Source organism: Crinia signifera, chromosome 2 (assembly GCF_055691185.1).
Source record: "Crinia signifera chromosome 2, ASM5569118v1, whole genome shotgun sequence".
NCBI classification, from domain to species: Eukaryota; Metazoa; Chordata; class Amphibia; order Anura; family Myobatrachidae; genus Crinia; species Crinia signifera.
The window spans coordinates 88,678,910-88,750,998 of record NC_139218.1 but is presented as its reverse complement, the minus strand read 5'-3'; the positions used below and the strand labels follow the sequence as shown (position 1 = coordinate 88,750,998).

Sequence of the window (72,089 nt, the reverse complement as noted above, 5' to 3'; positions counted from 1 at the left end):
CAATAACAATGTATTGAGCAAAAGCTTATATACTTATGTCAGTATATTCATAAAAGGGGTGTATTGACTGTACCATCTATCTACAGCCCACTGATGAGCACTTCTTTGTACCCCATATATACATGTATTTACATTCTTTTTTAATGAAATAATGTATGTTTTATACCCAACTATTGTTTTAGTGTATTTCAAGCTAGCTTCCCCTCCATCTCTACCTGACACTTTCTCTATCTCCCTCTCTTCCTGACACTACGTCTTTATCTGACTCTCTCCATCTCTATTTCTCTTTCTCACCCTGACAGTCTGTCTGTTTCCATCACTAACTCTCTCTCTCTCTCTCTCCCTTGATACAATCTTTCACACACACTCTCTCTCTCTCTCACGGACACTGTCTCTCTATCCCCCTGATACTTCCCTTCTCTCCGTCCCTCTCCCCCTTACACTGTCTCTTCCACTGACACTGTCTTCTACCTGCCTTCCTCTCTCTTTACCTCTTTCTCGATGACCCCCTATTACTCTCTTGCATATTTTCCCTGAAACTCTCTATCTCACCTCTCTCCTCCTCTCTCTATTTACCCCTTTGTCTCTCACTCCCCCCACTCTCTATCCAACCTCTCTAAGGGGCATTGTAGTGACAACAGTAGGGGGAATAAGGTTCCTTTATATATTTGTCTATGGTGCCCACAAAGTTCTAGTTATGCCCCTGATGTAAGATTAGTTTTATATGCTTCAAAGGCTAATCAGCAAAATGTGTTTGAAGTAACTTAGGAGGTTATTCTGATCGGAGCGGCCAAACGTGCGTACGTTCCATATTAGCGTACGCTCTCCGTCCGCGGCCGTTGGGGTTAGGTCCACCCACAACTCAGCCGCATACGTACGGCCAGAAACAACGTCAAAGGGGAGTGGCGTACAATTGAGCGTACGCCAACGTACACGGCCGGACCAGCCCTTACACTCCGACAACTGGCGTACAACAGAGCGTACGCTACCGTTTACGGACGTCTCTCGTCCGTCTTCCCACCGACTTCTTGCGGCTATCTGAGCGTACGCCAGCTTGCACGGACGGGTCCATATTGTTTTCAATGGAAAACTCAGCTTATGTCACCGCTCGTGAGAGTGAGCGTACGTCCGTGTACGCAGGCATACCCTTCACATGTATGGACCTGCAAATCTTGCCTTTCAACTATAATTCAGACAATTAATTAATTATTCTAATTGTTATTCAATTATTGTTTTCTATTAACTCAATTGTCTACCTTAATAAAGACCCTAATAAAACAACATTTTAACCCTCATTACATGTATATTTGTTATGTTCTAATGTGGCATTTTAATCACTATCTATGTGTCCCCACATTGCTTTTACTTTTAAATAAATTGATGTTGGTGTTTGTGTGTATGTACTAAATTATGTCCATAATTAGTTTGTCCAAAATGTGTAACATGTATACCTACCCTGATGTTATGTGTGATGTTTTAATCTAACAACATTAATCATTCATGCATTTACACTATGTGTTATTTAACTCAAAAACAAACACATTCACACAGCAATCGTTACCCCTCACCTCAAATTACAAATATAACTAATACCCCTTTCCCACTGCAGGCTTTACACGTGTAAATGCCGTTTTTTTAGCCTTTTTAAACGGCTAGAGCTGCAGTGGGAAAGCTCCAGGTTGCTTTACACGGGTAACAAATACCGGTTTTTGTTACCCGTGTAAAAAGCAGTGTTTTTAACGTGTAATAGCCGTTTTTTCGGCAGTGGGAAAGGGGTAGCCCTTTACCCGTTAAAAAAAAAAACGGCATGGGGTCCCCCCCCACTGCCGAAACCAGCACCAGGCTGAAGGAGCCGGGGCTGGTAATAAAAAATCAGGAAACCCGACAAATAGGGGTTCCCTGATTTTTTACAACCAGCCCCAGGCTCCAGGTCCGGGGCTGGTTCCCAAAATACGGGGGACAAAATGACTAGGGGTCCCCCGTATTTTAAGAACCAGCCCCAGGCACAACCAGCCAGCAGGGTAATGCCACAGCCGGGGGACACTTATGATATAAGTTCCCGCGGCCAAAGCATTAACCCTACCGACCAGTCAGCCTGGCCAGGGGCCCTGGGGGAGTGGGGACCCCCCCAATAAAGGGGTCCCCCCCCTCCAGGACTTACCTGACCAGGCTGAAGCCTGGTGCTGTCCCCGGTGACCCTGGAGCGGTGGTCACCGGGCTGATGGTATTGTGTAAAAAATAGAATAAAAACCATTGTCTTTTACTGGTGAACTATGAGTCCCAGCAAGCCTCCCCCGCAAGCTGGGACTTGGAGAACCACAAGTCCCAGCCTGCGGGGCATTAAAGGGCCCGCTGGGTCTTGTAGTTCCACAGTAAAAGAAAGAGTTAAATAAACACACTGACACACGTGAAAAATAAAAGTTTAATACATACATAACACATACATACTGATACTTACCTATCTTGAGCCCGTAGGTAGCCCTGGTCCTGATGTCCTGGTCCGTGTCGGCGTCTGTATCCAGTCGGCATCCCTGTCGGCGACGGCGTCGGCGGTCCGGAGTCCGAAGAAATCCATTTGGGAAGCTGTGGAAGGAAATCCTACTCACCTGTCCCAGCGCGACGTAGTCCAGGTAAGGTCTTTGCAAAAAAAACAAACCGACACCCGAACCAAGCGGACACAGCTGAGAGCCGCACGGTGTTTACATCGTGCGGCTCCGCCCCCGAATGCCGCTATTGGCCGCCTTGCGGCCTAGCGGCCAATCAGGAGCCGCTAGGCCGCAAGGCGGCCAATAGCGGCATTCGGGAGGCGGAGCCGCACGATGTAAACAAACACACCGTGCGTCTCCGTCAGTCCGCTTGGTTCGGGTGTCGGTTTGTTTTTTTTGCAAAGACCTTACCTGGACTACGTCGCGCTGGGACAGGTGAGTAGGATTTCCTTCCACAGCTTCCCAAATGGATTTCTTCGGACTCCGGACCGCCGACGCCGTCGCCGACAGGGATGCCGACTGGATACAGACGCCGACACGGACCAGGACATCAGGACCAGGGCTACCTACGGGCTCAAGATAGGTAAGTATCAGTATGTATGTGTTATGTATGTATTAAACTTTTATTTTTCACGTGTGTCAGTGTGTTTATTTAACTCTTTCTTTTACTGTGGAACTACAAGACCCAGCGGGCCCTTTAATGCCCCGCAGGCTGGGACTTGTGGTTCTCCAAGTCCCAGCTTGCGGGGGAGGCTTGCTGGGACTCATAGTTCACCAGTAAAAGACAATGGTTTTTATTCTATTTTTTACACAATACCATCAGCCCGGTGACCACCGCTCCAGGGTCACCGGGGACAGCACCAGGCTTCAGCCTGGTCAGGTAAGTCCTGGAGGGGGGGGACCCCTTTATTGGGGGGGGTCCCCACTCCCCCAGGGCCCCTGGCCAGGCTGACTGGTCGGTAGGGTTAATGCTTTGGCCGCGGGAACTTATATCATAAGTGTCCCCCGGCTGTGGCATTACCCTGCTGGCTGGTTGTGCCTGGGGCTGGTTCTTAAAATACGGGGGACCCCTAGTCATTTTGTCCCCCGTATTTTGGGAACCAGCCCCGGACCTGGAGCCTGGGGCTGGTTGTAAAAAATCAGGGAACCCCTATTTGTCGGGTTTCCTGATTTTTTATTACCAGCCCCGGCTCTTTCAGCCTGGTGCTGGTTACGGCAGTGGGGGGGACCCCACGCCGTTTTTTTTTTTTTTATTCTCCCCCCCCCCCCTATCTTTACACTGCTTAAACGGGTTTTTAAACGGGTAAGTGTGAATGTGACAAAAACAGCTTTTAAACGGTAATTTACCGTTTAAAAGCTGCAGTGGGAAAGAGTCTTTATGGCTCTTACCCGTTTAAAGACCCGTTTAAAAAAAACGGGTCTTTACCCGTGTAGGCAGTGGGAAAGCAGCATTACATTACACATCTGTTTGTACCTGCCCTTACAAACCCTATAACATATTTATGATTAACAACACAGGCAACTTCAAACTGTACATAAACTTTTATTTTTTTTAACGAACATTAAAACTTTTTTTTACAAATTAAATGCGGGCCTCCAGTTGGGCAAAAAGTATATGTAAATAGAGGAGGGTCAGGAAGATCTCCCTAATAATCTGTGCCACCTCCTCCTGGTGCTGTTCAGTGTCTGTAGTGAAGGGAAAAAAAATAATTAATATATAATATACACAAATGTTTGTTGTATTTTAACATAATACCAAGTTGTGAGTTAAGTGTGAAGGCCACATACATTTTTCAACTACATTGAAGATGGATCTGCTGTAAACACAGTACTAAAAATGTATATGTTGACACACACATACTGTACATATTACATAACATTAAATTAATTACTCCTTCTTGGATGGATGTATGCTGTATCCCAATTGGTAGTTTTGTTTTGGGGGACTCACCTCTAACCTCACAATTAGGCTGTGCTATTTAAGGGTTATGACATTGTTGTGGCTTAAGCACTCCTTACTATTTAAAATTTAGGACATTGCTGTACAAATTATAGGCCTAAAGCTATGTTTGTAAAGCATGCATCCGCATGGCCTCACACACTATTAACAAAACAATCTCTAAATTTATGTTGCACATCATGCTGGGAAGTGGAGTTACACAACACCTGGATCCACATAACTACAACACCACTAATGTCGGATATGTCATTGGATGTACTGTTATGTCAATTATTCAAGGGGTGAGGCATGGCCACACTCAAAACAAAACACCAAGGGGACCCTTGTTCCTGGAGAAGGACAGGCCACACCTCATGGTCGCCCTGCAGTGATATGTTGCAACTAATGTTGATGTTGGATACACATATGTGGTTGTTGTGATTGTTTATGTGTAGAAATGTGTAGGTAAACATTAGACACATTATTTACTTACGGCTAGTTGAGCCATACTGCTCGCCGCTGGTTGGGTGTGCGGTGGTTTGGGGGGTCAGGAGCAAGGGGGATGGGATAGGACTTGGGATACTGGTAGTGGGTTGGAGTGGGGATTGGAGAGGTTTGGGGGTGGGTGGTGGAGAGGTGTAGGGGGGTTGGAAATGGGGTGGGGAGGGGGTGGGGGTAGGGGTGTGGGTGGGGGTAGGGGTGTGGGTGGGGGTTGGGGAGGGGGTGGGGGTTGGGGAGGGGGTGGGGGTGGGGGAGGGGGTGGGGGAGGGGGTGGGGGTAGGGGTGTGGGTGGGGGTTGGGGAGGGGGTGGGGGTAGGGGTGTGGGTGGGGGTTGGGGAGGGGGTGGGGGTTGGGGAGGGGGTGGTGGAAGGGGATGGCGAAATTTGGTGGGCCCCAGCTGGACCCATTGTCTCCTCCTCTTCCTCCTCCTCTTCCTCCTCCTCTTCCTCCTCCTCGTCTGGCTGCTCCTGGGCTGCCTGCTCCCGGGCTACCTGCTCCCGGGCTTCCTGCTCCCGGGCTTCTATGCGTGCCCTTGCCCGTGCTGAAATGTTCATGTTGATGGCATAGAAATCGAAGAATGGGTTTCAAAAAAAAGGGGGAAAGAAAAATTCACATTAGTCATGCTCATAACCTTCCAAATTATCATTGCTGTTATATTTCAGACATTTATCATGCAAACTAATTGATATGCTACACCCAAAAACTGAGCAACTACTTAAACCCCCCCCTATACACCCCCTATACACCCCCTATACACCCCCTATACACCCCATATACACCCCCTATACACCCCATATACACCCATATACACCCCCTATACACCCCCTATACACCCCATATACACCCCATATACACCCCCTATACACCCATATACACCCCATATACACCCATACATACCTCCTATACACCCCATATACACCCCATATACACCCCATATACACCCCAAATACACCCCCTATACACCCATATACACCCCATATACACCCATACATACCTCCTATACACCCCATATACACCCCATATACACCCCATATACACCCCATATACACCCATATACACCCCATATACACCCATATACACCCCCTATACACCCTCTATACACCCCCTATACACCCCCTATACACCCCCTATACACCCATATACACCCCATATACACCCCATATACACCCCCTATACACCCCATATACACCCCATATACACCCCCTATACACCCCCTATACACCCCCTATACACCCCCTATACACCCCATATACACCCATATACACCCCATATACACCCATATACACCCCCTATACACCCCATATACACCCCATATACACCCCATATACACCCCCTATACACCCATATACACCCCATATACACCCATACACACCTCCTATACACCCCCTATACACCCCCTATACACCCCATATACACCCCATATACACCCATATACACCCCCTATACACCCCATATACACCCCATATACACCCCATATACACCCATATACACCCACATACTCAGGAACATATTTATAAAAAGTACAGAAAACATTGCAAAAAAACGCAGACATACTAGTAAATAAAAACTTACATCGGGCAATATGGCGGCGAATAGAGCAAAGTAACACTGGCTGCCGCCGGCGCAGGTCAGACCAGCGGCGCTCCACCTGTGCCAGGCTTCTGCGGACGCCGGTCCGGGTGTATATTAGGCGGCGGGCAGCATTATACGCCCGCCGCTTGTCCATGTTGGACACATATGGGCCCCTGGGCCCCAGCCGACGGTCCATGACCTCAACCAAGGCCACCAGCTCCCGGGTCGAAAACGCGCGAGCCCTGGTTGAAGTCATAGTGGCAATGGCGCAGTTATTAATTGCAGGTACATATATCACTTTTGGTGCTTGCTGATTGGTGTAAAAAATTGTTTGTTTAGTATTAACTTTATTAATCCTTCTTACATTAACAAACTGGATGCGAATAGAAACTTACGCGGACCGTTCCGATATACACACACCATAACCAACAGCATGCATTCAATGTATAGAGAGGAACTGTATATACAGTGTGCGGAAAAGAATACACGCAACCGTCTAGTAATAAATACGCTGCTAAAAGGGGCACAATACACCGATTTCCATGGAGAGACGTACTGTATATACAGTGTGCGTAAAAAAGAATACACGCAACCGTATACTAATAAATACGCTGCTAAAAGGGGCACAATGCAACATGTTGGTGTATGACAATTTCATACTCATTACATATGTAAGGAAAGCATTATAACGTGATGTTTTGAAATGTGACTCACAAAGCATACACAAACTCCAACAGATACCAGCTGACAACACTCATCATTGGAATGACAGGTGCACACATTTCACGATGTAGCACACAATGCTCCACAACCTGTGTATGTGCATATACAGGTGATTGATCAGGTGCGTTGAGACCTGCGTAATTTAAGCGGCAATTATCGGCGGGAAATATCGGCGTAAATTAGCAACTACATTGCGGGGAAAAATATACGCCCCCTTGTTCATGGCGGGAGATTACCATATAAATATTCAGTCAGATGCAGGCCAGAATTGCTGCAAACATGTCTAGCTCAGACGATTCTGCAGCTGAGGACACTCTACAGAGAGCTACAGCAGAATCCCTGCTTGAAGCTTTGCAGAAGAGGGAACAGGAGCGAAGAAGGAGGGCCCAAGAGAGAAGTAGCCTGCAAGACCAAGCGGGCCCCTCACTAACAGGCCCTGTTCAAACTGCACCAGCTCCACAAGGGCCAAGCAACCAGCCAGAACAAGAGGTTGCATCTCTCCAAACAGGTGTGACCCAGCAGGTGCATGGTGAGAGAACTGGGGCCACCAGAAAACGAGCTGCAACATCTAGGGTGAGGACTGAGCAGGATACCACCACCAAAAAGAGAAACCCTGCATTTGTAGAGGCAGAATTAAGAATTTTAGTGCCCAGAGCACGCAAATGGATCGAATTGCCAACCAGGAAGCCGGGTGCCAGTGCAAGGAGAAACCTTTGGGACAAGATCACAGAGGAAGTGAACCAGGTGTCACCAGTGGTCAGAGATTGGCAAGCGGTGAAGAAAAGGCAAGTGTGTTTGTCCCCCTGATAATGTCATATGTGTGTACATATGTTACATGTATGTTTTGAGAATAATAGAAAGTTGTGTTTGTAGATAGTGCTACACTTCAATGTCACATGTGAACACAACCATGTCTAATAACCCACATTGATATATGAAACATGCACCATTGGTGTGATGTGAGGTTATGGGCACAGTTCTGCTCATGTGAAGTATGTGAAGTATGTGATGGGACAAGAGAAAGTGTGTTTTTGAAAGAGTTGTTGTAACATGTTCCATATGATGCTACTGAAACAAGAATGACCAAACTGTGCACATGTAGCTGGTGAGAAACTACACATCCCAGTATGCCATCCCATAGTTAAATTACTCCATAATAACCACACTGTCAAGCTATGGTGGAATGTGTAGTTTCACAACACGTGGAGGTGCATAATTTGGCCATGGATGATGTCATTTCTGCATAGTGATCTATGTATGTGCATTTAGTGGCCTAATGAATGAGATGAGACACTGAAATGCCTCCTAATGGAGACATTAATGTGTGTGTGGGACACATATGGCTAAAAAACATAAGATCACCCACACTAGGAAATGTCACGTAGCACAGTGGTGCACATATCTCATGGTGATATTTGTATTTTTAAACTTGTAGGTGGACAGACTTCAAAACGACACTGAAGAGGAAGATGACTGACCGGTACAACCACAGCATGTCCACCGGGAGAGGGCCTATGCCAGATAATTTGGAGTATACCCCCCTGGAGCAGGACGCCTTGGACGTCATTGATGTGGCCGAGGTCAGGGGGATATCCAATATGGATAGTGAGCTCCCGGCGGAGGTCTTTGCTGCTGCTTTTGATGGTAAGTCACAGTAATGCATTGTATTTTGAAAGAGATTTTTTAGTGCGTATGTGATGGTGACATTTTTTTCAATTATTATCCTAGCAGAAGCAGAAACCCAAAAATAAAAATAATACCACGAATTAAATGGTGTGGCCACGTGAACTACACACTAAAAACTTCATACACCGCATACTGGCAGCGAATATTATGCGGAATCACGCAAAGTGAATTATAAGTTCAATCTAATAAATCGCCTGGTGTGTATGCAGAAACACAACGTATTGTTGAAAAAACAGAATATTGTGCATATAAATGTGAATAACAACACAACTAAGAACCTAACATACATGTACACATGTGTAATTAATTCCTGTTCATTGATCCTTGGACATTGTTAATAGGAGGAATATTGGGCTGTACGGCAGGCATTCCCCCATTTATGTCATATTCTAAGATCAATCATATATCGGGAAACTAGTCACATCTGAACAGCCAGAATAAATGACCCCCGACATACTGGAGAGAATATAAGACATACATTACAATAAAGAATAACTCCACCAACAATTGTATCAAGATTATACTGATACAAAATATATTGGGTGGATACACACAATAATAACAACTGCAACAATTAACACCAAACACTGTTGTTTAAGAAATAAATATCTTTTATTACAAATGTAATTAACACAGACTTTATATAACAGCAATAAGCAATTTCCAAATAAGCTACTAAAAGGTCACAGAGACACGTTTTAAAATTTCTATTTCTTTGTTTTTCTATATCTTTATTTTGTTTTTAATATTTTCGCTACGTTTGATCCCTTATAAAGGGAATTGATTATATAAAGGTTTAATACAACTAATACAGTTGAAAACCCAGAATATCAATAAAAGTGATGGCCGGATGGGCTAACGTGTTGAATACACACTAATAAAGTATACACCTAACATTAGGTACGTTTTTATGAAAAAGTCCAATAAGAGACACTCTGGGTAAGGAGTGCGCCCCACTCCAAACTGATTTCTTTTCTTTCTCTCTTGAAGTCACAGTAATGCATTGTATTTTGAAAGATATTTTTTGTGCGTATGTGATGGTGACATTGTTTTCAATTATTATTCTAGAAGAAGCAGAAACCCAGGATGAACCGGCAGCATCTTCCTCTGCAGAGCCACAGGTGGAGCAAGTGGTCCAGCCTCCACCAAGACGACACCCCCAGCCACAGGAGACATGGTATGCCAGTGTGATGGTGATGCTGGAGAGGATCGAGCAGCAAGGGGTGGATGCTGCGATCCGTCAGCAGCAGGTTGGGGAATTTCTGGCGGATTGGAAGGCCACAAACAGGCAGCAGTGTGAGGCCTTCAACCGCATGAATGACACTCTGGCGGCTGGCATGCAAAGCATTGGCCAACACCTCAGCCGCCAGAATGAAATTCTTGCGGAGCTGCTGACCACCGCCAGGTCCCTAAGGGACAATCCCCCATCTGCTGGCCCACCCCAAGCTGCTCCCCAACCTTCCACCTCTGCTGACCCTCCTGTGTCCACTAGGGGAAGACGCCGCAAGCCATCTGAGCCAAAGGCCCCTGTCCCCAAGGCCCCATCTAAAAGGGTGAAAAAAGGGCCCAAATAATGAGACCTGGTTCACTTCCTCTGTGGTTGGACCCCAAATGTTTAAATTGCACTGGACATCCACTTCCTGAGTTGGCCATCGATCCATTTTCGTGCCATGGGCATTAAAGTTCTTATTCACCCTGGTTGTTGCAGTACGTATTCTGGTGTCCCCATTTCTTTCACCATTGCATTTGCAGGGTAACACATGTTTGGAGATATGCAACCTCTTGTTCTGGCTGTTTTTTTATTTTTGTGTCTATTTTATTTGTTTATTTGATTTATGACATTAAAGTGTCAAATAAGCTGTGATGCTGAACAGCAAATAAATTTATTTTACCAATTAAAACAAAATTGTTGTATATGTAATTTCTTGTGTGAAACAAATACTAGATTTATGTGTACTTACTGACCAGGGTATTTTTGAACATTTGTTGAAGTGTGGTAGAAGTTTCCCATGTGTAACCCTCTCCATGGCCATTCCCATGTTCCTATCCAACTTTTCCCTGCTAATTAGTTTGTGTCAGCACATGTGCAGAGCAACTTAATAGGTGAGAAAGCAGTTTGTGTGCAGGTGAGGTAGCTCCTACAGTAGTAGGTAAAAGCAGGTCCAGAACAATGCTTTCCTCATGGAGTGGGTGAGGCAGACAAACAAGGGTCAAAAGGTACATTTGTGTAGGAATGCATATGTGTCCTCCCTAAAAAAAGATGTGTGAATCGGCCAAACATGAGAAAATTGCTTGTGAACAAACATGTATAACTTTTTAAATATATATGATTTTACAGTGTCATAAGCAGATGTAGGAATCCTTTGTTAGAGAGATGTGAGTGCAATAATGTGATTGGTGGCATCTTACATCCAGAGTGTAGTAAAATCCAATTCATAGCAGATCAGATAGTGGTACAGTTCTGTATTTTGGGTACTATACAAAGATTGTGTGCAAAATAGTGGGCATGGGCTTAAATGTGGGTTATGTTATTGTATCATAAATACAAAACCTATGTTTGTATTAGAGTGAACACGTTGACACATGTCGACTTGTGTAGATTGAGTGTGCTACTGTGTAAAGTCTATGAAAGCACGTAGTGAATGTGTCTAACTGTTTAACAAATACCTACCTTAGCATATATAAGCAGGTCTTAAAAAGATTCTTACCTTAAATTAAACAAACCTTTAAATGTAGAGAAGTATAGAAAGATAAGCTTCCAATGTGTTTGAGTGCTGTGTGTGGCTTGCAGGTAGTGAAATCATGGTTTGGACTTAATAGACTGCAGCATTGCTTATTACATTCAGGTGTATGTGTTTGAGTAGTAATCAGCGTAAATTAGCAAACCCAGGCGCACGCAGGCATGCGGTATCTGTAGGGGTGGTCTGAGCCGGCGGTTGGCGGCCGCCTGTTTTGTGTCCGAAATGAACGGTGCTTTAGGCGATCGTGCGGTAGTAGCACCGCTCATTTTTGGTGCACACCCCCGTGTATGCCCACATTTACACCCATTTTCCCTCATTATTTCGGCCGCTCCCCTCAACACGCCCCTATGCCGCCCCCAATGCCCGTACTCTCGCGAACAGGTTTTTTCGCACGGAGAGACCCGTCCGTAAGCGTTGTGGAGTGTTCGCGCCTGCGCATTAGCGAATGTACGCATGCGCAGATCATGAAAAACCCCGGAACGTACGCGTACGGCCCAGCCGCACCAACCAGAATAAGGCCCTTAATGTGCAAAGGTTGGTCCCTGTGTGGCCATAATATGTTCATGGTGTCACATACTGCCTTTAATTAATATCCATCATCATCATTAACAACAGTTTTCAATGCACTTGCAGTAGTGTGTTTGATCTGTGTTCTTACACACTCCTTGTCTAAAATGCCCAGTGCTGCAATTGGCTAAGCAATGCAGAAGTAAAATAGTAGTAGAAGAAATGTGGTCAAACACAAGAGTTCAGTTAGGTATACCCCGCCTCTTCTGCCAGTATAGCCGAAAAAAAGTTGAATTGTAAAAACTAATTTCATTTCCTGTCTTCTTTAACTTATCTCTCTCAATTGAGGGCAAGATGACAATGCTGTCTGGGAACCGACTGCTTTACACTGTGGGTAAGCATTAGCTAGTGTACATGTTTAGCTTGAATGTCACTTTATCCTACTTTTAGAATAAAATCCTACTTTTCTTATCTGCTGAATGCATCTTTTTCATGACCTGCTAAACAAAGCATATTTGTGAGTTGGTTTCTGAAGTACGCTATTTTTTTGCATGTTATTTTCAGTACAGTTTTAGCAGCCTATGGGAAGCTTTATTTTTTTATGTTTATTTTATTTAAAAATGCTGTATAAATTAAGAAAAGGTTTACATGTACAGTACAAGTATAGTAAACATACTTTTTCTTTTGTTGTGATCCACACATCAACAAGAGCAATCAACTGAAATCTCTTACTTTTGGACCAAATGTTCCATTTCCCTCCTTGCCAGTGTTCTGCATCTGATACAGAGCTTCTAACATTGTATATTTGTCACCTACATTTTTAATAGCATCTAGCCTATACTATATATTGGGATTTATTTAAAATGCTCTGTAGTGCACTGTAATTACATTCAAGAGGTGTTTGCTATGTATTTTCTACAGCAAGCTCACAGACTTATATTATTGAGGAGTATGTAGACACTGGGAAGCAGACAGGGGGGGTGTTCATAATGAACTATATAATACTATATAACAGACAGAGGAAGAGATTAAAAGTGATATGCAAACTCAAGTAGCAGACAATAAAGTCTGTTTACAATTGAACATTTTTGGCATCACCTTGTTGCGTAACAGTGGCAGGGCATGCTGGGATGTGTAGTTACACAGCAGCTGGAGCACTAGGCATTTCCTATTCTTGAACTGGAATTTTAGGTTATCTCATAGTGCAAATATAACTACAGTAATACACATATGAAAGGTGTGCAATGAAACTTCTTTGTATGATAGGATTCTAAATGATTTGTTCTGATCACTAGTTGATATGATAAAATCACAGATTTGTGTTATTTTCACTAGTTGCCATGATAGAAATATAATTTTATTTATTGTTATTTGCTATGTTGTTAATATAAACCGTACTGTTAATGTATTAATATAATATTTTAAGTTAAATACACTGTTAGGATAATTCTTAAGATTTTGTGAATATATATATATTGTGGAAAATGTACTGTATAAAAACTCGTGTCACCTGGTACGCTCTGCATACACCTTGCAAGTGTGCCCCAAAGGGTCGTGGTCTAAGTTAAAGGGGTGTGGTCTCAATGGGATCCTGATTATATCATTCCAGGGGCAGCCCTGTATCGCTGGAGTTGTTTAATGCTTATGCAAATTAATTTGTTTTCAAAGAAAATGTTAGTTTCTCTTTTGCCATATTTGAGTTGCATGCCAGATATTCCTAGTATACAAACATGTATTCTAGTTGTGTAGAAACCAGCAAACTATTAATTGCATTTACATGGTAAGCTATTTTATAATAATAAGTATTGAATCTGTATACTTTGCAAAATGTATGGTTCACTCATTAATATACAAAAGATTTATTTGTGGACTATATATAATTTGTCACCAATAGGTTTATATAAGTTGTTCCTATGCCTTAGAAAAGAGCACGTCCATGTTACCTTTATATAACTTCTACACGTGATCAACTGGGTGAAAGATCAAAACATCTTTGCAAGTGTGACTGTCACATCTTCCACGTCAGATGAAACTGACTGTTGTGGTAAAATAGAAAACAACCCAGAGAAAATATTTGAACAGAACAAATGTGTTAAATATCTCAAATAAGTATGCTTATACCCCTTTCACACCAGAAGCAAAGTACCGGGTTAAAGCTCTTCCACCTGGGAATTTTCTGAAAAACCCAGGTTTTTCTTTGGTGTGAAAGGGTCTTAAATCCTGGCACTCTGACCTTGCTCTTGACCAGGGTACGGGGATTTAAGACCCACATTGACCCTTTCACACCAGAGAAAAAACTGTTTTTTTTCAGCAAATTCCTAGGTTGAAAAGCTTTAACCCGGTAATTTGCGTGTGGTGTGAAATGGGGTCAGCATGCACCCGGCAAAATGACCTGGCACTCAAAAATGCCGGGTCATTTTGCCGGGTGCCGGTGTAGAAGGGGTGTTACTGTTTGTGCCTGCCAGAGCCATTAAGCATGGTCCCACATGATGTGACATCCACTTAAGCCAGGCATGTCCACTAGTATAAAACAGAAATTATTTTACTAGGAATAATCAGGCGCTTTAACAGAGGCTGTGTCCCCAAGAAAGCAGCTGCTCAAATGTGGGGGTAGTCACTCCCCACTAGAAAACGAGGAAGAAAGGACAAGCACAAGGCGAGTCGAGCAGCGCTATAAATGAGTGACAATACCAGATGATTGAAAATATATCACAAGGGGATGATGGAAAGTTATCACTTGTGGGGACAAGGTAAGTGCACGTTACCAAATGATGAATTCAGATCCTTTCTGGATATAACAAGGCTGGTATCCTCACGATGATTACGGCTATGTGGATTGCCGCTGGAGGAGAAGATGTATTGCCGCTCACTTGAATATTCAGTCCTCCTATTGGGGTGAATGATTGATAATAACTTGAGTCACCGGAGGGATCCTTGGAGCGGTACACCCAATTTGGTGTCACTGAAGGGGAGTAGGAATCAGGCTTCCGTATACAGTTAGAAACTCACTGATGCAGATGATAGTGATCACCTGGAGATGCTGTGCACGGTGTCCGCTGATGTGAATGGAAAAAGGGTATTGGTTTTGGAATGAGCAATGTCCGCAACAAGTGGGTGATCCGCACACACTATCCAGAGGCTTTGTTCTGTCACTAAGACGTTTCACTGCGTCCTGCAGCTTTATCAAAGGTGTTTTGGCTGTGTACCTGGCTCAGGTATATATACCCTACTTAATGAGAGAATCAATACACCTGTGAGGTCCAATCATCAGTGCAATTTCATAAACAGTACAACAAAATAATATAAAAATGAGGAGGCAGACATAAATCTCCATAAATAATATATATGTTTAATTCATAATAGAAATTTATGCAGAAACTCTCTATTTAAATATATTGGTTCCGATCACGTGATCGGGGTTAAAGGTCGCTCTGTAGGTAGATGTCAGGCTGTATAGCACCATTGTGATCTTATTATGCCATAAATCCAGATAATGCCACATCCAGAGCGAATATATTTTATGGAGAGTTGTATAAAGATATATATGTTGTAGAATAGGTGGAATGCAGATGCCTATTCCACCTATTCTATCTCATTAAGTAGGGTATATATACCTGAGCCAGGTACACAGCCAAAACACCTTTGATAAAGCTGCAGGACGCAGTGAAACGCGTTAGTGACAGAACAAAGCCTCTGGATAGTGTGTGCGGATCACCCACTTGTTGCGGACATTGCTCATTCCAAAACCAATACCCTTTTTCCATTCACATCAGCGGACACCGTGCACAGCATCTCCAGGTGATCACTATGGATGCCATCTATCATCTGCATCAGTGAGTTTCTAACTGTGCACAGAAGCCTGATTCCTACTTCCCTTCAGTGACACCAAATTGGGTGTACCGCTCCAAGGATCCCTCCGGTGACTCAAGTTATTATCAGTCATTCACCCCAATAGGAGGACTGAATATTCAAGTGAGCGGCAATACATCTTCTCCTCCAGCGGCAATCCACCTAGCCGTAAACATCGTGAGGATACCAGCCTTGTTATATCCAGAAAGGATCTGAATTCATCATTTGGTAACGTGCACTTACCTTGTTCCCACAAGTGATAACTTTCCATCATCCCCTTCACACTTATCCATTGAGGCGTGGTCATTGTTTTTAAACTATTCATTCCAGTTTACTTTTACTTCCCCACCCTACCAATTATTGTATTGTTTTATTGTACTATTGTAATTTCGTGTCATTTTTATAATTGAGTAATATTGTGATATATTTTCAATCATCTGGTATTGTCACTCATTAATAGCGCTGCTCTACTCGCCTTGTGCTTGTCCTTTCTTCCTCATGTCCACTAGTATGGTCTACTGTCATGTTCTAGGTCTTTTGCACCATTGGAAAACTTTTTTTTTTAATTAGTAATATAGTAACATAATTAATACCTTTATTTATTTATTTTTATTTTGCTACTTTAGCCCTTGCAGTGCTGTTTGAATCATGAAACGTATTTTTTGAGACCAATACATAAGCTGCAGTTGTCCTGTAAATGTATTTAGCATGTGTTATCACATTGCTTATGAATAAAAAAAAAAATTAAGATTACTGAGATGCAACATTTCATTGACAATACGTAAATAAAACGTACTTGTCTGAGTTGGTTTCTGAATTCTGCCTATAAACCCTTTCTTACCCTGTTCTTATTGTATGGTCTCCCAACTGTTCTAGTTTGGAGGAAATAGGGAGGTATTCAATTCGATATCCTGACTGTTGGAACATCCCGACAGTCGGAATTCCAGGCCGTTGTCGTTCACCTCGACAGAAACTTGACAGCCAGAATTTGATGCTCCGGCTCTCGAGTGTCAGAAAGTGGGCGTGTTGACAGAAAAATGGCCACGAATTGTCGAAAAGCATTTGTGAAGTCGAAAATCCGTGGCCGTTTCCGACAAAACAGATTATACTTGTTTTAAAGTTAGACCTGTTTTGTCGGAATTTGCCTTCAATGCTGTCGGAGACTGCAGTATTGAATAGGCGGCAGCCGCAACTTCTCCTGTCGGAAATAGCAGCCAGCATTGAATACCCTCCATAGTGTCCTTCTACAAAGTAAAGTGAGTAATTCATCACAGACAGTACAATGCAAGGATTATTGGCAGAGACACATTTATCATGGTGCCTCCTTATTCTCAGTATATTATTGCCGCCCACAACTATATTTAAATCATTCTTATATGCCTAAATGCAAATATGTTTAGACAGAAACTATGACATACAACACATATTGTATAAGCTGCATATGCAAGAAACGGGTGTGCTATATGGTCCCGACAGTCGGGATCCCGACAGTCATTAACCCACATCGGGATCCCGACTGGTCGGACTCAGACAGCATGGCAAGCGCAGCAAATCCCCTTGCGGGCTCGCTGCGCTCGCCACACTGGGGGCACGGTGGCTCGCTACGCTCACCACCTATTCTATTCTCCCTCTATGGGGGTTCTTATGGGGGTCGTGGACCCTCGCGAGGGAGAATAGCCGGTGGCTGTCGGGACCCCGAGTGTCAGGGTTTTGACTGTCGGGATCCCGACTGTCGGGAAACTGTCCGGCACCCCAAGGAACACAACTGATTTTCCTTATGTTTTGTCTTCATCTTCCCTTACAGCCAGGCCAAAATAAAGATTATATTAGTTTTCCATATTGGTGATATCATAGAATGGCAAAAATAGATGTTATTAAATATAAAACCATCTAAATAAAAAAATAGCACCAGTGTCTAAATAGAACAGATATTTATAGTAGGTATTTTATACCATGTTTACATCATAAACAATTAAATACATCAGTAAACCTTATTCCTAGCAAAACAATTAAACATACTGTACAATATACTCAAATACATAAAAGCATAAAAGCATTCCTGATTAGTATGCATCCACCTTACTTGATATACTGTACCAGTGTTGGCGCTGCATCAGTTAAGTATAGGGAGATGGAGGATACTTATCTTCGATTTCTGATGTTACGGCTTCTAGGCTTGTTCTTTCTTCCGTCAGTATATCCTCATCGGGTATAAGAAAAAGAAGATTTTTCAAGGGAAAAAGATATTAAAATGGGTTCTACAATACACAAAGGGTTCTTTTGTGCCCGGATGTGTGAATGGTTCCTACCTCACTTACACAGTATTGTAGTGAGGGGAAACCTATCTGGGGTTCTTTTATTTTTCAAATTCAAGGAGAAGGCTGTACGTTGGCGTACCTTGCTCACATGACAACATGCTGTAACAGTCTTATCAAGGTATCTTTTAGATGGCGTACCGGTACTCACGATTGTCACTGAAGAAAGTTCCCTTTAAGAAACATCAGACATCTTGCTACTCCACATATAAGCCACAGGGCATACTGAAACACCGGCCATCTTGGTACACCTCTTCACAGAAACTTTATAGTGGTGAAATTCGCTAAAAAAGTCCTGTAGCGTCACGTCCGGCGGGTCTTTAATGCAACATCCGCCTCCAACACATGGAAAATAGAAATCAAGACACCATGATGATCGGGCGCCATATTGGGACTCCCAAGTCACTCTCCTTAAGGACGCGCTGATACAGAGCGGTGGCCATCTTTGAACACCTGGAAGTAGGTCTATCAGATGAACATATATGATACAGAGCGGCGGCCATCTTTGAACACCCGGAAGGAGGTCTAATATATAAAGTATACAGAACTCCGCCATATTGGGACTCCTACACATCGGACATACACGAAAACGGGTTTTTTAACAAGACAATTGTACTTCTATATATTCACTGTGCAATTAGAGTATTTTTTACAGAGCTCCAGCATTTGCATAAAGTAAGAAGTAAGAAAGAGTTATTTTAAACAGAAATCAGAGGAATAGTCTCCTCCCAAACAGGAAACGGATATGCCACCATTTTAATTGATCACTACATAAATAGCAAGTCAGCAAGCATCTCCTCCATGCCTTGATAAAGAGATTCTAATCTCGAAACGTGTAGGCAGGAGGACTTGCTATCTTAAAACCCTTTTATGTTTGCTGAAGGAACTTGGTATCGTGACGCACCCGGAGAGAAAGGTAGGATCTTTGTTTTTTCATAAGTATATGCAGTAGAACCGGTCTACAGCATTATACTTGGATCAGATCAAATCCTCCGAGGGATGCGTACCGACCCTCCAACAGCAAAAAGGTGTTTTTAATTATATTTTTAATATATTTTATGCTGTAAGTGCTCTTATTATATGTCCAAATAAAGTTTCTACAGAAACTAAAAAGAAACCTTGATGAGAGTCTTTCTACAGTGACAATTGTGAGTACCGGTACGCCATCTAAAAGATACCTTGATGAGACTGTTACAGCATGTTTTCATGTGAGTAAGGTACGCCAACGTACAGCCTTCTCCTTGAATTTGAAAATTAAAAGATACCCAGATAGGTTTCCCCTCACTACAATACTGTGTAAGTGAGGTAGGAACCATTCACACATCCGGGCACAAAAGAACCCTTTGTGTATTGTAGAACCCATCTTAATATCTTTTTCCCTTGAAAAATCTTCTTTTTCATATACCCGATGAGGATATAATGACGGAAGAAAGAACAAGCCTAGAAGCCGTAACATCAGAAATCGAAGATAAGTATCCTCCATCTCCCTATACTTAACTGATGCAGCGCCAACACTGGTATTAAATTCTTTTTTCCAAACTTGCAACGTCTTGGGACTTTAAGGGATAGTCCCTTCTTGTAACAGTGAGGCAGCAAAGCATCAGAAGCAGCGCCAAAGGACCTAGCCAAAAAACCAACTTACTTGATATACTGTTTGTAGAATTATTTAAAGAACAATGTATTTCTTTATTACGCAACATTTTTAAATATATTTATCTGATGAGTGATATATTATTGAATAAATGTTTACTACAGCAAGACCGCCAATGGGATATCTTTTATAATTGAAAAGTGGGTGATCGATATAATAGTATGCATTTTATCTGGGTATTGTCTTGTTAAGCCCTCCTTTCTTTGTGTTTTGTAATCAAAGCACAAGACATCCTGTTTTTGCTTTAACACCCCGTGCAAAATGACTGTGACACATACAGCTGCCTTGAGTTCCTATTTATTATCCTTGTCTGTACATACATCTATGCAGATAGGAGGTGTTGTTTATGTGTTTACAATATTAAGACCTTAACAACATTTTAATATATTTTAAAGGGGCTTCCAGTGGATCTCTATTTCTCTTGATGATCAGAAGAGAAGCAAATGAACAGTACTAAACTAAAGGTATGTATCAGATTAAGTCATAAACGAGAAAAATACATTAGAAAACGTAAACACATACTAATAATAATAATATTCACATTTGTGTATGGTATAATTTGTGTGGATTTTTTAACAGACGAAGGAAACTTTGCTGCAGCATATATTGCTACTGTTACAGTAGGTCGGTTTTCTTAATTATACGCGTCAATGACTTGAGATAAGTACAGACTTTCATGCAAACCGTGCAAAATTCAATAGGCAAAATCTAAATGATTTACTAACAAAGGGGGTTATTCTTGTCCATTCTTTCTGACAAAATCCTTCTTAGATGGACAAAACCATGTGCACTGCGGGTGGGGCAGATGTAACTTGTGCAGAGAGAATTAGATTTGGGTGGGGATTTTCTTCAAAGTGAGATCTATATTGAAGTGTAAAATCATGCAGTCAGTATTTTCCCTGCACAGAAAAAAAATAACTCACCCAAATCTAATTCTCTCTGCACATGTTACATCTGCCCCCCTGCAGTGCACATGGTTTTGTCCATCTAAGAAGGATTTTGTCAGAAAGAATGAACTAGAATAAACCCCCAAGTCGTTTAAGGTAATCCAGTTGTGCTTAGCGGCGCTGACATTTCTTTACGGCTATTTTGCGGATCTCTTAAAGCAACGTCGGCACTTAAAGGGTTAATAAAAAGGTTTGCTGGGCAGTTTTCACACCTATTTTGACAAATTCCCTTGGCACTCAAAGGGTTAAACCACCTAGATCTGACTAATCTTATTCTAGTCTTAGAATGTTATGGAAGTGACAAGTTGAAATAGCCCCTAACTGTATGTTTAGTTTTTTACCTTCATTTCCATTTATATCAAGGAGTATTAGTGTATAACAAAAGCGTAAAACCCTTCAGATATCTGCTATAGGACTGCTCGATAGCTCAAGTCTTTCAGGAGCAAGTTACTGGAATATTTTATCCATGGGAGTCTCTCCCCCAGTATTGACCCCTATTATTTGTTTCTTGGAAGTTGTGGATAAGGCCCTTTTGTAAAACTATACTTGACATGAAGTTATCAATACTTGTAGGCTTGCCAAAGTGTGTATTACTGTACTTGTTAGTGGGTGGTCTCTACAGGCCTGGCTGCATGGCTCTCCATGGTTAATACCAGCAACGTAATCTGTCTAACTGGCTAAAATGCTGATTCGAAGTTAAATCATTTGTATTTTCTTCAAATGACTGCACAAATTATTCTCAAAGTGACTCTTCCCTTTTTCATGACTCACCAATCTGATGAGTAGTCGTGGAGTGTTAGCTTGGCAAAGTATAAGTTAAATAGTTTATTCCAGAATTGTATGCTTTTTAACATTTGTAATATATTATTTATGATTTCTTGAGTCTGGGATGCATGACCCCGGAGGAGCGAACCCAGAATGCATAGCATCGTTTCCACTTTGGTGGAATGCACTGCCATATTGTTTCCGTATTTTCACACATGAGCAGTCTATAGAAAACTCCAATTAGTGGTGGATTCTGAGAACCTACACTCCGCTTCAGATAAAGGATCTCTGTATATTGGATACCCAGAATGATGGCAATCTATTGCTGTTTGCTTTTGGGATCTTTGCCCAGCTTTGTTTTATCTATCCAGTATGTATCGTAAGTGCAATTCTTCTCTATGTCTCCCAACATGTGATACTACAGTACATGGTCATATGAGACAGGATACTCTATTTGCAGAATCTACTAAAGAGTTTAAACTGCATTTCACATTTTGGAACTATACTGAAGTGAATAAAAGCTGTCTAATAGCATTGCCAAATGGACTGCAATTTATACGGTAATATCCAAGTTGATGGGATCAGTATGAAATCCTGGCGGTCGGAATCCCGACGGTTGAAATACGGATGCCGGAATCCCGACCACCACAATGCCGACAAGGGGGGGCTGTGGATCGCCACGTAGCAGGCCCGGTTCCTCGCTACGCTCAGCACACTATTTTATTCTCCCTCTATGGGTGTCGTGGACACCCATAGAGGGACAATGTGCTGGCATTGCGGCGTTCGGGATTCCGGTGTCGGTATTTCGACCGCCGGGATTCCGACCACCAGGATTTTGACCGCATCCCAATTTGATTATGTGCCTAACACGTGGTGTCCTCAATATTTTTTGACTTGGTGACTTTGTAAGCACTTTATTGTTGTGCATTTTTTTATCTTAAAGTATTAATGGATATTGACTACCAAAGAGGAACGTCTCTGTAGTCCATATTTAATCTTTTTTTTTTTTTTTAAATGACAGGGAATTTCATAATGAGGTTAAAAGATATTGGGGGAAATTTAATAAGATGTTTATTCTACTTCACATGTGATGTTGCTATGTGCAATCAATCAGGGTGCTAAATAAATAAGAAGTAGATTATGATTGGTTGCCCATAGCAACATCACATGTGAAGTAGAATACATCTTAGTAAATTTCCCCCATACTGTAGGTCCTGAAACATTACCTTTATTGGACAAACTATTGATGCCCATATAGGGGGTTGTGGTGTTTTTTCATAGGCCCTACTTTTCTGGAGCTAGTGAGATTTCATTGAGACTGACTCCCATTGTAAATTGAGCAGCAATCTATCTAAAGGTGCCCATGCAGGGTACAATTATTGTAACTGGTGTGAGTTTATCTGGTGTGAAGTGAGTCATCCTTCCAGAAAATATCAATCAATTGGTTTGTCAACAAAAATAAGGCTGTGATGTCACATTTCTAGTTTGTTATGCAGGCCTGCTGAAATGGTGCAGATCGTTTGAATGACAGGGTCTAGGTGGACAGCAGGGGCATGTAATGAGATCAGTGGCTGGTGAGGCTCCCGGCCAGGCTCTCGCAAACAACTCTCCCCTGCAACTGCAGAAAATCAGCAGGCTGAGCTCCAGCACCAGTAGGGGGATCAGAATATTTTTGTGCTGGGGAGGGAGTCAAGATAAAATTTTCAGTCTGGCGCCCCCCAGTACACATGGTCACCCTCCCACCCACTCACCCAGTACCCATGAACATGTCAGACTCCCGCCTTCCCCAGTATACATTACTTACTTCCAATTTGCAGGTATGGCTGCTTGTGGTGCTGCTCCTCTGCCCATTCCTCTTGGCTCTTCCAGTCATGTGTGCACCGTGCTTAGCTGAAAAGGGGGCGGGCGGCACTGAAGGCTGCACAGGGAAGGGAAGAGATAGCAGAAGGGGATGCTGCTCCCTGTCTCATTTACAGAGACAGGATCATTGGGGAGGAGAAAAGGGAAGAGCCCACACAGTAGGAGGACACACTGCTGCCACCGCTGCTCTCTCTCTCTCCCTATACAGGACTGACAGTGACAGCCGGATGCAGTCACTGTCAGTGCCCAATCACATCAGCTTTAGTGAAAGGGGCATGCTTTCATATTGTCTGAAAGCACGCTCCTTTCACTGAGGCACTTGTAAAGGTGCCTCAGAAACTAGTTTTTTAAATGGGCTTTTACAGCCCTCTGCTTGTCGCTGCCTTCTATGCAAAGTTGAAAATGATTAGATTAAAATAAAGAAGATACTTATGACACAGAATATGTGTCATAAGTATCTTCTTTGTATTATTTTTTATCATTATTGACAGGGGAGGCACTGCCTCCTCTGACTGCATTTCCCTAGTGGACAGTCAAAAAGGTTTACCAGTATTGGTCAACAGGCAGAAGGCGAACACATGAAAAAGGTTGATATGGTCAAAAGGTCGACACGTGCAAAAGGTCGACATGGGAAATGTTTAATATGAGTTCTTCATGGGTTTTTGTGTCAATGTCGATAAAGGTCAAAATGGTCATCGTATTAGTGTACTGCATTCTCTTGCATGGCGAGCGATCTTTGAGCACGGTGCCTCGCTGTACTTGGCACACTATTGTATTCTCCCTCTATGCACACAGGGATGGTAAAGTATGGTCAAGTCAGTTTTAAAAAAAGCCTTGAAAAACCCATGTTGACCTTTTCCATCTTCTGCCTGTCGACCAATAGTGTTTGACCTTGACACTGTCGACCTAACGACTGCATTCCTGCTGAAGTGATGTGTTTGATTTCAACCAAGAGCCTAACGGTGCATACACACTGGACGATGTATCCACTGAAAGACACTGTTGACCAATTTCACTTGAACTTCATCAGTGTCCTGGACAAAAGATGAATGATGAACGATGAATGATCTAGCTACAGTATATAAGCTTTTTTTGAAAGATAACCAAATGACTGACAACCTTGATGAACAACCAGCGGAACAGCGAATCTTCGTTCAACATTCGTCATTCGTAGCATACACACTGAACGATATTTTAACCAATATCGATCAGAAAAAATGAACAATATTGGTTGAAAAATCATATAGTGTGTACACACCTTATCTGTGTGAGGTTTGTATGTCCTTCTCACATTTGTGTGGGTTTCCTGCAGGAGCTCCAGCAGTACTAGTAGATGTATTAGATGTAATTTCTGCCACAAAATAATTATAATAATGATAATAAACATCCTAGTGTAGTAGGAAATATAGGCCCTTATTCTGGTTCACTCGTAAAGGCAAATTCCTTCTCAAATGGAAAAAATCATGTGCACTGCAGGGAGGGATGGGGGGGGTGGAGGGTGGCCAGATGTAACATGTGCAAACAGATTTAAATTTGGGTGAGTTATTTTGTTTCTGTGTAGGCAAAATAAATGCTTTATTTTTACACTGCAATATATATAACCCTATATGGGATGTGGTCCTTTGGTCTACAGCATGATGGTTGACAGTCATTAGGTCGACATGGGTCTAGGTCGACATGGTTCTAGGTCGAAAGGTCATTAGTTTGACAGGTCATTAGTTTGACAGGTCATTAGTTCGATAGTGTCTAGGTCGACAGTCAAAAGGTCGACATGGGGTTTTCCACTGTTTTTTGAGCTGACATGTGTCGGCAGGTGGTATTTAATGCCCTAACATCCACTAGGGCGTGGTGGGAGAATAAAATAGTGTGCCGAGCGTAGGGAGGCACCGTGCCCGACTCATAGCGAGTGCAGCGAGCGATGCGAGGGGATGCGGTGCACTTTAAACTGTGTCCAAGTCGACTGTGTTGACATTCAGTTAAAAAAATAGTTAAAAATCCCATGTTGACCTTTTGACTGTCGACCTAGACATTGTCGAACTAACGACCTGTCGAACTAATGACCTTTTGACCTATAACCGTGTCGACCTTTTCCCACGTCGACCTAGACCCATGTCAACATTTCCCATGTCGACCTAATGGTGTCGACCTAATGACTGTCAACCATAATGATGTAGACCAAATGATCCCAACCCATATATATGTCACTTTGAAGTAAAACCCCACCCAAATCTAACTCTCTTTACAAGTTACATCTGCCCCACCTGCAGTGCACATAGGCCCTTATTCTAGTTGAATCGGACGGATGCGTATTTCGGACAGGAACCGATTGTTCTTAGCCCCGCCGACCGTACGGATCGCACACACCGTCCGAATGCGGTAAAACACCGACCGAACGGACCGTGAGTGGATGTTTCATGTGAACACCTTCTCCATCTGTGGGAACCTCCCCCATCCTCCGATGGTCGCCGACCATCGAATAATGGACCGGGTGGTCAGACAGCACAGAGTGCTACAGACCACTCTGACATTTTTCTCTATGAAAGCAGGGATCTGGGCGGGCAGCTGACATCCGGCTATGTCAGCTGTCCGCCCCCCACACGTGCATCACGGCCGCATTACCATACGTACGCCCAGCATTTTCATGGGAACGCCCATGAAACGTGGGGCGTATGCATATGGTAATGATCCCAAACAGCCCTTCACGCCCCTCTCCACTGCACGGGCCACTTTTCGTGTTCTGTGTTTTGGGTTCTGATTACCTTCAGGTTTTGGGTTATAATGGGTTTTGCCAAAACACCCCCTAAACATTTTGTGTTTGGGTTTTGGGTTCTGATTTTTTTTTTAAAAAGCATAAAAACTGCTAAAATCGGCGAATTTGGGGTTTTGTTTTTTTTGCTCCTACGCCATTATTAACCTCAATAGCATTCATCTCCACTCATTTCCAGTCTATTCTGAACACCTCACACCTCACAATATTGTTTTTATGCCAAAAGGTTGCACCAAAGTAGTTGGATAACTATGATAAGCGACACAAGTGGGTGGCACAAACACTAGACTGATACGGCACACTTAGCATCAGCCCTGGACTAATACAGCACACTTGGCAGCACCCCATGAATTATACGGCAGACTTGGCTCACCCCAGGAATTATTTGACAGACTTGGCTCACCCCTGGACTGATATGGCACACTTAGGACTGATATGGCACTAATACAGCACACTTGGCAGCACCACATGAATTATACAGCACACTTGGCTCACCCCAGGAATTATTTGGCAGACTTGGCTCACCCCTGGACTGATATGGCACAGGTAGCATCACCCCTGGACTGATATGGCACACTTAGCATCACCCCTGGACTAATACAGCACACTAAGCAGCAACCCATGAATTATACGGCAGACTTGGCTTACCCCAGGAATAATACGGCACAGATGGTGGCACCCCTGACCTGATACAGCACACATGATGGCACGCAAGGTATTATACGGCACAGATGGCGGAACCCATGGACTGACACAGCTCACATGGAATTATACGGCACAAATAGTGATACTCCTGCAGTAAAAAGAGTTATTCTTTTAATAAAATGGCGCCGACCGCCGGGAACTATATATCCCCAGGTCTTGCGAGACTCCGACGCGGGATGATAAAGTTTTAGCCTCGATTTGGACTCGGAAAGATGGGGGGAACCGGCGAACTCCTCGGATCCTTCCTCAGATCAGGTAAGTTCGTGGGGGTTCGGATCTCTAGGATCCGAACCCGCTCATCTCTACTCTCCACCCCCTGCTCGGATGGTTCCGTGCGATCATTTTCTGCACGGACCTCACGCCGTGTTCGTACGTATGAGGTGTTCGCACATGCGTAGATACGCCTCTGCACATGCACAAACACCAACCATCGGCTGTCCATCCGCATTCGGACCCATCCGACTCAATCAGAATAAGGGCCATAGTTTTGTCCATTTGAGAAGGAATTTGCCTTTGCGAGTGAACCTGAATAAGGGCAATAGATTGTAAGCTCCACTGGATCAGGGACAGATGCGAATGACCAAATATTATCTGTAAAGTGCAGCGTAATATTTTTTCGTTCTATAATGACAATAAATAAATCATTCATCCTAAATGGTACATTTCCTAACTAACTATAAAACAGCTCAGGAAACATTGTCCTATAAGCATTGCAATTAAAGGGCTTCTGAAAAGCTGCTTGGATGTTAGCATGTTTTCTGAGAGCATTTCTCCTGTCAGCAGATAAACGCCTCTGATACAGCCTTCCACTGCTGTTTCTGCTGGTACATAAAAAGCTCTTGGTTATGAACACAATTTTTAACCCTACAAATGCCACCCTTTTGATTTTGAAACTATTATGTGCGGAATAACTTCCACATACAGTCTGCCTAAACTAGACACAACGTGGGTTTACCACATACTTGCCTACTGTACTTTTAGTTTCACCTCTCTGCACAGAGAGGCAACACGTCAGTGAGGGAGGGGCCGGGGAGATAAGGCTGACATCACTTGTCCCTGCCCCCATGTCATAAAACATAAAAAGTTAAATGATGCACCCCCTCTACGCGGACCCGCAATTTGTGGCAATTGAATCAGCGGGGAAGGGGGTGCGGGGGCTTTAACCATCAAGCGGGAGACATTACTTCCCGATGGGAGTTCTATTGTAGATGGGATATTGTGCTTAGCAACCAATCAGATTCTATTTTATATTTATTTAGTACCCTCTAGAGCTGGGGTGGCCAACCCATCCGAGACAAAGAGCCCCAAAATTTGTTCTGTTAAGACAAAGTGCCTCGTCCATTCAAAAATGGGTGTGGCCTAGCTCCCAGAAGGCCACGCCCCATTTTTAAATGTTAAATATATATATATATATATATATATATATATATATATATATAAAACTCAAAAGTTGGGAGGCACTCACAGGTCTTATAGGGAAGTAAATAAAGTAATAGGAAGAGGACGTTGAGCGTAAATGTAAAAAACACTTTTACTGTTATAGATGCTCACATACATGGAAGTTTAAAACAGCAGTTAAGCTTAAGATTATAAAAACCTGGGCGGCAGGAGTGGAACTTCTCACAGGCAGGTGCACAGCGCGCAAGCAGCTAGAGCCTGGAAGCCGGGACCGGACAGATGGACGTCAGCAGCGTCAAAGGAAGAGTCTGCGTCACTCAGGAGAAACACCCCAACTAGTTTCATCAATAATGACTTTGTCGATAAGATGACTTCATCAGGGGCTTAGAAAGCATTGCATTTAGCAAACCAATTGGCACTGTAAATTGCAATATAGATAATGTAATTTAATAGAATGTATATACAAAGAGTGTACTTAAAAGCAAATGACATTGTATATTCCTAGCCTTCACATATTTCCGGATTAGCTTTCATACTTTTGTTTACATTCAGCAATGAATTTGTAGGTCTCAGTATCATAGCTGCCTACCCTCCTGCAATCTGCAGGAGGCTCCCTGAAATAGTAATGCTGGGTACACACCACGACGACTAGGGCCCGATCCCCTCAATCTAGATCCAATTCCGACCAATTGGATGTAGATTGTGTGGTGATTGGGCCCTTTTCTGTCCTGGTGTGGACCGATACCGATCCGATGCGCGGTCCTGCGGGTCGGTCGGTCGTTATTCAGATCCTACCTGCTGCAGGTAGGATCTGAATAACGACCATACTGCCGGGTGCGGGTCGCCATTGGATCGGACCCGCTCACGGTGCACATCGTGAGCGGGTCGTGCCCCCCCGCGTCACTGTGAGCGGGTTGGACGAGACACTGACGACCCGCTCACGATGTGCATCGTGAGCGGGTCGTCGTGGTGTCTACCCTGCATAACAATCTCCTTGTCTACCTGAATAGTCCACCAATCTCCCTCAATGTACCTACTGTACTGTAACCCACATTATTCAGCTGGAGTGATCAGTGCTATTCCCTGCTTTGAGAATAAAGCACAATGGGGCATATGTATGAACCCACATTATGGGGGAGAAGGAGTATTATGGGGGAGAAGTACATTATGTGCACTGATACCATTTCTCCCACATGTATCAAGGTGTCACAGTACGGTAAATGATAGGCAAATTCTCTCTTTAATGGACAAAACCATGTGTGCTGCAGGTGGGTCTGTTGTAACATAGGCAGAGAGAGTTAGATTTGTTGAAATGTTTTGAGTCTATGCTCTTATGGCGCTGAATTTGAGTGTCTGCAGCACTGGTCACTAGAGTTACTCCCTTAGTAACTAAATATAACGTTTTAGAAAAGTAGTGGTAAGTGACTTTGTGCGCTGACACCCTCCCAGTGAATGACGTAACCGTGAGGTGAAAAAACACCTTGGGCCAAATGTAATAGGGTGAGAGTTTCAGAAAGTGAGAGATTTTGGGAGAGTTTCCCCATGTTTTTTAAAGCAGCAATCAATTGCACTGCAAAACCAGGTTGATTTTGCCATGTAATTGATTGCTGCTTTAAAAAACATGGGGAAACTCTCCCAAAATCTCTCACTTTCTGAAACTCTCACCCTATTACATTTGGCCCGCTTGCTTATCTCTTTATACCAAGTGAAAGTGAGTGTAAATATAAAAAAAAGATCACCTCTACAGGCGCTTTTATCTCCACAATCTGAGAGCCTCTGATGAGGTGAAGGTACGTGAAATAAGGAGAGTAAACTTTTTATATTTACACTCACTTTCACTTGGTATAAAGAGATAAGGGGGGAGATTCTCTAAGAATCTCCGCCCCCCTTCGCCACCCATCGCATATTTTATTATCGCATATGCTGTAACATATGCGATAATTAAGGCAAAGGACAGCTCTTGCGTTAAGAGCTGTCCTTTGCGGTGAGAGTCGCCGGGTCCCTGCAGGTCCCGGCGGCTCTCCCCTCCCTCCCACACCCGGCGCTGCTGCTGCTGCACCGGGCTCTCCTCCTCCCTGCACCCGGAAGAGGATCAGTGCAGGGAGGAGGTCACAGGTCCGGCCAGCACTGCACTGTGCTGTCCGGACACAGGTGAGGGGGCGATGCGGGGCGGCGGGGGGTCGGTGCGGGGCGGCGGAGGGTTGCGATAGAAGCCCATTGGCTTCTATGGGGCATCGCCAGATTTTTCTGGCGATGCCCCCCGCCGCGGTAACCCGGCGGGGGATGCTTACAGCATCCCAAAATGCGGTAAAAACCCAGATAACGGGGTTTTTACCGCATTTTTAGCTTAGAGAATCTCCCCCCCAGGTGTTTTTTCTCCTCACGGTTACGTCCTTCACTGGGAGGGTGTCAGCGCACAAAGTCACTTACCACTACTTTTCCAAAGAGTTAGATTTGGGTGGGGGTTGTACTTCAAACTGATATCTATATTTCAGTGTAAAAATAAAGCAGCCAATATTTACCCTACACAGAAACAAAATAACACCCAAATCTAACTCTCTCTGCACATGTTACATCTGCCTCACCTGCAGTGCACATGGTTTTGTCCATTAGAGAGAGGATTTGTTTTTGCGAGTGACCCAGAATCAAGCCCAAGATGGTAATACATACTTTCAGTGTCCCTTCCTGCTTTGCCTCTTTGATAATCGCCACTATTATACATATGCCCCAATGATCTCTATGGCTACATGCATTTTAAATAAAGTTTCTCATGGCCACTTATATGGAACCATAGGTGCCGATTTATGTTTTTGCTGGTGGGTGAACAAGCCAAAAATATAGTGTGGCGGCTTCAAGGGAAAGGGGCGTGGCCACAAAATAATACTGATTTATATTACGCAGCACAGTTGTCTCCAATATTCAAATTATGGCAACAGCGCCAAATATGGCCACACAGCACAGGTACAAAAATCCCCCCCACAATAAATGCCCCCACAGTGCCAAATACATAAATGCCCCCACAGTGCAGGTACACAAATGCCCACGCAGTACCTGTGCCACCGACGAGGGAGGGGGAGTGCAGTGGGAAACGGACAGGTGTGCCGCTGCTGAGCGGGTGGGTGCTCATCGATTTCCGTGGGTGCTCGGGCCCTCAAGCACCCACAGAATCGGCACCTACAGATGGAGCTGGGCTCCCTCATGCTGGCGAATCGCCAGAACGTCACCGCTGGCGAACCGCCAGCAGCCCGGCTCTCCATCCGACTGAGACGCACATGCGTCTCACGTGCACGCGCATCTCAGTTTCCGTGTGGCGGGGCCACAGGACCCAGTCGCGTCCCCTTTTGCAGATACAGATGGTGGGTGGCGGGGGATGGCGGCTGGCGTCGCCATCGCCATCCCCTGCAAAGAAGAGACCCTGCAAAGAAGAGACATGTATCAGTGTCTTCTTCAACAAGTGTTGAAGATCTTTTTAACTGCTTTGGGGCTTATCTGCATTTGGATATAAGCCATTTTATGACACCCCTCACAGATGTAGTAGTACATGTACATGCTTCTAGATGTAATGTTCACAATCTCCCTGAAATGCTTTTCAGTCATGTAAATTATGGTGAGTGAGAAGAAAATAAACAAACAATAAACTTCCAAAAACATATTGTTACTCATATCATATTGAAATATTTAGTATAAAGCGTTGAAGCACCCATATGTGGCGATATACACGCCCTTTAAGAAGAGTATGACACGCCCCTCTTTCTGATTCTAGTTTTCAAAAGTAGACAGCTAAAGGTCCATACACACTGGGCGACTATACCCAGCGTTTATGGACAGCGATGATGACAATCACCGCTGGGGGGGAAAGCCGCTCCGTGCACACACTGAGTGGCTCTCCCCCTGCCCGGCGCCGCTGGAGGAGGGAGGGGGGCTTTGCATAGCGCAGAGCTATGCAAAGCTGTCCTCAAAGCCGCTCATCTGCTGGTATAACAGGCTTTCCCAGCGATATTGCAGGACCGTGCAGCAGCGTTCACGGCTCATCGCTGGGGCATACACATTGGGCGGCTTTGAGCTGAAAGCCGCTCAAACAGGCAGTTTTGAGCGGCTTTCAGCTCAAAGTCGCCCAGTGTGTATGGGCCTTAATATTAACATTTGAAGAAGAGCATGTGCCACAAAAAAAGTTATTTCCCTTTAGTTTCTTTACACACAAAGACCTGAGAAATAGTATTTTGTGCAATCAGTATAAAACCAGTATTTTTATAATCATGTACATAATCTACAACCTTATGTTTACATAAAGTCAGCACTGGGCAAGCTTCTGTGGCAGTTAATCTGTAGCAACATCCTGATGTGTTTCACAATTACTGTGTAAGTACTGGTTTCCTTTACAGATTGACACTTCTATGCAGCATGAGAACACGTGTTTGGCATGTATCATCAGTTTTACATCTGCTCTTGTGAGAAACCTAAAATTGTATGTACTTATCTATTAAGATAGAATGTAGTTATATTACCGGCGATCGGGATGCTGGCTGATGGAATTCCGACTGCAGTCATCCTGAACATCAGTATGCCGGGGATGGTTAGCGTAAGGCCTGGGAAGGGGGGTTAGGATTAGGTGGCCGGGTCTAGGGTTTAAGGTTAGGCACTAGGGCCGGGATGTATCAACGCTTAGCGGTGCGCTGACATCTCGTTTTCAAGTCCGCATTGTGTTCGCGTGATGTATGAACAAAGTTTTGCATTGTTGATTTAAAAAACTCCGCCGGTGTGAAGTATCGCGGAGTTTCCGGCGCGGCAGTCCTTCTTCTAGTTTTCTATGTAAGCTGATGCGCTGTGGAATGTATTAACATTCGCAGCGCTCAGCTTAGCCCTGGTATTATTCGCCAAGTATTTCAGGCGATATACACTGCTGTGCCATTCTAGAAAATAAAACTGTAAGGTAATTGCAATGTTTTGTTCCTATTATATTAGGGTCTGCCAACCAGAGGTAAAAAGTGTTTTGTGGGATGCATTTTTCCAGTATCTTGGAGGCAATTTTGGAGTTGTGTGGTTGTTGTGATGGGATGGTTATGAAAGTGGAGCGTGGTGTCAGGCACATTAGGGTGAGGTGAGAACATCAGGGAGAGGTACGTGGCTCATTCGGCACATTGGGGTGAGGTGTGTGCCAAATTACGGATGGGTAAATGGACATGTTAGTTTGGGGTTTAATGCAAATTAGGGCGAGGTGTCAGGCTTCTAATGAGCGGCAATTTCGGGCGAGGTCTGAGGCTTGGGAGGGGGAGGGGAAAGGAATATTAGGGCGAGGGGAAGGCAAGACACATCTGCGCATCATGTCAGAAAACAAGAAGCCGTCATTGCGCATGCGCAAAACGAAGACAAAAAAAAACGAAAACAATCCGGCGGAGGGCAGAGTTTGCGCAGCCCATTAGAAAAGATAACAAAATAATACATAACGCGGACAGTTCCGCAAAACGGGCGCGAAACAAGCCCGAAAAAAAAAAAAGGTAACTTCACTTTATAGATGCGAATATTGCTACATCCCGGCCTAGTGGAGAAGGTTAGGTGAAGGATGCAGTGTGTGTGTGTGTGTGTGTGTGGGGGGGGGGGGGGGGGGGTGTGTGTGTGTTAAGGCCCCCATATGTTATGCTAATTTGTCCCAATTTCATCTGATTCCGATTGATTGGCCGATATTTTGGATGCATACAGGCCAAATCGGAGATGATTGACATCAGATTGTATCCAGTGCAAGTTCCCGTGCGCATCAGATCCGAGCCTGAGATCCTACGTGCAGCACATAGGAAAAATTGCAATCTGACCCATCAGCAGCACATCCCAGGTGCTTTTTAGCATTAGTATTGTATACATTTCCCTTGAACTTGCCTGGCAGCTCCCCAGTAGTCCTTTCACATGCGATAAATCACATGCGATTAATCTCATGTAAAAAATGGCACATCAAGTGCCAAATCGCATGGAAGCCCTTCCGGGTAGCTTTCGGGAGAGTTCAAGCAGGGCCGGCGTTACCCACTCAGCAGCTCCTGCAAAGCAGGGAGGCGCCATGCTGAAAAGGCGCTGTCTCCCTCCCTGCTCTGCTAAAGCTGCCTCAGCCCTCACTGTCTCCTGTACGCCACCCGCAGTGCCTGTCTGACAGCGGGTGGCAGTATGGAGAGGCTGAGCAGCTCCCTGCACTGCGCACACACTGTCCTCCTCCTGCGACCTGCCCCTCTTCCTCACGGACATTTGCGCTGATGCATGTAGCGCTGTCTGTGAATGCCTGGATGACATGTCATGTCCAGATCCGCCCCCTACCCATTGCTCCCTGCGCCTGTCGGCTGTCAATCAAATAACGAACAGGCAGCAGCGCCGCCTCCCCTTCCTTCCCTCTTCTCAGTGTCCTGTGCCAGTGCCACTGCCAGTCCTCAACACTCCGCCCCCTCTATCTCCTCCCCTCTTCTTCCATCTCCTCCTTCCCTCTCCTTCTTTCCCCCTCAGTCATGAGTGTTGCACAAACTTTTTGTACTGCTTTCGGATCGTATCGCACACACATTGCATGCATACCGTGCGATGCAATCTAGCCCATAATGTATGTGATTCTCGCAGCGTGTATGGGCACCTTTAGTGCCTGCAACATTTTGCGGAAACAGCACTGAGATGGTGTATGCATACATGTACAGTACATGCACCCGAGATCCTCCATAGGATCGCATGTTGCATACACTCCCACAATCGGGCTGCAGCTTGTTGCAATGGCAATGTGAAACGGCGCAAAATGTATGGATTGCAGGAGGGCTCCGGATACCCTAGCACCGGCCCTGAGTTCAAGGGAAATCAGGTCCGACTTGGGCCTCCGACAAGTTGGACCAGGGTATGGGCACCTGTAGGGTTAGGCTGCAAGCAGCGAGGTTAAGGGGGTAGGAGCCTTTGTCAGGTTTCACCATATCACTAGGGTTAGGGTATTTTGCCTACCAGCATCAACACCGCTGGCATATAGTATGTATCCTAATGGCATTATATAAATCATGGTACTGTTATTCTTATAGAAACGAAGGGCCTGATTCATAACTGTTCGCTAGGCTGCGAATGCTCGACAATGTCAACAGTCACTAGGTCGACCACTAATGGTCAACAGTGACCAGTGAATAGGTCGACACCTAACAATGGTCGACATTGACATCAGGTCAACACAAGTTTATGTCGACATGGGCATGGTCAACTTAAATAAGGTCGATATGAGTGTTTTACTTTTTTGGTGCCTATGTCGACATGGAAACTGTATAAGTGTAAAAACCATGAAAAACGCATGTCGATCTTAAGCTTGTGTCGACATTCTGTCAATGTCGACCTAGGCTATGTTGTCCATGTGTTTCTGAGGAGGTAAATAGTGCATAAGTTGCTAGCAAAGCTTAGGCAAAATGAGGGCAGCATAGGCCAGAGTGCAGTTAAGAGCCCGGGGAATTGGGGGTTAACCATATAAACAATGCAGTAATGGTGCAATGGGATGATTCCCAGGCACTTCAGCCGGGATGCAGTTAAAATCCCGGCGGTCAGGATCCCGGCGGTCAGGATCCCGGCGTTCAGAATCCCGACGCCGGAATCCCGACCGCCGAAATCCCGACCGCCGAAATCCCGACACATTCTCCCTCCGTGGGTGTCCACGACACCCCTGGAGGGAGAATAAATTAGTGTGCCGAGCGTAGCGAGGCACCGGGCCCGCTGCGTGGCGAGCTCAGCGAGCCCACAAGGGGGGGCGATCCCCGTCCCCCCCTTGTCGGCATTTCGGCTGTCGGGAATCCGGTGTCTGGATTCTGAACGCCGGGATCCCGACCGCCGGGATTCAGTACTGATTCCTTTAGCCATGTGGGGTCGCTGGGCCAATCAGCAGCAAAAGGGGAGGCAGCTTTAGCAGGGTATATAGGGTCCAGCTCTGGGGGGAGGCACTTCCTCTTGGAATCCGGATCCCCACCCTCCCTTCCCTTTTTTCTCTTTCTTCCTCTGGTCCACATTGCCTACGGGCTGCTCAACCAATTGGTAAATTTAGTTTAGTTTAAAAAATCGTCGAGAAGGCGCTCTCGACCAGCAGTCGGGTGAGGTGGCAGGTGGTCACCGTGCGGTATTCCCCCCCCCTTGCCAGGACGGTGGGCGAGTCCCGAGTTGAGCGGGGACGGTGGGCACTTCCTTGAAGTGGCCGCGCCTTACCTTAGAGGGGGCGGGGAGTCGTCACGGTGCAGGCTGTACCTTACGTAAGGGGTGTGTTTGTTATGCTGGCCACACATCAGACCAACTTTCCACCAACCATCCAACTAGTTGGTTGGTTGGACTGAAAATCTGGTACTGTATTAGGGCAAATGCCAATAAGCAATTTGCTCACAAACTCAGGAGGAAAGGACAAAAACATTCAGTGAAATAGTTTAAATAAAATAGGTCCAACTATAGTACATTGTCTGAGTGACAATTGTTGTCCATTCTCAGATTTGAGAAACAAATGACTTAATTACAAATTACATTTGCTCCTATCCAGTTCCAGGTTTTTATTCCATCCAACCAACTAGTTGGTTGGTTGGAGGAAAGTTGGTCTGATGTGTGGCCAGCATTAGATTGGAGCGGTGCAGTCGCTGCCATTGGCATACACCTCTGACTGGTGCTGGTCTCAAGTGCTTTTCTTGGCCATCCCTTTGATAGACAAACAAGGGTCATACCACCTAAATAAATAACTTGACCATTTTAAACTTACGCCATGGTTGTCTGAGTCTTTATTTTTAGTTAAGGTGTCCGTGTGAATTATTTATAGGCATTTAAGGTAAAGGTAACGGTACAAGGCAACCAACATAATCCCTTGGGCGCCTTATGATAATTAATGTGTGGTACAGTGTTAATGAAAAAAATATTTGGTGCAGTTTTGGATTTTAGTCCATATCTTTAAATCACTAGATAACACAATGGGGAGAGTAGCCGGATAAGACACTGTGCCTGCAGTCTGGCACAGATAACAATAGTACAGTATCTGATGTTATAGCAACCTCAGACAACTCCATAACGGAATCCACATACTGTACATATTAGTAACGGTATTATGAGCAGAAAATAGAGAGTTTGACAGGTGAGAGCTGATTGGCCCATTTTCTATTAAAAATAACTAAACCTAACTTTGGGCCTTATTTTGGTTCATTCTTTCTGACAAAATCCTTCTTAGATGGACAAAACCATGTGCACTGCAGGGGGGCAGATGTAACATGTGCAAAGAGAATGTAGATTTGGGTGAGTTATTTTGTTTCTGTGCAGGGTAAATACTGGCTGCTTTATTTTTACACTGCAATATAGATCTCACTTTGAAGTAAAACCCCACCCAAATCTAATTCTCTCTGCACAAGTAACACCTGCCCCACCTGCAGTGCACATGGTTTTGCCCATCTAAGAAGGATTTTGTCAGAAAGAATGAACCAAAATAAGGCCCTTTATCCTTTTATTTTAATTTTAGTATTATGTTCAGCACACTCATTTTTAAATTCCCCTATTGTACTTTAATACCTCTACTGGATGGTATTCAATCTTTCCACTGCCCTGATTGTGTGTACCCAGTGACAGGCGGGGCCGACAACAGAAATCAGTTATGGTATAAATCATCTACAGTGTCTAGGTCTACCATCATATGGTCGACCACTAATGGTCGGCAGTCACAAGGTCGACAGGGTCAAAAAGGTCGACAGGGTCAAAAGGTTGACATGGTTAAAATGTCGACATAAAAATGGTCAACGTAATCAAAAGGTCGACATCCATTAGGTCAACGTGGAAAAAGGTAGACATGATTTTTAAATGTTTTTAGGGTGTCTATGTTGACATAGGTCAACATGGACACTGTCCAAGTGTACAGCTGTGCTCGCCATGCTTCGGGCACGGTGCCTCGCTGCAATCGGCACACTATTTTGTTCTCCCTCCATGCCCTAATGGACAGTAGGGCATGAAATACCGCCTGTCAGAACACGACGGCTGTAAATTTTGTAAAAAGTGCATGTCGACCTTTTCCATGTCGACCATTTCCATGTCGACCTTTTGACCATGTCAACCGTTCGACCACGTCGACCTATTGCCTGTCGACCTTTAAATCCTGTCAACCTTTTGTCTGTCCACCGCGTCGACCTTACGACTGACGACCATTAGTGGTCGACCATACGACTGTCTATCATGAGTCAGTCTATGATCAGTCCGGATACCACAGAAATCTTGGGGCCCTGTACATTGATATTTCTGGGGCCCCCCACCTAATCCTAAATTCACACAACCCTCTTCTGCATGAGCCTCGCTGCAATCGGCACACTATTTTGTTCTCCCTCCATGCCCTAATGGATGGTAGGGCATGAAATACCGCCTGTCGGCACACGACGGCTGAAAATTTTGTAAAAAGTGCATGTCGACCTTTTTCATGTTGACCATTTCCCAAATTCACACAACCCTCTTCTGCATGAGCCTCATTTAACCTTTCGCGGTACTTGTGTATTATCAGGGCGCCCGCAAAATCGGCCGAAAATCGCATACGAAAATCGGATGCGATTTTTTTGGCCGATTTTCCGGCCGATTTGCATGCTATTCCATCATTGCACACCCCCACTATCCAAGTCAACCCGATGTGTGGCGAGCAGATGCGGTACGCGTCCTCCCGGCCATTTCATACCCCCACTATCCACGTAGCCGTAGAGTTGATTTTATAAAGCATGGCGTGCGCAGCGAGCCACCAAGCCCGAAGCGTGGCGAGCGGACGCGGAAAACATGTAAAGTAATTCGCGTCCCCTCGCTATTCCATCATTGCACACTCCCACTATCCAAGTCAGCCCTATGCGTGGCGCGCGGAGCGTTAAAGCGTGGCGAGCCACCGAGCCCAAAGCGTGGCGAGCAGACACGGAATACATGTAAAGTAATCCGCGTCCCCTCGCGGGTCTCGCTGCGTTCGCCACACTTCAGGCTCGCTGCGCTCGCCACACTATATAAGGATCAACTCCACGCGGCGTGGATATTGGGGGTATAAAAAGGTCAGAGGACTCGTACCACCGCCCCTCGCGGGCTTGTTGCACTCGCCACGCTTCGGGTTGGCGTTGATAGTGGGGTGGCGTTGACAATGGGAGTGCAGGTATATGTAACCAATATCTCTGAATTCTATTATCATGTAGTGTTCAAGATTTGTTGCTAAAAGTATTCAGTGTGCCGGGGGAACCAATGTTTTGTTACTTACTAAGTATTAACACCTCCCTTTCATGCACCTGAAAAGTTTTACTGAACTAATTTGAGCATCTACCACTATCTGTATGTATGTTGTGAGAGGCAGAGAGGAGCTTGTATTAGGCGGAGATGCAGGTCCTGATATGCCACATGGAGTAGTCTGGGGTTGCTCCAAGGTAGGTAGCTCTTAGTTCAGATATACCAAGTAAGGAGCCATTATCATGTGGCTCCTTGCTGACTAATTGTAGACCCAGTTTAGGGTAACAGTGGTGTGGAATGCGGTGCCCCTGGACTGGTTGGGCTGGGTGGCTTTAGTGCGGCATGCCCTTACATTCTATTAACACTTTTCCCTCACTAACACTATCTCTCTCTTATTTTAATTACATTTCATTTATCTCTTTCTTTATGTATAGCTTCGGCTTCCTATCACTAATTATTAACACTTAGGGGGAAATTTACTAATATGAAAAACCGAGTTTTTCGTATTAGTATTTTCCCTACGACTGCATACGACTGTTTCAGTCGTATGCAAAGTCGTGTTCCGGAGGGTCATTTACAAAGCAGTCATATACGACTGCTTTGTAACCCTCCGATGTAGTAGGAATTCGTATTAGCGGCCGTATATACGGCTGCTAATGTGAATTATTTGTAGCAGTCTGCACGGATCAGTCAGATCCGTGCAGGCTGCAAGGTGTAAAAAAAAAAAAATAAATGGAAAAAAAAACGGCGTGGGGTCCCCCCCACAGCCGAAACCAGCACCAGGCTGACGGAGCCTGGAGCCGGTAATTAAAAATCAGGGAACCCGACAAATAGGGGTTCCCTGATTTTTAACAACCAGCCCCAGACTCCTGCTCTGGGGCTGGTTCCCAAAATACTGGGGACAAAATGACTGGGGGTCCCCCGTATTTTAAGAACCAGCCCCAGGCAAAACCAGCCAGCAGGGTAATGCCACAGCCGGGGGGAGACTTTTTATGCAAGTCCCCCCGGCCAAAGCATTAACCCTACCGACCAGTCAGCCTGGCCAGGGGCCCTGGGGGAGTGGGGACCCCCCCAATAAAGGGGTCCCCCCCCCTCCAGGACCTACCTGACCAGGCTGAAGCCTGGTACTGTCCCCGATGCCCCTGGGCGGTGGGCATCGGGCTGATTATGGTGTAAAAAAAAAGATAAAACTATTGTTTTTTACTGTGGCACTACAAGTGCCAGCAAGCTGGGACTTGGAGAACCACAAGTCCCAGCCTGCTGGGCATTAAAGGGCCCACTGGCACTTGTAGTTCCACAGTTAAAAAAATAGTACACAAAACACACTGACACACATTTTAAATAAAAGTTTAATACACACATCACAAACACACTGATACTTACCTATCTTGATCCCGTCGGTAGGTCGCTGGCTCCGGTGTCGGCGGCTCCGGTGTCGGCGGCTCCAGTGTCGGCGGCTCTGGGGTCGGCGGCTCCGGGGTCGGAGTCCTGTCTGAAGAAAATCCATGTTGGACCTGTGGAAGTAAATCCTACTCACCAGGTCCTCCATGGATGGTCTTCTGTCTTCTCTCTTCTTTTCCAGGACTTATTTCTTTATGTTGTTTCTTCTGTCTTTTTCTTTCTTCAAGCTGCCGGCTCCCGGGACTTTCAGAGCTGGAGAGATGTTGCCTCCTCGACGTCTGGACTAAGAATGAATTCTAGCCAGTAAAGTCGGCTCCTGATTGGCTAGAATTCATTCTTAGTCCAGAAGTCGAGGAGGCAACATCTCTCCAGCTCTGAAAGTCCCGGGAGCCGGCAGCTTGAAGAAAGAAGAAGACAGAAGAAACAACATAAAGAAATAAGCCCTGGAAAAGAAGATTTTGCGATCTACTTAACAACAATGATCGCAATATAAAATTAACATTTGAAATTGATGAAAAAAGCATAAATTTCCTTGACATCATGGTATATATTGAAGAGGGGATTTTAAACCATAAAAACTTCAGAAAGCCGACAGATTCGGGTAAATATATCCCATCTTCCAGCTGTCACCACAGCCAATGGCTCAATTCTATACCCAAGGGCCAATTCCAGCGCCTGAGGCGTAATTGTTCCGATGACAAAATTTTCTTGGAACAAGCAATGGAAATGAAAACCAAATTTATGGCTTGTGGTTATAACAACCAAAAATTGGAAGGTGAAATAGAACCACTAAGAAAAAAGTAACTACAAAAAAATTTGAAAAAAAGAATAATCAAAATGAAACTTATGCACTGGCATTTGTTTCCACATACACTGAGTAACATAAGAGGATAGAGAGAATCTTTAAAAAACATTGGAAGGTTCTATTGTGTGACCCTGTGTTGAAAAACATTATACCAAAAATGCCAAAACATATTTATCGCAAGGCACCAAATATTCGATCCAATCTGGTCAGAAGTAATTATGTTAATAAACCCCCCATGTCAAGAATCACCTCAAAGGGTTTCTTCCGTTGTGGGAGCTGCATTGGGTGTAAAAACATCAAGAGTGATGGTAGCACTTGCTGGCATGCGATGCGATACTTAATTGTACAATCGGGCATTTTCCCGAAAAATGCATCACATCGCATATGTTATGCCATGGTATGCTATGGGCGCCGAGCTAGGAAACAAGTACCTGGGGGTGTGCCAGGATGAAATAGCATGCAAATCGGCAAGAAATGGCTGAAAATCGGCAATAAATCGGCCAAAAATCGGTCGCAAATCGTATGCGATATCGTATGCGATATACATTAAATTGGGCACCCAGATAATACACAAGTACCCCTTTCGCTGCTCCAGATCCTGCTTTCAGGTGTGGACGTCTCTCGTTCTCAGTCCCGCTGGCCTGGCTGCTGCTTCCTGCTGGCTCCCTGCTGCTGCTGGCCTGTCACTTTCACAAAAGAACACCAAGCACTATGAGCAGGCAGGTTAGGTCGTTTGCAGAGCGTGGAACAGACGACCACTGCACGCGCAGTAAAAGTACAGGAACCAGAGACTGAGGCAACAGTGCCTGTGTGCATGCGGCCCCATGCTGTGCGCACACACAGACTAGATGGCTCTGAGCGCCGAGCGGCAGGGTGCACACACAGTAGACTGCAGTGGAACACAGTGAGTAATCAGACTGAGCCACATACAGATGGTGCACAGTAGACGGGCAGACGCGAGGGTCACTGACTGGCTAGCTAGTACAGGCGGCCGCGCCGGGGCATGGAAGCTCTGGGACCCTTCAGATCGCTGGGTCCCGTCACACTTGTCCCCCTTGACCCCCCTGTGGCCGGCCCTGGTGACAGGCTAACTATAGTGCAGAAGCTGTGGCTGCTACAATAACAACATGATTGGCAGGGGCAGCTGTGAAGTTGCACAGAAGTGTTCCAGAGCCAAATAGAAGGGGGAACAGGGGGCTCCCAAATTGGGCAGTTAATGCATGATAGATGTGCAGCCTTGAAGCCTCTGGCCAGTCCACCAGATATAAGTTGACTCCACTATCCACTTTATATTTCAGAATTACATCTCTATCAAATACAGTACAGCACAGTATCTAGAATTAATCACTGATATCTAAATCACAATAATAAACACCAACAATGTCGTTACAGCTAGCTACAATACAATAAACATCATATAATACAGTACATGCTGAAATCACATTATAGTATCATAAGCATTAAAGCCCTCCATGTTTCCTTATCTAGCCATGGGTTTGCAGAGCGATAGCTTGATGTTATAGCCATTTCTATATGGTGGTGTACATTTTACAAGTGAATCCTGACCTGTTTGATTGTAGGGCAGGGGTGTAACTATAGCACCGCAGCCCCCGCCACCGCGGGGGGGGCGCTGTGCATGTGGGGGCGCCGGGGGCTGCGGTGCTATAGTTAAACCCCCCCTCAATCCCCCGCAGACTTACCTATCGCGCTGGTCCCGGCGGCTCCGTTCTTCTGCTGAGGACCACCACAAAATGGCCGCCCCCATATAGCACACAGTTCTCTGAAACTGTCTGCTGTATGGGGGCGGCCATTTTCTGGTGGTCCTCAGCAGAAGAACGGAGCCGCCGGGACCAGCGCGATAGGTAAGGCTGTGGGGGATTGAGGGGGGGTTTGCATGGGCGGCGGGGTAGGGGTGCTCGGCGGGGCGGCGGGGTAGGGGTGCTCGGCGGGGCGGCGACGGGGGGGCGCCCCCTCCCTAACGGCGGGGGGCACCCAAAACGTAGCTACGCCACTGTTGTAGGGGCTGTGGAGAAACTGTTGATGTGTTACTTTTTTGGGGATATGTCTGCAGTGGAATCCAAGTAATAATAATGTGCATCCTACTAATGTCATTTGTTCTGCATGCCTCAATTTCTACAACATTTACTAAATTTAACACATATTACTGGTAGAAGAAGTATAGAGCTTCCCATTTGACCCCTTAGCAATTGTGTTAGCGGAGTTAAAGGTTGCGACAGAGAAAGTACAGTCTAGTTTCCCAGGCAAGTTATGTAATGAGATGATCTATGGTACAGTTCCTTAAATATACAGTAGGTTTGTATTTTAATAGAAATAATCTATGGAGGGTGGTGGATATGTACTGTATTCTTCCCAAAACAATCCTAACTCTTGACAAAATGCAGACTAGATCATAGTTTAGGCTTATTTACAATATTTATAGGACTTGCATAGTTTTTATAGATAAACCAACTTTTTCAGTGAATTTTTTTTATCATCGAGAAAAATAAGGAGCTCCTGAGGTGAGTCGTCAGGTATATGTTACATACCAGCTTTAGACTACTTCCGTTTGTCCATAGCCAGCAGCCTTGTAGCTTATCCTTCACAGATACATCAGTGGCTTCCATCTTCTTAAATACTGTACCTTCTGCCTGAATCCTCTCACCATCAGCATGTGCCTTCCTTCCTGCATGCTGCAGCTGCTCTCCTTCATGCTGGTCCAGTCCTGGTTGCTAAGAAGCTCCAGCCTCTGCTGAAGTTACATCTCCTCCGTGGCTGCAACTGTACATGTATAGGGAAAGCTTTTTGAGTGATACTTAAGTATGGCAGCTTATCAACCATTGATTATTGCAATAGGCTCCTTACCGTTCTTCCTAAGATAAGACTCTCACCACTACAATCCATTTTAAATGCACCTGCGAAGCTGATCTTCCTGGCTAGATGTTTAACGACTGCTGATCTGCTCTGTCAGTCCCTCCATTGGTTGCCTGTATTTTACCATATTCAATATACAATACTTCTACTCAACATACAAGGCCATTAACCTGACAACACCAACATATATCCTTTCGCTTATCTGAAAATATATCCCCACCCGACCTCTCCGCTCTGCTCAAGATCTGCGTCTATCATCCACAATCATTCCTAGATCCCATTCACAATTGCAGGACTTTCATCGGGTAGCACCCACCCTATGGAATGACCTTCCACCCACATTAAGACTCTCCTCTAGCCTCCAAACTTCCCTGAGAATTCACCTCTTCAGGCAAGCTTGTGATATTCCGGAACCCCACATAACCTCCAGTATCATTAATATCTAATTGCATCCCATCAGGACTGTCTATCAATTTGGTGGGTCTACCATGCTATAGAATTCTACCTTATGTAATCCTGCTATTATCCCTACAGATTGTAAACTTGCGTGCAGGGCCCTCCTACCTCTATGTCGGTTTGTTACTACCCAGTTTGTTTTATCAGTGTATTCAATTGTAAAGCGCAGCGGAATATGTTGCGCTATATAAGAGACTGTAAATAAATAAATATCACATAAATAACAAATAATATACCTACCATATGTGACATAGTGCAGGATTGTTACAAGTGTGGAGGGGACTTGCTAAATTGGAGTTAATAGCTTAAAAGTAAACTCCATCAAAAACAACATTTTTAGTTTTGGCAGATGTTTAATTAGAACATGTAACTCTTTCCCATCTAATGTGTGTGTTATACTGTATTGACAAATAGTTTTGCTACTTCCCCTGACTGGGCAATTAAACAGGTGCACAGGCAGTCAATGTCTGCATCACCATACACATCAACAAAAGTTTATGAAGGTGTCTGTATCTTAAGAGTATCACAAGATTGTTCAAAAAGGAACTTAAACTATTTTTAGAGGGCGAACATGTGCGGATTAATCATGAGATGGCTCTGTGTCTGTAACAGCAGACATTTCAGAAAGTGGTTTCCTTGTTTATACATATAATCAACAAACAGATCTCATCCACTTTGTTGATTTTAGATGCAGGTGCCCCAGGCCTTATCTGAAACTGATATAGCTGAAGGCACCATGGGGTAATATAAGGCTAAGGGTGTTGAATAAAAGATTTCTAGATATATTTCATACAATAATACTTAAATGCATTGCTGATTTATGTATATATTGTGCCATCCAGCAAGGCACTTTTACATTATGGGCCTTATCCAGGTCCGTTTGTTGGCCCGCGCGCATTCGCACGGGGCCGAGGTTAGTGCTTTGCGCATTTCTGCGCATGTGCTGGGTGTGTGCATCCTCGGCGAACAAACTGTTTGATGGGTGCACATACCCATCTTTGCGGGCGGAGGACAAGGGGGCACTGGGCTGGCCCATCAACATATGAAAACGCCCAATGATTCATGGGCATTCCCATGAGAACGCTGGACATTTTCATGCTAATACGACTGTGACAGCCATGCGGGGCTTGCCCTTCTGCTCCACAGGAGGTTTCTGTCCTCCCTGAGCTCGCCTTAGGACATCTGCGTTACGGTTTGACAGGTGTACCGCTGGGTGTTTTCATGCTAATGAGGCCGTGACAGCCATGCGGGGGGTGGTGGGCAACTGACATCACCGGTTGTCAGCTGCCCGCCCACTTCCCCCCAATCGTACACGCATATGTAAGGTTGCTCAGAGCAGCTTTACATATGCGTGCACCTTCCACATATTTCGATGGTTGGCGACCATCGAAAGATGTGGGTGTTCTCCCGCAGGCTGCGAATGGATGTTTAGGTAAAACATCCATTCACAGCCAGTGTGAACGTACACACCTTGCGAATAGTGGGCCGGCGTACCACATTTGCAAGGCGGGATCTGGTTTAGACACAAAAAGAGCTTTTTTCCAATCGCACAGGTAACTGGATGGTTATATATGTTACATACCCCTTTATTTGGTTTTATACTCTCTGAGTTATTATATTGGGGTGTGCTGCCACTAAGACAGGAATTGAACACAATTTAAAGAAAAGAGAAAGACTGTCATGAGTGTGGCGCACTCGAGAAAGAGAAAATTGTTTGTCATAAAAATTAACTTTTAACATTCATTTTTAAAATGGCGACATATAAAACACAACATACATGGGTAGAAATTGGGATAAGAATAAAAAGGAAAAAAGAAGAATTTTTCCTACTTAGTGAACCCCGCTATCCCTCAATTCACTGATTGGTCTATATTGATTGGGTTTGTGCACGTTCCGTATCCTTTATTGTTCTCACCGTGGAGTAAGTACGTGCGTGCACTGGTATCACAATCCTCATTAGTTTGTGGAATATGTGAATCCCCTTGAAATTTGATCTCATATAATTGGATGCGTTTTTGTTCAAAAAATCTCCTGGTGTGTACCCAGTGTTTTTACAATAAATTGGTTACACCCCTCATTGTTTGTGGTAATTCTTTTGGTAACAAATAATATTATTGCTGCAAGTCTACAAAGAGACCTCGTCGACACAAGGAATTGCCTTTCTGTCCGATAGGTGTTTTATATTGTCACATTAAAGACGTGTGGATTTATAGGTCAGAAAATCCTCAGTTATGTCAGGTATCCCTACTAAATGGGTCTCCTTAAATATTGTCTGTATGACCTAATGCGTCTTTAAATGGAATCGCCTGGTGTGTACATACATAGGCAAATAAATTGGTTGAAGGTAGGTGTGGCAATTTTATAGTTTATTAGTGATAAAACCACTAATTCTGCAGGCCTGTGGGGGAGCGTATTATAAAGATGTAAATAGGGTATGAGCAACAGTCCAACAGTACATGTCATGTATACGCTATAGAGCCGGGTTCACTGCGTGCGATCACCCGCTGCTATAGGTAAAGGACACACAGCACCGGTATTGGTGCTTTTTAGGCTGGGATTGCCTGATGTGTGTCTATTTGTACTGGTGTGGATTAGTATGATATCTTTATTGATACAACCTGTTAGTTTATCACACAATAATAACCCAGTAAATTGTTGCAAAATGTCTACAAACAAACTGGATACATATATTTAGCTGGAAATACTGCTTATACGTATTTGGAGTCAGAATCGCTCATAGCAGTGAAAACTGCTATAGACTACACCCGGAGGGCACTTGTCCCAGGTGTACTTCAGGCTAATCAGGCTAAATCGCTTAGTGTGTGTTCACATTCAATCTTGGGATAGATTGTTAGGTAATTATCACTTTTATTTAGCAAGTTGCCACTTTAGAAATGGCAGGTATTATTTTGCAGGTCTGCAGGTAGGTTTTCACAAAACAATGAGTTTATTCCTTTTAGGTGTAACACTCTATTTGCGTGATGCATAGATAATGCTATCTGAATTACTGCTGAGATCTACACATAGGAGATATTTCGTTTAGTATATATATGTCGGAGTGAAGGGGAAAAGACACCGCAGTAGAGCCGTCACACCGCGACTCTCCCTGCCAGTGTCAAACCCCGCTCCGTGTTGGTGCTTGTGGAGTAAGACAGAGAGTCAGGTACTGGTTCCGTATCACAGCAAGGTTGCTGGCTGCTATGCAGCAGGAATTCTGGAGTACGTGGTCAGGATCTGACCCCACGGCTCCCGATCAGTACTACGTACTACGATCAGTGATACGGAACCAGTACATGACTCTCTGTCTTACTCCACAAGCGCCAACACGGAGCGGGGTTTGACACTGGCCGGGAGAGTCGCGGTGTGACGGCTCTACTGCGGTGTCTTTTCCCCTTCACTCCGACATATATATACTAAACGAAATATCTCCTATGTGTAGATCTCAGCAGTAATTCAGATAGCATTATCTATGCATCACGCAAATAGAGTGTTACACCTAAAAGGAATAAACTCATTGTTTTGTGAAAACCTTCCTGCAGACCTGCAAAATAATACCTGCCATTTCTAAAGTGGCAACTTGCTAAATAAAAGTGATAATTACCTAACAATCTATCCCAAGATTGAATGTGAACACACACTAAGCGATTTAGCCTGATTAGCCTTAAGTACACCTGGGACAAGTGCCCTCCGGGTGTAGTCTATAGCAGTTTTCACTGCTATGAGCGATTCTGACTCCAAATACGTATAAGCAGTATTTCCAGCTAAATATATGTATCCAGTTTGTTTGTAGACATTTTGCAACAATTTACTGGGTTATTATTGTGTGATAAACTAACAGGTTGTATCAATAAAGATATCATACTAATCCACACCAGTACAAATAGACACACATCAGGCAATCCCAGCCTAAAAAGCACCAATACCGGTGCTGTGTGTCCTTTACCTATAGCAGCGGGTGATCGCACGCAGTGAACACGGCTCTATAGCGTATACATGACATGTACTGACACACATCAGGCAATTCCAGTCTAAAAAGCACCAATACCGGTGCTGTGTGTCCTTTATCTATAGCAGCGGGTGATCGCACGCAGTGAACCCGGCTCTATAGCATATACATGACATGTACTGTTGGACTGTTGCTCATACCCTATTTACATCTTTATAATACGCTCCCCCACAGGCCTGCAGAATTAGTGGTTTTATCACTAATAAACTATAAAATTGCCACACCTACCTTCAACCAATTTATTTGCCTATGTATGTACACACCAGGCGATTCCATTTAAAGACGCATTAGGTCATACAGACAATATTTAAGGAGACCCATTTAGTAGGGATACCTGACATAACTGAGGATTTTCTGACCTATAAATCCACACGTCTTTAATGTGACAATATAAAACACCCATCGGACAGAAAGGCAATTCCTTGTGTCGACGAGGTCTCTTTGTAGACTTGCAGCAATAATATTATTTGTTACCAAAAGAATTACCACAAACAATGAGGGGTGTAACCAATTTATTGTAAAAACACTGGGTACACACCAGGAGATTTTTTGGTACTTCTTTACTTTCACGGCGCCACTCTAGATAGGACAGATAGGATACTAGATTGGATACATAGTTACATAGTAGGTAAGGCTGAAAAAAGACTTGCGTCCATCTAGTTCAACCTGGTATAGATATCCATTGCTGATTTGGTAGGTTCTGCTATTTTACAGACAAATTATATTTCTTATTTGTACCCATGGATGTTTTTCTCCAGTAAATGTTTGTCCAACTTTGCCTTGAACGCATTTAATGAGCCAGCCATTACCACCTCTCTGGGAAGAGAGTTCCAGAGTTTGACTGTTCTGACCGTAAAGAAATTCTTTCTACTAGCTGAATGAAATCTTTTTTCTTCTAATCTATACTCATGCCCTCGCGTCCTAGATTCCTTTCTAGTAGAAAATAGGGTGTGTGACAGTTCCTTATATTGGCCCTTGATATACTTGTACATGTTGAGCATGTCCCCCCTTAAACGTCTCTTTTCTAATGTAAATAGTCCCAAATTGCTTAATCTCTCCCCGTAGCTTAAATTCTCCATTCCCCTAATAAGCTTTGTTGCTCGCCTTTGGACTTTTTCTAATTCTATGATGTCCTTTTTATAGTGTGGGGCCCAGAACTGTACTCCGTACTCTAGGTGAGGTCGCACCAATGCTTTATATAGTGGCATAATTACTCTTGAGTCCCTAGTTTCCATTCCCCTCTTAATACATGCCAGAATTTTGTTGGCCTTTTTTGTAGCTACATTACAATGGGCACTACATCCTAGATTGCTGTCTATTTGGACTCCTAGATCCTTTTCAAGTATGGAATTACCCAGTTCCTCTCCGCTAAGGTTGTAACTTGCACACTGGTTGTGTCTCCCAAGGTGCATAACCTTACATTTATCTACATTGAACCTCATCTTCCATTTTTTAGCCCACTCATCTAGAATTGCAAGATCATTTTGAAGCATGGTGACATCTTCTGGTGATTTGATGACTTTGCTAAGTTTTGTATCGTCCGCAAAGATGGATACATTGCTGAGTAACCCTATCCCAATATCGTTAATAAAAATGTTAAACAAAATGGGCCCCAAAACCGAGCCCTGGGGCACTCCACTTAGTACCGGTATCATATCTGATACGGCACCATTTACAACCACTCTTTGTTCTCTATTACATAGCCAATTCCCTACCCATCTGCAGATATTTTCACCCAATCCTAGGTTCTCCATTTTATTAATCAATCTCTTGTGTGGGACAGTATCAAATGCTTTAGCGAAATCTAGGAAAATCACATCTACAGCATTTCCATTATCGAGGTTTTTGCTAACCTCTTCATAAAACCTTAGTAGATTAGTTTGGCATGAACGATTTTTCACGAACCCATGTTAGTTAGTACTGAGTAGACGGTGATTATCTAAATATTCCTGGATACCATCTCTTAAAAATCCTTCAAATAGTTTACCCACAATTGATGTTAAACTAACGGGTCTGTAATTAGCGGGATCTTCCTTTTTTCCTTTTTTGAATATTGGCACTACCTCTGCTATTCTCCAATCTTTTGGTACTACTGTATACCTGACGATAGTGACTTGCTAAAAATATAATGTAGGGGGGTAGCTAGTTCATCCCTTAATTCCATTAATACCCTCGGATGAATCCCATCTGGCCCTGGTGACTTATTTGTTTTGAGTTTGCTTAGCCTCAGTATTATTTCCTTCGGCGTGAAATCCACAATGAGATCTGGCTTATTTGTCCCGTTTGTGGTAAATGTTCGTTCCACAGTCTGCTCTCCCTTAGTAAATACTGATGAGAAGAACTCATTTAACAGTTTTGCTTTTCCCTTGTCCTCAGTAACACTTTTTCCACTAGTATCAGTTAGTGGGCCTATGTTTTCCTTAATTAAACGTTTACTATTTATGTATTTAAAAAACTTCTTTGGGTTGGTTTTGCTTTCAGTGGCTATGCACTCTTCATATAATATTTTAGCTGCTTTGATTACCCCTTTACAAGTTTTGTTTGATTCTTTGTATTTTGCGAACGCCTCCTCATTCAAGTTATTTTTATAGAATTTAAAGGCTCTGGTTTTATTGTTGATAGCTGACCTTACTTCTTTGTCCAACCATGGTGGTTTTTTTTTGTTGAATTTACCTTTAATTACTTTAGGAATGTATTCAATAGTTAGTGAATCAAGCACCTTTTTTAGAGTATCCCACATTTCCTCTGCATTTTTTCCCTCCATAACCGTTTTCCACCCAATTCCTGTAAGGGCTTCCCTGAATAATTCAAAGTTCGCTTTTCTGAAGTTTAGTATTTTTGCAGATCCTTTTTGATGTAATTTACTGAAGTTGATTTCCAGTGAAACCATATTGTGATCACTATTCCCTAATTGTTCAATTACTTTTGTGTTTGAAACTAAGTCTGTGTTATTTGTTAATACTAAGTCCAAGAGCGCCTCATCACGAGTTGAAGTTTCTACCGTTTGTGTAATAAACTGGTCTTTAAGTAAGCTTAAGAACCCATTGCTTCTTGCTGATTTACCTGTTTCGTTTTCCCAATCAATGTCGGGTAAATTAAAATCCCCCATAATTAATACCTGACCCTGATTTGATGCTTGTTTGATTTGGTTTAAAAGAAGAGACTCTTCCCTTTCATTTATATTTGGTGGTCTATAGCATACCCCTATTATAAATTTGTTTTTTGGTTTCTTATTATTGTCGGTTATCTCTGCCCACACTGTCTCTGAGTTGTCGTCTTCCAGGTCTGTGCTCATATTTTTCTCACATGATGTTAAGTTATTATTTACATATAGGCACACACCCCCGCCCCTTCTATTTTCCCTGTCTTTCCTGTAGAGTGTATATCCCTCCATGTTTAATGCCCAGTCATGCGACTCATTACACCATGTTTCTGTAATACCAATGATGTCGTAGTCATCCCTACTGATCACCGTTTCAAGCTCCCCGATTTTACTCACTAAGCTTCTTGCATTAGCCAGTAAGCATTTTAATTTATGTTTATTTTTAGATATGGCTCTAATATTGTGATTAGTTTCACCCCAGGACCCATTTGAATTCTTTACTAGCTTCCTCTTTCCCCTCTCCCCTTCAATAGACTCTCTACAGGCCTCCCCACCATGCACACTGCCTGCCCTCTCCATAGTTCCGGGAATTCTTCCTCTGTCATTCCCTCCTTCCCGTATACTAAGATCATCTGTACCTAAGAACTGTAATGGGGTAACGTGACTGTTACAACATAACATTTTATTACATGACATTCCTGATGCACCCTGAGAGTTACCCCCGATTATACCCTTGTTATGTCCCAGGGCTTTGTCTATGTCTCCGTCCCCCCCCCCATCTCCTTCCCCCATATGATTCCTGATCCCAGTCCGGCTTCTCTCCCTGATGGTCCCATAATGTCTTGCTGCCCCCACCCCCCCGTTGCCTAGTTTAAAATCTCCTCCAACCCTCTAACCATCCTTCCCCCCAGCACCGCAGATACGATTTGTATGCGATTTGACATAAGATATCGCATAAGATATAGGATAGGACAGATAGGATACTAGATAGGATACGATTTGTATGCGATTTGACATAAGATATCGCATAAGATATAGGATAAGATTTACTATCCATTTCATTACCCCACTATCCACTAGGGCGTGGAGTTGATTTGGTACTCTTTACCTAGAAGGGCGCCCGTCGTGGTGATCGCGGGTACATTTATGTCTGGCCGCGACGCGACCGACGCGATGCCCGCGATTTCCCATTGAAACCCATGTTAAACATGGAAATCGCGTCGGTCGCGTCGCGGCCGTCCATAAATGTACCCGCGATGCCCGCGACGCGATGCACCCGATTTCCCATAAGAATCAATGTTAAATGGCCCGAACAACGCGATTTTACTGTTAAATGCCTCAATGGACCCGATTTGGCCATAGGAATCAATGTTAAATGGGCCACAGAGCCCAAATAGGCACAATTAACCCTTAAATGTCCCCCCAAATTTTTAACGCCACCCCACGATCCACGCCAACCCGAAGCGTGGCGAGCGTAGTGAGCCCGCGAGGGGCGGCGGTACGCGTCCTCCGACCTTTTCATGCCCTACTATCCACGTCGGCGTGGAGTTGAGAATAGAATAGTGTGGCGAGCGCAGTGAGCCACCGAGCCCGAAGCGTGGCGAGCCCCGCGAGGGGACGCGGATACCTTCACAGTTATACGCGTCCCCTCGCGGGCTTCACAGGTGTCCGTGGCGACGCGGACACCTGTGAAGCCCGCGAGGGGACGCGTTTACCTGTGAAGGTATCCGCGTCCCCTCGCGGGGCTCGCTGCGCTCGCCACGCTTCGGGCTCGGTGGCTCGCTGCGCTCGCCACACTATTCTATTCTCAACTCCACGCCGACGTGGATAGTAGGGCATGAAAAGGTCGGAGGACGCGTACCGCCGCCCCTCGCGGGCTCGCTGCGCTCGCCACGCTTCGGGTTGGCGTGGATCGTGGGGTGGCGTTAAAAATTTGGGGGGACATTTAAGGGTTAATTGTGCCTATTTGGGCTCTGTGGCCCATTTAACATTGATTCCTATGGCAAAATCGCGGGCATTGAGCCATTTTACATGAAAATCGCGCTCAATCAGCCTTTTTAACATTGTTCCCTATGGGAAAATCGCGGTCATCGCGGGTAGCAGATTTTTATGTACCCGCGATGGCCGCGATGCCCGCGATTTTTACACCCGACGCCCGCGATTCCAATCGCTGGCGCCCATCTAGGTAAAGAGTACCGTTGATTTTATATAGCGTGGCGAGCGCAGCGAGCCACCGAGCCCGAAGCGTGGCGAGCGGACACGGATGTTGTTTGAAAGCAAGTCCCCAATATCGCATGCCATTTGCATGCAATTCCATAAAATACATTCCGTGTCCGCTCGCCACGCTTCGGGCTCGGTGGCTCGCTGCGCTCGCCACGCTATATAAAATCAACTCCACGCCCTAGTGGATAGTGGGGTAATGAAATGGATAGTAAATCTTATCCTATATCTTATGCGATATCTTATGTCAAATCGCATACAAATCGTATCCTATCTAGTATCCTATCTGTCCTATCTGTCCTATCTGTCCTATCTAGTGGCGCCGTGAAAGTAAAGAAGTACCGATTTTTTGAACAAAAACGCATCCAATTATATGAGATCAAATTTCAAGGGGATTCACATATTCCACAAACTAATGAGGATTGTGATACCAGTGCACGCACGTACTTACTCCACGGTGAGAACAATAAAGGATACGGAACGTGCACAAACCCAATCGATATAGACCAATCATTGAATTGAGGGATAGCGGGGTTCACTAAGTAGGAAAAATTCTTCTTTTTTCCTTTTTATTCTTATCCCAATTTCTACCCATGTATGTTGTGTTTTATATGTCGCCATTTTAAAAATGAATATTAAAAGTTAATTTTTATGACAAACAATTTTCTCTTTCTCGAGTGCGCCACACTCATGTTTTTCTCTTTTCTTTAAACGTTATCTGGTTTAATTGCAAGGATGAAAATTCGCATCAGAGCGAATGAACCAGTATAACCCCCTATGTGCAGTTAGGGATAATAATTATATGTATTACACAAAGTGGGTTGTGTGTATTTGTCACATTAACAGCCCAGCATTTCTAGTTGTACTTTAGCATTGTCAGTGGACTTAGCCAGTCATCTAGGCCAGTGGTTCTCAACCTCGGTCCTCAAGGACCCCCAACAGTGCAGGTTTTCTAGGTCATCCGGCAGGTGCACAGCTGCACTTACTGGCATATTTTAAAAGATCACAGGTGGAGCTGATTATTTCACCTGTGATTCTGTGTGGGGACCTGGAAAATGTGCACTGTTGGGGGTCCTTGAGGACCAAGGTTGAGAACTACTGATCTAGGGGACCAATGTTTACTCACCTCAGTGAGTTATATAACATTAAATTTCACTGGTTGAAAGGAAGATCAGCAGTTATCGGCCACTTACAAGGTAAATATCGTACAGTGAAAACTGCTGGACAGTGTCATAAGGGGACCAATTCAGACTCAGTCGCACGTAAGCAAATGTTCAGCGGCCAGAGATCAGGTAGATCCAGCCCTGCTATAGTGAAGTCTTGTGAATTAATGTGCATGACGTGTAAATGGAAATGTTTGCCTTGCGAAGACTTTTCAGCTGAGCAAAACTGTCCAAACCCCTTCTTTAGAGGCTCACCATCTAATGCTTTTTCCACTGAGTACCAGTCCTTGCAAGCTAGGTGTAACCAGAGATGAACTCGGCCACTGCAATGAAAATAGGCATATCCGGCCTGGAGCTGACGTCCCACATCCTCCCCTAACACGTTCGGGCACGCCTGCATTTCCCCTGACACATCCGGCTTTTTTTTCTGTCACGCCCAGCATTTTTCTTGGCACTTCCATGAAACGGCCAGTTACCACCCCAAACGTCTACTTCCTGTCAATCACCTTGCGAATTGACCTAGTGGGGTCGACCTAATGACTGTAGACCTAAGTTCATTCTGACAGATGTACCGATTCCATAGATTTATCGGTACTCTTTATAGGTACTACTTTACCTATCGGTACTCTTCACAATTAACCCTTAAACATCCCCCCAAATTTGTAACGCCACCCCACGATCCACGCCAACCCGAAGCGTGGCGAGCGCAGCGAGCCCGCGAGGGGCGGCGGTACGCGTCCTCCGACCTTTTCATGCCCTACTATCCACGTCGGCGTGGAGTTGAGAATAGAATAGTGTGGCGAGCGCAGCGAGCCACCGAGCCCGAAGCGTGGCAAGCGGACGCGGATACCTTCACAGTTATACGCGTCCCCTCGCGGGCTTCACAGGTGTCTGTGGCCACGCGGACACCTGTGAAGTCCGCGAAGGGACGCGTTTACCTGTGAAGGTATCCGCGTCCGCTCGCCACGCTTCGGGCTCGGTGGCTCGCTGCGCTCGCCACACTATTCTATTCTCAACTCCGCGCCGACGTGGATAGTAGGGCATGAAAAGGTCGGAGGACGCGTACCGCCGCCCCTCGCGGGCTCGCTGCGCTCGCCACGCTTCGGGTTGGCGTGGATCGTGGGGTGACGTTAAAAATTTGGGGGGACATTTAAGGGTTAATTGTGCCTATTTGGGCTCTGTAGCCCATTTAACATTGATTCCTATGGTAAAATCGCGGGCATTGAGGCATTTTACATGAAAATCGCGGTCAATCATCCTTTTTAACATTGTTCCCTATGGGAAAATCGCGGTTTTTTACCCCCGACGCCCGCGATTCCAATCGCTGGCGCCCTTCTAGGTAAAGAGTACCGATTTATCTTATGTGCGATTTCTCAGACTACATTTCCTTATACATATAATGTAGAACGTTGGATTGATTTATTTTAGATTGGATAATTGGATAATAAGAGAAACAACCCCAGTGCTTGTTCTTCTAAATCAACTTTGTTAGACCTCGATCACAAGATGTCAACTACAAGTAACAGAAAAATAAACTCTTAGAATTTTTCCTTTAATCCTAATATCACATAATTGCATTACAAGAAAGCGGTATGGTTAATGTACTGTAGTTTCTTGGTAAAAAAACAGATCTATCACGAGCAGGGTATTTTCCTACAGCTAATGTGTCTATTAAGGAAACAGTAGGCGTTTTATAGTAAAATTACTGAAAGGTGCTATAACAAGTCGCAACTAATCAGACTGGCTTTTAATGTCTTAACTTTATTACACAGATACAAGTCAACTGCTAATTGAGTACTATGAATTTAGGTCAGATTTGCACATTTGAACTATGTCAATAAATCCCTCTTAATCAGCTACTCCTGACTCACCAATAATATGGATGCGTATTTATGGATTAGAAATCAAGAACCCTTACAAGAAGGAATTTAGCTTCATATGCAAGGACAACATTTACCATATAGAGTCTAAATAAATTGTTTCATTAGTTGAAATAAAGACAGGGTAGAATAGCCCTTACTCATTGGTACCTTATAGAGGAGTATTGTGCATGGTTTAATAAGAAATGTATGCAACTCAAAAACCAATATCAGATTATGGCCACTATACCTGTGACAATTTACCACAGCTATTCAACTTGGGCTATGCTTGTGGGGTGTGGTGTAGTTTACGGACAGTGTCTAGTCAAACAGTCACTACGTCGACACCAAACGTTATGGGGCCTAGACACAGGGCGCTTTCAGCCCATTTTCTAATTGATCTTAGAAAATGACTCTACATTGCTCCGTGTGTAGGGGCCACTTGTGTCGCTACTGCCAGGCGATTAAGATCCTGGCACAGTGCCTCGCTACACTCAGCATACTATGATACTCTCCCCTGTGCCCACTGGGATGGCAAAGTATTAACAAGTCGGTTAAAAAAAGTTGGTTGTCGGGATAATGAGTGTGTTGGCCTGTCTAACTAATGCATGTCTAACTTTTATTAATGTCTAACTCATGCATGTCTAACTTTTGGTTTCAACCTATTGACTGTCTGACTAGACATTGTCTGTCAGCCGCCTGGAACCCATGCTTGTGCCTGGTAGCTGTGTGTGTGAGAGTGAAGAAGTGTTAGTAGGGCGTACAAATGAATGTGTGATTATGAGCTGAGGTGAGCAGCAGGAAAGGGGAGTTAACACACAAAAAGATCCACACAAAGTATGTATGGTGAAAATCTTGTATTCAGTATAGCACACAATGAATTAGCTATACCTTGGTCTGGGCTATCAGTTTCAAGGCTCACACTTTCTGGACCTTCTTACAGACCACTAGGTGATAATAACTGAGTTAAACTTTACATGGGCCAGCATTATGTATCTAATTTTCAATGCTATGCCACCACTAATTGTGGTAAGAGACGAGTTGTCCATTGCGATGATAAGACTGGTTTTAAGGCCCGGCATCCTATCTGCATACACGTTAGATGATACATGTGTCTTGGGGGTACTGGAAAAGAGTGTATATAAGGATGGCCTAACCATAACCCCCCTTTTTAGTGCCTAACCTTCTCCTTACCCCCACCCTCCCATTGCCTAAACCTTAGCAGCCTAACATTAAGAGACCCTGGCTAAGAGATCCCGGCTGTTGGTCTTCCAATGTTGTCATTACTAGTTATGTTGGGATTTCGGTTCCGGTGTTGTGGCTGTCACTCAGTGTTCCGGCACCGGTATTCTGACTGCTGGCACCTTGATCAACAGAATCCATCATCTTCCCAAATGTTACTTTTACTCATTACTAGTTATGTTGGGATTTCGGTTCCGGTGTTGTGGCTGTCACTCAGTGTTCCGGCACCGGTATTCTGACTGCTTGATCAACAGAATCCATCATCTTCCCAAATGTTACTTTTACTCATTACTAGTTATGTTGGGATTTCAGTTCCGGTTTGTGGCTGTCACTCAGTGTTCTGGCACCGGTATTCTGACTGCTTGATCAACAGAATCCATCATCTTCCCAAATGTTACTTTTAAGCGCAGTTTAGAAAATGAAAGCACAGTCTATGTTGTTGATACACCGCAGTTACATGTCCCTTTTTGTCACTTCTTATTTAACCATGGTTACAATGTTCTGATGTTTGTTTATTGAGCAGGAAGCATGTGCGCTGTAGCTTGACTACACACCACATTTTTTACTTACATTTGTAAACAGTTTTTGCTAACTCTTTACTGTTTAGATAAAACAAAATCTAAACAATTGTTAATTTACTGTAGAAAAGAACATGCTTTATCCATAACAATGTTACACAGTGCTATAAAATTCTATATACAAAATTTGCAGGTGCAAATTAAGGGTCACCAAGCATTACCCGTATTACAATTTTAAACTGAAATGATAAAGGATCAACTTTTTGACTTTGTGCTAAAACTATGACAGGACTTGTTGGTAACATTCTCTCTCACACACACTGACAAATGTAACATAGTTGCCTACCCTCCTGCATTCTGCAGGAGACTCCCTGAAATAACAGCAATCTCCCTCCCTCCCTCATTAGTCTAGCAATCTCCCTCATTTCACCTAGCCCACATTATACTGTTAAATTTTTTGGGGAAAAAGGGATGATACACAGATACATTTACATTGAATCATCAGTACCATTTCCCAGCACTTTACCAAGTATAGTAGCTCTTACTAACTGCTTTGGGGCTCATGTACATTTGGATATAAGTCATTTTAAATTACACACCTATGCTTCTAGGTGCCATGTTCACAATCTCTTTTCACAATCTCTCCATATATGGAACTAGACACACCCTTTAAGTGGAGCATGACACACCCCCTCAATGGGGTGCTGTGCAAAATTCTACTACCAAATATAATCTTACTAGTTTTCAAAAGTAAGCAAGTATGAAATGTAACCTGGATGTTGCTAGATGTCAAACTGGACAGCAGTAATGTGAAATGTACCACTTCCAGAGATTATATGTTCACATGTATTTTCATGTCTCTGATGTACAGTATGTCTCATTTGTGGGTGCTTCTGTACCTACTGTAACTGTTTGTTACAGCAAAGGTACAGGGTGTTCATAAAATAACTAATGTTAATCAGAGCAATTCATCTATACTGTAAATCAGATATTAATGAAACTTGCAGGATATATAAATAAAAGCATGCAGGAGGTACATACTATTGAACAGCTTTCCTTGATACACAAGGAAAGGTGTTCAATATTGCATAAAGTCCACCAGAATGGTGGGCTGTATGATACGGTGACCAAGCAGTTTGGCCATGGGTCAGGAGGATGAAAGTGTGAAAGAAAGAGAGGCTATGTGTGGCCTGTACAATGTTGATGTGATTGGATAGGCAAGGTTTATGAAAGATATGTGGCTGGTTTTGGAATTTGATAAGCATGAGTTTTCTGGGAATGCTTAAAGGATTGGAGACTGGACAAGAGTCTTATTGTGCATAGGATGGTATTCCACAGAGTGAGTGCAGCCCAGAGAGGGTGCCGGACGGGTTCCCGACAGTCGGGATCCCGACAATCATTTACCCGACGTCGGGATCCCGACTGTCAAAATGCCGACAGCCGGGTGCCCGACGGCTGTCGGCTATTTTCCCTCGTGGGGGTCCACGACCCCCATAGAGGGAGAATAGAATAGGTGGCTCGCATAGCGAGCCACCGTGCCCGCAAGGGGCTTTTTTGCACTCGCCATGCTGTCTGACTCTGGCCAGTCGGGATCCCGACGTCGGGATAATGACTGTCGGGATCCCGACTGTCCGAGTCCCATACCACACCCGCCCAGAGAAAGTCCTGCAATCATGAATGGGAGCTAGTAATGCGTGTGGAAGAGACACGTAGATCTTGTGAGGTGCAAAATAAAGGTCAAATAGGGGTGTGTGGGTTGTTAGGTCTACAACAACTAGGTCGACAAGCATTGGGTTGACACCACTAGGTCGGCAGGCAGCAAGGTTGTCATGGGTCTAGGTCGACATGGATCAAGTTCGACTTGTGTCTAGGTCGACATGGGTCTAGGTTGACAGGACATTAGGTAGACACAAACGTTAGGTCGAAATGTGCAAGGTCGACAGTCAAAAAGTTGACATGGGGTTTTTCACAGTTTTTTTTACCCGAATGTCAACACAGTCGACATGGACACAGTTTGAAGTGCACCGCATCCCCTCGCATCGCTCGCTTCACTCGCAATGCTTCGGGCACGGTGCCTTGCTACGCTTGGCACACTATTTTATTCTCCCACCACGCCCTAGTGGATGGTAGGGCATGAAATACTGCCTGTGGGCACATGTCGGCTCAAAAAAACAGTGAAAAACTCCATGTCGACCTTTTGACCCCATGTCAACCCCAATCAGGGCTGAGCTATGCGTCTCCATGGACGCATCGGCCAATCACGCTATCAGCCTCTGTAGCGCTGGAACAGCGCTTCAGAAGGTGTTAGCTGTGCAGGAGAAAGCCGGCTCACCCCGCTGTCAGTGCGGGGTGAGCTGGCTATGCAGCACAGAGACCAGCGCTGGACCCTGGATTGGTAAGTATATTGGTGTAAAAGTGAGGTGTGTGTTTGTGTGTGAAATAAAGTTATACTTTTCTGAGTGTGTTTTCTTTTAATATTCTTTTTACAGGTGGACTACACCCCCGTGCTGGGACTTGTGGTTCTCCAAGTCCCAGCATGCGGGGGAGGTCTGCTGGCACTTGTAGTTCTCCTGTAAAAAGCAATGTTAGGCATGTGTGAATGAGCCATATCAGGCCGGCGTCCACTGGCCATTGACGCCGGTGACAGCCCTGGGCTTCAGCCCTGGACGGGTGAAGCCTGGGGGGGAGGCCCTTTATTGGGGGGGTCCCCACTCCTCCAGGTACCCCGTCCAAGGCTGACCAGCCACGGTTCTCATGTTTCGGCCGGGGGACCTTATATAAAAAGTGTCCCCCGGCTGTGGCATGACACCGCGGGCTGTTGGAGCCCAGTGCTGGTTTCAAAATACGGGGGACCCCCAGATTTTTTGTCCACCGTATTTTTGGAACCAGGACCGGTCCAAGAGTCCGGGGCTGGTTTCAGAAATACGGGAGAACCTTAAGCTTTTTGTCCCCCGTATTTTTGGAACCAGGTCCGGCTCAATGAGCCCAGGGCTGGTTATGCTCAGGAGGGGAACCTCACGCCATTTTTTTAATTTATTTTTTTAACGCAAATTTGCACATTTTCATGCCTAAAAATCACACATTTTCATTACTAAAATTTGCACATTGGGCCTTATTTTGGTTCATTCTTTCTGACAAAATCCTTCTTAGATGGGCAAAACCATGTGCACTGCAGGTGGGGCAGGTGTTACTTGTGCAGAGAGAATTAGATTTGGGTGGGGTTTTACTTCAAAGTGAGATCTATATTGCAGTGTAAAAATAAAGCAGTCAGTATTTTCCCTGCACAGAAACAAAATTACTCACCCAAATCTAATTCTCTCTGCACATGTTACATCTGCCCCCCCTGCAGTGCACATGGTTTTGTCCATCTAAGAAGGATTTTGTCAGAAAGAATGAACCAAAATAAGGCCCATTATCACACTTAATCGCACTTTTCCCCCCAGAATATGCACCTCATTAAATATACGAATTTGCGTAAAAAAAATGCGATTTTAAAAGGTGCGATAATGGGCAAATTTAAAAATGACTAAAAATCTCATCCATGTTAATTGTCCTTTTTAAGATTATAAGTATAAATATTAAGGATTGAATTCATCCTGTACAATTTTAAAAACAGTGTTGGTTACTTGAGAATCAGAAGGAAAATAAAATACACTGTATAGCAATAAAGACGTTCTATATACTGAAAGCTATGCAGGTGCTAGACAAATCAGGAAACTCCCTTTTCATATAGTCTGTACTGTACATTATGTTTTTTATTTTGTGCGCTCTTATTACTGAATTTGTATTCAATGAAAGAATAATAATAATCTAAAAAAATCAATATTATGGTCAGAATTTATTCACTGTAATAATAGTATGTAAGCCCTGAAAAGGGCGAAGAGACAAAGGCTGGGAACAATAAAAAAGTGTTGTTCTCATGTTTTCCATGTCAACAGGTAAATCATATAAAAAGCAGTTATGAAATATAAGAATATACAGTATAATCATACCCCTTCAAAGTTAACTCAGGGCACCATCTTTTGGCCAGATTCAAATATAATTTGCAATATATACTCTAAGACCTGAGTGAGGTTTCCAGATGTTCTAGGGGTGAAGTCAAACTCCATGAGGTCCATTTGGTTTTAAAACTGCATGTCTGCAGCTTGTGACCATGGGGGTTATTCTGGTTCACTCACAAAGGCAAATATCTTCTCAAATGGACAAAACCATGAGCACTGCAGGTAGCGCAGATGTAATTTGTGCAGATAGAATTAGATTTGGGTGGGGTTTTACTTCAAAGTGAGATCTATATTGTAGTGTAAAAATAAAGCAGTCAGTATTTTCCCTGCACAGAAACAAAATAACTCACCCAAATCTAATTCTCTCTACACATGTTACATCTGCCCCCCTGCAGTGCCCATGGTATTGTCCATTTGAGAAGGAATTTGCCTTTGCGAGTGACCCAGAATAAGGGCCCATGTTTACAACCACAGTAGGGGGGAGTTAGCGCTCCCCCGCTTCGGCGGCAAGATCTTAGTAGATCTTGTCGGTGTCCCCTCCTGCTTCGCCTCGCTAATGAAGCGAAGCAGGGAGTGTTATAGTGGTACTCTTAGCGCCGCTATAATAAATCTACCCCTCAATTCCCAGTACAGATATGCAGTCATGAGTGCATTGTAATTGGATAGTGGTAGAAGAGTGACCAGTACGATAAGGAAAGATCATGTAATATGCCTGCTTTTTGTCTGTATGATGCCACTGATTAGAAAAATGTTGGTGTGGGGGTTAATGCAATTAGTAGTTTCAGCTTTTATTAGCCAGGATGCATTTCCAGCCTATATTCACCTCTGGTTTGGGGATATTGGTAGCTGTGGCCGATAAGACTCACAGCTGCTGCCAGCATCATGTAATACAGAGGTTCTCAAAGTCAATTGTCGGGACCATACACAGTGAATGGTTTGCAGGTCTCCTCAGAGAATCAAGTGACATAATTAGCTCCACCTGTGGATCTTCTAAATTGTGTCAGTGAGTAAAGGGTGCACCTGTTGGGTGACCTCGAAAATGTGAACTGTGTGGAGTACCGATGACCGAGTTTAAGAACCACTGATGCAGAAGATAGATGATTTCCCTCTTAATGTATGACTGCCATCACCTGTGTTAAACTCGTTATTGATGAGAAGGGTTTTACAACACAGGTGACGGCATTCATACATTCAAGTGGGAAGTCCAGGAGCAGAATATTTTGTACCTAATGGAATGGGTCATATTGCAGAGTATGGTATTTATCTGAGGTACATAATAGCTACAAAATTGTCATAGCTGAAGTTTTATTCTAATACATAATATTGAACTGCCTTATATATATGTTTTGGCTTACATTTTTAACAAATGCACTCTAACATGCTACTTTATTTGCTGTATTACAGGTGCATTCATTCAACGTCAATGTAAAGACCATAAATCGGCAACACTATGTATTTACATGGCATTCCCAATGACACCAAACCAGACAATGTTACATTGCAAATGCTAGAGGACCAGCGCATCTGGACTGCGTTACCTATAGTTTATTCATTGGTTTTCGTAATCAGCGTTCCCGGAAATTGTATATCACTGTGGATTTTAATACGCCACTCTAAACCTATCACATCATCAGTAATCCTCATGATAAATCTCAGCATTACAGACCTCGCCCTCGCTGTGTTTCTCCCGTTCCAAATAATCTATTACATCAAAAGGAACCACTGGATTTTTGGGGAAGCACTATGCAATGTGGTGACCATCATGTTTTATGCCAACATGTACTGTACAATATTAACAATCATGCTGATCAGTGTGGAACGCTATATAGGGATTGTACACCCCATGAAGGCCAGTATGTGGAGGAAGAAGAGATATGCAGCTGGAGCAATTCTTATTATATGGATCTTGCTGCTTATTGCATTCATTCCAATGATGTCGACAGACCTAACTTATGAAGTGAAGCATTTAAACATTACAACATGTTTTGATGTTCTCAAATGGGGCATGCTACCAAGTATATTATGGTGGGCAATCTTCATCATTGGACTCTTTGTTATTTTATTTTTAATTCCATCCATTGTAATTGTGGTTTGCTATATCCGAATTATCCGCACATTAATTCGTACATCTAATGCACACGGTCCAGGGACAGAAAGAAGATCGATCAAGCTTGCTGTTTTTGTACTTGTAGTGTTTATCACCTGTTTTGCTCCCAACAACTTTATCTTACTATTCCATACAATTGTTCGTCTGTTCTTTGGCAAAAGTTACTATCATGCTTACAAGTTGACACTCACATTGAGCTGCTTAAGCAGCTGCGTGGATCCCTTTCTCTATTACTTTGCTTGCAAAGAATTTCGTAAGAAAGCATTACAATTAATGGATCGGAGATCACAAAGACAACACTTTGAAATGAGGCGGGAAAGTTTGTTCTCAGCTATGACATTTTCCACTGGACATGGTGATGATTTACAAAATGGAAACAACAACCATCAATACACCAGTAACCACAAAAACAATGGCATGTAGACATTATTTGACCTTTTTTTTGTGTGTTATATTTTATCAGGACAAAGTACTGCAAATTACATTGTCTGCTCATTCATGCATGGGAGAGAAGTCACCCAGCATTTGCAGCACAAGAGTGGAGCAACAGACAAAACAATTATTTTTCGGCATTTATAAACACCGACTTTATATAAAAAAGGATGCACATGAATTTATTAAAATGCTCGCAAACAACTATAAAGGACTATAAATGGCTTGTGATGATTTTTTTGTTGGGTGCTGCACCCTGCACCTAGATATAGCGCTAGGGACCTCCAATATACAGAGAAGCCTTGAAGACGACATTTGCGCATATACTGTATATGTAACCAATATCACTGAATTCTATTGTCATGTAGTGTTTAGGACTGGTTACTAATACCATCCAGTGAGCTGGGGAAAACCATGTACAGTATTTTTTACTTACCCCATATTACCCCTCCCTTTCATGCACCTGAGTGATATCCCTAAACTAAATGAGCATCTACCAGTATATGTATATATGAAAGGAGATAAACTGTCTGATTCCCTTTAAAAATTATTTATTTTAAATCAATGGTTTACTATAGTTACAGTCTGTTCTTTCTGCCTTCCAGTGCTGCTGTATGTGTGTGTACAGTATGTATATATGTAAATCAGGAACAAATAACAAGTTAGCGTCACTTGGGGATTTGAGATTGACACAGACACTCACAGGTGGTGATTTCAATGGAACAATACAATATCTATGGGGAAATTGTACAATCAAATGGAGTTATTTGGACACATATACTGTACCAATTTTATGTACATTACTCACATAAATTACAAATCTTCAGTCTTGCTTTGTCTACTATAATTCCACCATGCCAGATCACACTGGATCTGGGGTAAGTAACCATAAACTATTCTAAGTAGTATTCTAAAAACAAATCTCAAATCATATGTGTATTTTTGTGCAAACTTCATCAGGGTATCATCACGATGAGGAACAGGTGCATCTTAAGAGTCCATTTGAAGCTATGCAATAGGCAGTGTGATTGGTGGAGGATTGGGTTCCTGAGCGGGGGAGAGCTCAGTAGAAATCTGGGATGTGGGAAAGGAAGGCATATTTAGTCAATGGGTTGGACTCATACTTGCACGCTTTTGTGAATAGTATCCCTCTGCCTTGCGTACATTCACATCTCATGTGTCTGATTACCTCTCACATTTCCCCCACGTCCCTGTGTCCAGTTATCTCTCTCATGTCCTTCCGTGTCTCGCTTTCCCTCTCTCTTTTAATGTGGGGTGAGGGAAAGTTGCACAAGAGAGGGAAAAAAAAAAGATAAATCCTGCCAAGAAAAATACATTAGTTGCATACAATAATCAGAATCAGAATCAGCTTTATTGGCCAGGTATACTTGCGTATACTAGGAATTTGTTTTCGGTTTGCTGTGCAGCAGCCAGGTAACTTTTTAATGTTAAGAAGTTAAGTTTCATCCATGACATAAATTAGTCAGAGCTTTTTGACCTGCGTCCAACTGATTCACAACTCACCTGTCAGTCCCCCTTAAAGCCCTAATATCCCTCTCTCAAAACAGAAAAAAATATGAAAGGCTGAACTACTCTCAGCTGCTGAGGCATATATACTGTGTGTGTATGGAAACACATCTCTGACTAGGAAATTTCCTCTGCAATAGATTTCAATACATAATGTAAGTGATGGTTATTTATATGTAATACTTGGATGGGGAATGGATCATTAGGTCACCACAATGTTGTTCGACAGTCATTAGGTCAACATGCATTTAGGTTGACATGAGTCTAGGTCAAAATGCAGGAAGGTCGACATGAGTCTAGGTCGACAGGGTCATTAGGTCGACATGGATTAGGTCAACAGTCAAAAGGTTTACATGAGGTTTTTCACCTTTTTTTGTCACACAGTCGACATGGACACTGAAACGTGGCACCACATCCCCTTGCATGGCTCACTGCGCTCGCCATGCTTCAGGCACGGTGCCTCGCTACGCTTTGCACACTATTTGATTCTCGCACCACGCCCCTCGGCACATGTCGGTTCAAAAAAATATGTGAAAAACCCCATGTCGACCTTTTGACTGTCGACCTAACCCATGTCGATCTAATGACCCTGTCGACCTAATGACCCTGTCAACCTAACCCATGTCGACCTAGACTCATGTCAACCTTCCTGCATATCGAACTAGATTAATGTTGACCTAAATGCATGTCGACCATGTTGGTGACCCAATGACTGTATCCCCTTGGATGATGGTGATACCGGTATAAAATCTAGTAAATGGTCTGTATTCTGATTGAGATCTGATGCCACTGCTTATGCTGGGTACACACCAGGACGACTAGGGCCCGATCCCCTCAATCTAGATCCAATTCCGACCAATTGGATGTAGATTGTGTGCTGATTGGGCCCTTTTCTGTCCTGGTGTGGACCGATACCGATCTGATGCGCGGTCCCGCATGCAGGTAGGATCTCAATGACGACCATACAGCCGGGTGCGGGTCGCCATCGGATCGGACCCGCTCACGGTGCACATCGTGAGCGGGTCGTGCCCCCCCGTGTCACCGTGAGCAGGTCGGACGAGACACTGACGACCCGCTCACGATGTGCATCATGAGCGGGTCGTCCTGGTGTGTACCCTACATTACTCTTCTAGTCCCTCCGTTACAGTAAGTGAGTTCTGATTAATTATTTCTGAATTATCTAGGATATTTTGCATATAATGAGGAACAATATGATAAGTGAGTTCTGATGTTATCATAGTATGAGGAATAATGTACACCCTACTAAAATGAATTCCACATTTTTGATCTCATCTTCTATTTTTTAACCCATGAAAAGCATTAGGGGGGTTACTCTAGTTCACTCTTTCTGACAAAATCCTTCTTAGATGGACAAAACTATGTGCACTGCAGGGGGGGCAGATGTAACTTGTGCAGAGAGAATTAGATTTGGGTGAGTAATTTTGTTTCTGTGCAGGGTAAATACTGGCTGCTTTATTTTTACACTGCAATATAGATCTCACTTTGAAGTAAAACCCCACCCAAATCTAATTCTCTCTGCACAAGTAACATCTGCCCCACCTGCAGTGCACATGGTTTTGTCCATTTGAGAAGGAATTTGTCAGAAAGAGTGAACCAAAATAACCCCCAAGGTTGTATATTGTTAAAAATGTCTCTGAGAATTGTATATATAATTTGCATTAAGGTGTACATTAACCATATAAAGTACAGATTATGTTAATATACTGTATGTATTAACCTGTGTAAATATAAAATATCTGTATAAATACTGAGTTTTGGTTCTGGAATTATTACCTATAGTCTATGAGTTTTGTTATGATCACTTATATCTTATAATACACAAGTTTTCCAAATGAACTAACACACGTTCTACTGTCAATTATTCTGGATATTAGAGGTTACCACAGTTTTTGTGACCTGCAGTTATACATATGAATGGTAACTATATAATAATCAGTTCAAATAACATTCAGTGAATTCTGACATCATCACAGATGCCAGCAAGAAGTTCTCTTGACCTCAGGTCTGGCATTCATTCATATATATATATGACATGCTTCATACTAAATTATTATGGTTATTGGAAGTCACTTAGCTTTATAGAAAAAAACTTTTATTCTATTGTCATTATATCAAAGCTTGGAAAAAGATAAATTGCAGAGAAATAAAGTACCATCCAATCAGCATCTAATGGTTCTTTTTTAAGGCTGTGTTTGAAAAACAACAGGAGCTGATTGGTTGGTACTTATGTCTTTCTTCTCATCCACTACTGTATATCATTCTCAAAGGTTTTTGCCCATTAAATAAAAATCACGGGTAACTTCTATCTTACAAATAATTTACCAGGATTTATACAGGGTGTTTTATAATTCCCTCCATGTTTTGTAAGATTTTAGCTAAAAATCGTCTGCTGTACTGTCACATTTAGCGATTCCATCCTGACACACAGTAAGCATTTGCACACCCTTAAACGCCCTTTTTTGTCTTTTGTGTTTTTACTGAATCCTATAATTGCTTTCATCTAGCAAATTCCTTAAAGAAAAACCTGAAGTGATTCTCTATAGTGATATGAAAGTTTTTATTGCTGTATTTGTCATCATTTTTTAACTATAACCTTCCCAAACCCCAGAGGGAATTATGAAACATCCTGTATTTTACAATGTGGTCTTTTATGATGTACTTCTAATCATAATCAAGCAAAAAATTTAATGCAGATCTGGTGCAATTTAACCCATAAGATTTGACTTTTTGACACTGAGAGGTAAATTTACTGTCCTTCAATGTCATTCAAGAATGCATCTCGGTACTTTACAAAACACGGCAGAGTTATTTGAAAAACATGGTGTACGAATTAATACACCATCGGCCAAACTCAGCAGGACGCTCCACAGGTACTTCGACAACACCGAAAATTACCAAGATTTGTTTCTGCGAACAGTGCCGTAAATTGGCTCAAAATGCACATTTAAAATAGACCACCTTTTGGGCAGTGTGTTTGGAGAAGCATGCATGTCTCAGTTAGATCTGTGCAGTGCTTGCAGTGCTTCTGTTAGTAAAGAAAATGTTAAAGAAAGGGTTAAAAACATTTTTTAAAACTTGTGTAGGGTTCCCCTCCTAAGCATAAGAAGCCCCATGCTGTTTGACGCAGTGCTGGTTTGAAAAATAGAAGGGCAAAATTACCATGGGTTATTGTATCTGTGGGTTATCCAATTAGCCACGATACAATGGCACATGTCAGTGCTTATTGAAGATTTATTACACTTGTCTTAGGCTACGATAATTGGATACCCCATTAGCTGTGTCCAACATTAACAATGAAGGGGGGGGGGGGGGGGGGTTGGTGTCTTATTCACAATGCCACTGCTGTCCTTCACTCCTTCAAGGGATTTAAACCGATTTGATGCTACTGTGGTATACGGATGGCTAATAGAAACTATCTAAGTTGACTAAGTTCGATAGGTGAACGCCGTATTGCAGAGATACATTTTATTTATTAACAGTTTCTTATAAAGCGCATACATATTTTGCAGCGCTTTAAAGAGAATATTTTAACATTCACATCAGTCCCTGCACCAGTGGAGCTTACAATCTATATTCCCTACCACATGTACATGCACACACAGACATTCTAGGGTTAATTTTGTTGGAAGCCAATTAGCCTACAAGTATATTTTGGATTGTGGGAGGAAACCAGAGTACCCAGAGGAAACCCACGCAAGCACGGGGAGAATATACAAACTCCGCACAGTTAGAGCCATGGTGGGAATCGTTTTTTTGGTTTTCATTTTTTGAACTTCTTCATACAGTACTTTATTGGATTGGAATAAAGGTAACTGAAACTCGTATGTGATGTATCTTTTGTGTTACAAAAGACATTGAATGACAGCAGGTATTCCACAGCATGCTATCCAGGAACTGCATTGTGTGAGGTACATTTTTTCAAGGATGGAGTGATAGAGCTCCTGGGGATCCAAAACAACTGGCTTCTGGGACAAATTCCAGAGACCTTAATCACCTTCAAAACTATCCTGTCTTGGGAGGATATTATAGCCACACCACTTGCCAAAATTTCCATGTAATCCTCTTTACTCCAAATAATCCAGACACAATTGGTATTAATTGGAACTCAATTGCTTGTGTATGAGATCAGTTGCGTAGCTATAGCGCCGCAGACCCCGCGATGGCGGGGAGGCGCTGACCAAGTGTGGGCGCCCAGTGGCGGGGGTCTGCAGGATCTACTGTTAGATCCCTAAAAATGGTCTGCTGTTAGGGGGCGGCCTGAGCCAGGAGGAGCGCCGGGACCAGGCTAAATCTGCAGGTCCCAGGTCCCGACTCCCTGCCACAGCAGATGCAGCGGATCGGAGAGGTAAGGCGGGGTGGGGTCTTTACTGGGGAGCATGAGACTTGTGCCTAGGGGCAGCGCTGGCTAGGGGGTGGCAGACTTGTATGCTTGTGTACTATCGGTGGGAAATTTACCAGTAACAGCTAGATATTTTTACTTTACCATATGCCATCTTGAATAGCGTGTATATGGGTAGGATATGCACATAGTTCCCCTGTAAACTTAGTTAGTGTACTTAGTAAATATGTATACAGAATTAAAAATAAAAATTTCATAGTAGCTTTTTATTATTCTATTAAATTGGCTTATCAATGAACATGATGAAATAAGGTGTGTGTGTGTGTGTGTGTGTGGGGGGGGGGGGGGGGGGGGGCAACTCTTACTCTTGGGCCTTGGGGCACCCTCACCCCTAAAGCCACCCATAATGATAGTTTCCCATTCTATAATTT

The 72,089-nt window shown here is 43.8% G+C and overlaps 1 protein-coding gene across 2 annotated transcripts; it reads left to right on the top strand.

Moving 5' to 3' along the window:
• The first annotated feature begins 12,481 nt into the window (after positions 1-12,481).
• Positions 12,482-68,806, top strand: P2RY8 (P2Y receptor family member 8). Of its 2 annotated transcripts, none has more exons than XM_083172537.1 (3): positions 12,482-12,549; positions 20,366-20,434; positions 64,637-68,806. In XM_083172537.1, the coding sequence occupies exon 3, from the start codon at positions 64,683-64,685 to the stop codon at positions 65,760-65,762; it is 1,080 nt and encodes a 359-aa protein (XP_083028663.1). In that variant the 5' UTR covers positions 12,482-12,549; positions 20,366-20,434; positions 64,637-64,682; the 3' UTR covers positions 65,763-68,806. The 2 variants fall into 2 exon arrangements, with proteins under 2 accessions (XP_083028663.1, XP_083028664.1); XM_083172538.1 differs by having other exon boundaries at positions 12,511-12,545.
• Positions 68,807-72,089: the final 3,283 nt, after the last annotated feature.

Excerpts from the sequence above, each read along its gene's own strand:
- P2RY8 (XM_083172537.1), top strand. The coding sequence starts at position 64,683 with ATGTATTTACATGGCATTCCCAATGACACCAAACCAGACAATGTTACA.